General features: G+C 34.0%; 2 protein-coding genes across 2 annotated transcripts; one reads left to right on the top strand and one right to left on the bottom strand.

Moving 5' to 3' along the window:
* Positions 1–21,005: 21,005 nt before the first annotated feature.
* Positions 21,006–23,744, bottom strand: LOC145802355 (protein FAR1-RELATED SEQUENCE 5-like). The gene is made up of 4 exons (XM_082895059.1): positions 21,818–23,744; positions 21,450–21,736; positions 21,219–21,353; positions 21,006–21,068 (listed from the first exon to the last, which is right to left on the bottom strand). Exons 1-4 carry the CDS (start codon positions 23,742–23,744, stop codon positions 21,006–21,008), a joined length of 2,412 nt encoding a protein of 803 aa, XP_082751185.1.
* A 13,483-nt stretch (positions 23,745–37,227) lies between these two features.
* On the top strand, positions 37,228–47,132 carry LOC114283600 (endoglucanase 8). The gene is made up of 7 exons (XM_082893975.1): positions 37,228–37,504; positions 37,598–38,005; positions 40,960–41,052; positions 42,051–42,212; positions 43,745–43,856; positions 44,839–45,002; positions 46,719–47,132. Exons 1-7 carry the CDS (start codon positions 37,277–37,279, stop codon positions 47,040–47,042), a joined length of 1,491 nt encoding a protein of 496 aa, XP_082750101.1. The 5' UTR covers positions 37,228–37,276; the 3' UTR covers positions 47,043–47,132.
* The last annotated feature ends 24,957 nt before the right edge of the window (positions 47,133–72,089 follow it).

Here is a 72,089-nt window from a genome sequence, read left to right as displayed (position 1 = left end):
AAATGTTAAGACAAACTTACCTCAAGTGGTGAAAATGAGAAAAGAAGCACCGAAATCAAAATCTAATCGGTCCAAAGTGATGAAAACTGAAAGATTTCGCGAAAACAACTTGCGTGGGACGTTGGAAAACGCGTATAGAGCACAGATCTGAAGGGGAAAATGGTCTAGGAAGGTAGAGAAAGTGTTTTCGGAGCTGAGGTTGTGAGAAATGAGGCTTTGGCCGAGTGTATTTAAAGAAATGAGAGTGAAAGGATCGAACTGCCCCGGATTTGGGCTAAGTGGTCGGCCGACCACCTTTTGTGGCAGGCCGACCACCCCCTTTGCAAAATGCTGGTCGGTGGCCTCTCCCTGGGACGAGACCTGGTCGGTGGTGTTCCCCAAGTGCCCACCAAGCTCTTTGCAAATTTTGGGAAGGATTGGAGTCCCCGAGACCTGAAAAAGTACAAGAAAAGTGCACTTTCCGTCGCGAAAATCGACTCCAACTTTCGATGCGTTTTTCGTCATTACTCGTCAAAAGTGAGATGTATCCTTTTCGAACATGTTGCGACCCCTCCGGGAGATAAACCGAAGGTCGCAATCGAGTCACCCTCATCAAAAACTCGCATTTCTTTGCTCGTCGTTTTACGATAAATTCGCATTCGAATTCACATTTATTCTGCATTGTTATGCACGTCACTCGCATTCTCATGCACACCACTCATGCTATTGTGCACGTTTCACAAGTGTTGTCAAATCCCCGTGCTTAACCCGCGTTGTCACGCGCGTTACTCCTCGCATTGCGATGCACCTTTCTATCGGCGCCGCGATTGTCTGCATTCAATATCGCTTTGAACATGTGTTGTTAAATATATTGTGCTTGTTGAGTTTCTTCCTTTTGCAGGCACGATATTGTATGTATGGTTCATTTGAGGCTGGTGCGACCAGACGAACCGCGCAGGTATTGTATCTTCTCCGTGTGAGACGTGGCGAGAATTGAATAATTCTCCACATTCTTAACTGCATGAAATGTAGTTGTTGCTTTGCATTCTTGCTTAAAACTGTTGCATCTATTGTGAATATGTGCTTCATTACAGCTTGCTGCATTTGCATGATCATTGAGTTACCTTCGGCTTCTTGCATTGTCGGTTGCATTTTGCCCCTGCCTGCGGGCACATCTCTATTCATCTCACCTGTTTGTCTAAGTCTTCGGCCTTGTCAAAAATAGGTCGTCTCTGGCCTTTGACATTCACTCCCGTCACTTATGACTTCCGAGTTCTGTCAAAGAGGGGCAACTGTAGACACCCCATTTTTGATCGGCCTTAAGACTCAGACGTCACTGATTGAGCGCTCGGTGATATTGCATATTGTGCTCGTCCAGAAGTTTCAGAGTCCCGGCTGCAAGCCTTGCCTCCGGACTTCCGGACTCTTTCGTGCCTTGTCTCGGTTTACAAACCAGGCTTTGTTTTCTCTGTTTTCTCTTCTAGAAGGGAGAGAGAGGTCTCGTAGATCATGTCTCAGTGGCCGTAGGCTACGTTTCGTGGTCGTAGGCCATTTTTCCCATTTCGAAGCCCGGTTTCTGGTTTTTCAGAGCCGACGGCCGTGTGCCTCCGTTCGGGACCGCCAAACCACCTCCGTTTGCTCTGTTTTTTGGAATACACCTTATTTCCTCCCTTTTGAGGAACACTGGGGTCCGAGAGACCAACTTCGTGGTCGAACGCCACCTCTGGTGCTTAACAGCCCATTTTCGGGGCCCCGGGCCGCGCGTTTCGGTCCCCGAACCTCCATTTTGCATCCGTTTTGGTTCATTTTTGGTGGAGGCCTTATTTTCATAGTTAGGAAGCTTGTAGGAGGGTGGGAGGCCAGCAATTGTTCGGAAAAGCCAGCTTTATTTCTTCATCGCTCTCCGACGCCCGTTTTCCTCACTTGAAAGTCAATGTTGACCACCCCGGGACCACTTTCTTGAACCCTAAACCCCATATTTGTGTTGTACACACCTGGGAGGCCACCAATATTTGGTGGCCGACCAGTAATTGTGCCTGACCCTTTTGACCCCCTCTAAAAAATGGTCTTTTCACCCTAAGATTATCTAAGTGTTTTTACCCCAACTTAGGCAATGAGACCTCCATGCAATGAGCAGTTACAGAGATATAGCAAGCACATAGCCTCATGATAATATCCTAAACATAATAAGAAACAATCACAAGTAGGATGCAGAGATAAAAGAAGCTCACCTAGTACTCCTCCACACCATGCCAAGAGCGTAAAAGGTTAGAAAACAATGCATGATCGTAGATACAATCTCTAATGCAAGGTTCACACTCAATGCGTGACACTAGTAAGGTGGCATATGAATCATCAAAGCACGTATCACGTAACTTAAAATAAAGATGGTTCGGATTTAAATGCATGTTTCTCATATGAAATGATGACATTTATGTTAAATCTAAACCATCAAGGAATAGAAAGGGTAGAGAGAATAAAAAATGAGTGTAAAGAGAAAAGAAACCCATTCCAACAGACATGAAAGTATCATGAATAGAGCTAAAAAATCACAAGACAAGGTAAAGAAAAGCTCAATGAGGATAAAGAGATTCTCACCCTCTAATGCATAAAAAGGAGTATAAGCTACCCAAATCCATGAGAAATAATGATAAGAGTGGACATTCAATCTATTCTCGAAGGGGAAGCCATATCAGGGGTTCTATATCATCAAAATGGTAAAAAAGGCAAAACTCTAGTGAGATAAGGGAGATTCTCATCCTCATACTCATAAAAAGAAGCATGAAACACTCAAATCCATGTGAGATAGGTTCGGGAAAGAGAATCTATCCCCTATCATAGAGGAAACTATGCTTGGATTTCTAAACCATAAAATCAAAATAAAGCAATTTGGGCTTGACCAAAGCCTCTACACAGGCCTCTACTAACTACAAAAATGGGGGAGAAAATGAAAGTCCAACTAAGCTAGTAGCAATATAACCAACAATCCTATATATCTCCAAAATAAAATCAAGAAAGAGAGTAGTGATAGATTTAGAATGAGAAAATGAGTGTAGAAGTAGGGATTACCTCTAGACCAGCGAAGATAGGGCCCAAGCTGATCACAAGCTCTAATCCAAGCTTCCTCTAATCAATAGAGGTCTTCTAGCTCCAAAACATCCAAGCAAAGGCAGGTAGAAAGTAATCCAAAATTCTCACCAAACTCTCTCTCTCTCTCTCTCTCTCTCTCTCTCTCTCTCTCTCTCTCTTAGTATGATTGATTCAATATTTTGAGGGAGTGATTAGAGACGATTAGGGATTAGGAAGCAACTCTAGAAAATCAGGAAGTTCCTTCCCTAAAAAAGGGTGCTTATTTTATAGGCATCGGGGGCTTGGAATATGCCTCTAGATCTTATGGATCCGAATGGCATATTCCAAGATCCTTGGGACACCTCTCAAGAAACTGCTTGGCGGACGTCATAATAGGATGCAAAGAATAAAAAATGTCCAGTCAAAAAGAAGTAACCCGATGAGTTTCCTCAGAAAATACCCCGATGATCCATATACCATAATTGTTCGGCACATTGCCCGAAAAGTGTTGGTGAATCAGAAAAGATCCGGGCACACATCCACAAGCTAAAATAGTTTGGCGTGTTGTCTGAAAAGATATTCAGTTGGCTCATTCTTATCTGACATATTTTCTTGAAAGATTTCTTCTATTTTCTCATTCATCTTGACTTTCTAAGCTATCTCTTTTGGAAAATGGATCATTGATTTTCAGAAAACATATTGCTAAGAATAGCCAAAATGAATGAAAATATGTCATTTGCCTTATAAACATTTTGAAAATGGGTTTGAAGGTCCAAGAAAATGTTTGGCCAAACTGGGTGTAGGGCGGGTTTATCACTCTCTACATCTTTGACTTGTTGTTTGGAGCAACCTTTGGTGTCTTTATCGAGAGCTTTGAGCACCTGCATCTTATGGTTGGTCAAAAATGGAATGTATAAACAACTGGTGATTCCATTTGAGTGTTTCAGAAACGGTGTGCTCTTGGGAGCTTAGTGTTGTGATTTTGGACATCCGTGCTCTAGCTTTAAAATACTATCTCTCCTTCACTTGGACTTTTTGTTCTAACAACAAGGTGGCACATTGGATAGCCAAGGCCCTAGCCTCCAATTCGTTACCTGCTTTATGGAATGTTTACCCTCCTTGTTCTTTTGTTGCTCTTTTATCTTCTAACGTAATCTCTGTTGGTGATTAATATATCTACCTTTTTCTGATAAAAAAAAAATCTAAAATGTGCACTATTGTTTTATTAGCCTTTTATCAAATGTGTCTTTCTTAAAATATGATAATGGGACATCATTCTTAAAATGTAACAATAAAACATCATTCTAATATATGTACTACTAGCCTATTACCCGAGCTATGCACGGGATAATTATAGATATTTCTATTTGTTTTAGATTTTTTTAATATATAAATTATGGTTTTTAAGATTTTTTATAAAAATAATTTAACAATCTTATCACTAACCATAGTGTATGGAAGAAGTTGAAAATGGTGTTGTAGTAACTATACATGGTTTATATCTATAATTATTTGTTTGAGTGGATTTTAAATAATGATCAAGGGATTTTGACTAAATCAATAAATGCAGGCATGTGGAAAGACATGTAGATTGAAAAAAAGTTAATAAATGCTGATCAGAGGATTTTGACAAAATCAATAAATGTTGTGTTTTTTTTTAATAAAAAATTTAGAAAATTCAGATTGGGATTATTTAGAGCCATTGAACAAATTACAATTGCATTTTTCTTTTTATGAGTTAACTTCAATCATATTAAAAAAATCAAATTATAAACAAAAAGAGATTACTTCAATCATACAAATCACAATTTTTTTAATGCTATCTAACTACAATGACATTTATATCATAATAAAAAAATAATTGAAAAAAATAACCATTAAAATAATAAATAAAAAAGATTATTTAGAAGCATTGAACAAATTACAATCACATTTTTCTTTTTGTGAGTGTTTATGTTTATCTAACTTCAATCATATTAACAAATAAAATTATAAACAAAAGGAGATAACTTCAATCATATAAATTAAATTTTTTTTAATGCTATCTAATCATCATCAATAATTAAAAAAACACAATAATTTATTTTTCAAAAAACGTAGTGAGTTAAAAAGATCAATTACAATTTTTTTGGGGGGGCAAAATACAATCTAATTATAATCAATAATTGGTACATTATATTACCCGAATGAGTACAATCCATTTTGTTTTTGAAAAAACACAGTGAGTTAAAAATCAAATCACAAATTAAGTGAATTGATAGTTAAAAAAACACAATAATTTTTTTTTCAAAAGACACAGTGAGTTAAAAAAATCAATTACAATTTTTTTTTTCAAAATACAATCTAATCATTATCAATAATTGGTACTTTAAAAATCAAATCAGAAAAAAATCAAATCAAATCACAAATATTTTTATGCTATCTAACTACAATCATATTTTTTTCATAAATAATTATAAAGAAAAACCATTAAAACAATAAATAAAAGATTAAATCACATTCAAAAAAAAGAACCATTGAATAAATTACAATCACATCACATTTTGTCCATAATAAAATAAATAAATAAATGAAAAAAAGAACCATTGACTAACTACAATCACATTAAAAAAAAAAACCATTGAACTAATTACAATCACATTTTTTTCCTTTGTGAGTGTTTATGTTTATCTAATTTCAATCATATTAAAAATAAAATTAAAATAGTAAATAAAAAGATTAAATAATATTAAAAAAAACCATTGAACTAACTACAACAATCATATTAAAAAAAAGAGCCATTGAACAAATTACAATCACTTCACATTACAATCACATTTTTTTCTTTGTGAGTATTTATGTTTATTTAACTTCAATGATATTAAAAATAAAATAAAAAGATTAAATAACATTAAAAAAAAAAAACAAAAACCATTGAACTAACTACAACAATCATATTAAAAAAAAAAGCCATTGAACAAAGTACAATCACATCACATTTTTCTCATAATAAAATAAATAAATGAAAAAAAAGAACTATTACACTAACTACAATCACATTAAAAAAAAGGAATCATTCAACTAATTATAATCACATTTTTCTCTTAGTGAGGGTTTATATTTATCTAATTTCAATCATATTAAAAAATCAAATTATAATTTTTTATTCGCTAGACAAATCACAAATATTTTTATGCGCTATCTAACTACAATATTAAAACAGTAAACAAAAGAAAAAGTTAAGAAAGAGAAAACAAAATGAAGACTTACTGTTTGCATACGTGATTACTGAAGTTGAAAGTGTAGAAGTGAGAAGTCAAGCAGGAGAAAACAAAAAGAAGACTCACTGTTTGCAATAGGTATGTGAAAAGTTAAAAAGAGTGTATGAATTGGAGAAGTTAAAAAGATTTGGAATAATTTAATAAGTGCTAAGTTTTTTTTTTTCAAAAAAAATTAAAAAATTAAAAAATTAAGGTTTAGATATTGGAACTCCCACAAAACTTGTGGGTTAGAGATAGATATAAATAAATAGATAGATATAGATATAGATATTTATATTTGTTTTAAATTTTTTTTAATATACAAATTATTTATTTTGGATAAGGTACTGCAGTAATTATGAGAGAATACAAAAAGTCTTGTAGGTTAAGAGAAGTTAATAACTGCTGAGATTAATTTTTTTAAAAAAAAAAACAAAAAATTAGACAATTAGGATTGACATATTGGAGCTTCCACAGGCATTGGGGGTTAGAAACCCCCTTTTACTTAATATATAGTATAGATACTAGCATATCACCCGTGTTATGCACGGATTGTGTTTACAATTATCTATATATGTGAATTGCGATTTTTAAATATTTTCTTCATTTTTTTTTTAAATGTCTTCTTTTTTTTCTTTTTTTATATTATATTAAAGTTTAATATTTTGATAATAATCATATGTGTTAAACTTTTTAAGGAATTAAATGTCTTTTTTTTTATTATATTATATTAAAGTATAATATTTTGATAATAATCATATGTGTTGGACTTTTCAAGAAATTTTTTTTATATTTGTTCTTAATGCATTAAAGTGTTATTATGAGGGATAATAATCATATGTGTTGAGACTTTTCAAGGAATTCATATGTGCTGGATTTCGAAAAAAAAAAATTATACTTGTTCTTAATGCATTAAAGTGTTATTATGAGGGTAAGACTTGGGGGTTGGGAGAAGTTACTAAATGTTAATTTTTTTTTTTTAAAATCAAAAAATTAAGAAATTTAGATTGGGAGATTGGGACTCCTACAAGACTTGGGGTTAAAAATTTCCTTTTACTTAATATATAGTACTAGCCTATCACCCGCGCTATGCACGGGATAATTATAGATATTTATATTTGTTTTAGATTTCTTTTAATATATAAATTATATTTTTTAAGATTTTTTTATAAAGATAATTTAACAATCTTATCACTAACCATAGTGTATGGAAGAAGTTGGAAAGGGTACTGCCGTAACTATACACTAGCCTATCACTCGTGCTATGCACGAGATAATTATAGATATTTATATTTGTTTTAATTTTTTTTAATATATAAATTATATTTTTAAAGATTTTTATAAAAATAATTTAACAATCTTATCACTAACCATAGTGTACAGGAGAAATTAAAAAGGCTACTGCAATAACTATGCACAGGCTGTATCTATAATTATTTGTATGAGGGAATTTTAAATGCTAATAAGGTATTTTGACCAAATCAATAAATGCAGGCATGTGGATTGAAAAAAGTTAATAAATGCCGATCAGGGGATTTTAACCAAATCAATAAATGTTAAGTTTTTTTTTTAAAAAAAAATCAAAAAATTAGAAAATTAAGATTGAGATATTGGAGCTCCCACAAGGCTTGGGGTTTAGAAACCCCATTTTCCTTAATATATTTACAACTAGCCTATCACTCATGCTATGCACAGGATAATTATAGATATTTATATTTGTTTTAATTTTTTTAATATAAAAATTATATTTTTTAAGATTTTTTATAAAAATAATTTAACAATCTTATCATTAACTACAGTGTACAGGAGAAATTAAAAAGGCTACTGCAGTAACTATGCACGGACTGTATCTATAATCATTTGTATGAAATAATTTAACAATCTTATCACTAACCATAGTGTAAAGGAGAAATTAAAAAGGCTACTGCAGTAACTATGCACGGGCTTATCTATAATCATTTGTATGAGGGGATTTTAAATGCTAATCAGGTATTTTGACCAAATCAATAAATGCAGGTATGTGGATTGAAAAAAGTTAATAAATGCTGATCAGGGGAATTTGACCAAATCGATAAATGCTGAGTTTTTTTTTTTTTCAAATCAAAAATTTATAAAATTAAGATTGAGATATTGGAGCTCTCATAAGCCTTGGAGTTTAGAAACCCCATTTTCCTCAATATATTTACAATTATCTGTATATGTGAATTGTGATTTTTAAATGTTTTTTTTTTAATGTCTTCTTTTTTTCCTTTTTTATATTATATTAAAGTTTAATATTTTGATAATAATTATATGTGTTAGACTTTTCAAGGAATTAAATGTCTTCTTTTTTTTATTATATTATATTAAAATATAATATTTTGATAATAATCATATGTGTTGGACTTTTTAAGAATTTTTTTTTTTAATGTTTGTTCTTAATGCATTAAAGTGTTATTATAAGGGATAATAATTATATGTGTTGGGACTTTTCAAGGAATTCATATGTGTTGGATTTCAAAGAATTTTTTTCATGTTTGTACTTGATGTATTAAAGTATTATTATGAGGGTAAGACTTGGGGGTTGGAAGAAGTTAATAAATGCTAAGTTTTTTTTTTTTTTTTAAATCAAAAAACCAAGAAATTTAGATTAGGAGATTGGAGCTCCCACAAGCCTTGGGGTGTTAAAAACCCCCTTTTGCTTAATATATAGTATAGATTATCTATATATGTGAATTGCAATTTTTAAATATCTATTTTTTTTTTTAAATGTCTTCTTTTTTTCCTTTTTTATATTATATTAAAATTTAATATTTTGATCATAATCATATGTGTTGGACTTTTTAAGGAATTAAATGTCTTCTTTTTTTTATTATATTATATTAAAGTTTAATATTTTGATAATAATTATATGCGTTAGACTTTTGAATTTTTTTTTTTATATTTGTTCTTAATGCATTAAAGTATTATTATGAGGGATAATAATCATATGTATTGAGACTTTTCAAGGAATTTATATGTGTTGGATTTCAAAGAATTTTTTTCATGTTTGTACTTAATGCATTAAAGTATTATTATGAGGGTAAGACTTGGAGGTTGGGAGAAGTTAATAAATGCTAAGTTTTTTTTTTTTTTTTAAATCAAAAAACTAAGAAATTTAGATTGAGAGATTGGAGCTCTCACAAGGCTTGGGGTTAAAAACTCCCTTTTACTTAATATATAGTATAGATAAATTATCTTATTAAAGTTTAGGATAAATTACACTAATACCACTTGAAGTTTGTCTTTAAAACAAATCCCCCTTGATGTTTAAGAAATTACATCCCCTCTCCCTACGATTTCTAAACGCATTGCAATTTCCGCACTTCGTTTGGCTAACTCACAAAATAAGCTGATGTCATCCCAATTTTTTTTTTAAATGCCAAATTTGACCCTAAGCATTCTCTCTCTCTCTCTCTCTCTCTCTCTCTCTCTCTCTCTCTCTACCTTTCTCTCTTCCCTTAACTTGCTCAGACTAACAGTGAGTTCAAACACGTCCCACGTAAATACTCCTTCCAACACCTCCATGAGCCATGTCTCACCACCACTAGGACCCAACAACCATGAACGCCTACCCCTACCTTCAAACACCACAATTGTCACCTCTTAACAACACCCATAACCACAATGCAAACACCTTCCAAACAAAGCAAACCGACTGTGCAAATTAAACCTGACGCAAATCCAACGAAATAGATGGAGACACACAATAAGTTTTGCTACACGCAGTGTAAATTGACTAATCCTTTGATTCTCTTCACCAATGACTAGATTATAATCAAAACAACACCGATGTGGTTTGGGTCACCTCTGTTGGTGTATTATGTTCTTAATTGAATATTGGAAGTTCTCGTGCATGTTGCCAATTAGCTCCTTCGATTTGTTGCTGAGAAGTCAGGAAAAAATGGTTCGGGCAATGAATTGGGCTTGATATATATATATATAGACATATATGTATATACATGTATATATGTGTAGATACGAGTATACAAACAAAAATGAACAATCTTGCCCAGGCCCACTCAAATTAGGGCCTAGGGGCAGGCCTGGCCTAGCGGGCCTTTTGTGGGGTTTTTTTTTTTTTTTCCGAAAATAAACAGTTTAGAATATTTATGAGGATAAAAAAATAAAAGAAAAATTATACTAGAGTATTTTAGTTATGATTAATGAGATGTTTGGTCATATTTTATGTGTGATGATATTTAAATTTAATTATGTATGACTTATGTTTTTTTGATTATAAACTAATAACAATAAAAGTATGAAATCATGTAATTTTCTTCTTTTGAAATGAATAATTTTATATATATCAAAATGAAAATTTCAATAATACAATCATTAAATCAAATAGATATCATTTATTGAATGAATTTTTTTATTTCAAAATGAAATAAAATATTACAAAAATTTATATCATTAAATAAAATATATGTAGATTATTGATGATGGTAAAACAATTGCATCACTATAGATCAAGTACATGCCAACTAAGTTGGCACTTACTAACCTATCAATCATTTGCATTATAATCCACCTCAATAATCTAATACAAAATAAACAAATAAATAAATAAATAATAACGAAATGAAATAGTGAAAATAAATTATGGATCAATCATTGGAGAAGGCAGACAATTCATTCGCATTGCTCAAGGATACGTCAGCCAAATTGTTTTGAATTCTCTCATTTTCACTATAATTTTATCCTATCGTAAGTGCGTGCGTATGATCTCTGTATATCATCAATGGCTCAACCATTTGAAGCGAAAGCCTGCTACGATAATCGCTCGACACCCGTCCACCTACACTAAAAGCTATTTTCGAAACAACTGTAGAAATAAGAATAGTTAGCATAGCACAGGCCTTCTATGAAAGCATATGCCACATAGTTTCATTTTGCTTCCACCAATCCAAAATGTCAAAATTTTCAAAATTATCCACTGCCAGGCTTTCCAAATAATATTGTAGTTCATAACTACTTACGCTTGTATGTTGAGATATTCTTCTATTTTTTACCATTGAAAAAACACTTAATTTTCCGTCTTGAGATAAGGCTGCTGGTGTAGTGTATATATGTGTATTTGCAGATGCAACTGCCCTGTATTCTTCAAATAATGTTTTGCATGTTTGCATAATAGGAGCAAATTGTTTTTGATCAACGAAAAGATGTTTTAAAAATTCTTGTAAACCAATTTCTTTATACCTAGGATCAATTATTATGGTTAAACCTAAAAGATGAGGCAATTGATCAAAATATCTATCAAATTTTTCTTTCATTGTAGTAGTAATGGTTACATGATATTCATTACTCATACAGTTTATGAAAACTTTCATTATTTCTGCTAATATATGTAAAATTAATGGTAATATATATAAGAAAATAATGTTTTTGTAATATCAAAAACTTTTAGAAAATCTTTATATAAGGCTGCTTGACGCCAATTAAATTATGTGAGAGTCAGTACTCCTCATATTGATATTGTTGCAAAAAATAAATCTATTATTTTTCTTTATTTACAACATCTTTTTAACATATTATACATTGAATTTCACTTGCTATCTATATTTAAAATTAATTTTTTAAATGACATACCTTATTGTTGATAAATTTTTCTGTATTCCAAAATTCGATTAGCAGAAGACATAATATTAACAACCGCATCTTTTTATTATCAGTACAAAAGTCTCGTATACATGCATAACTTCTTGAACAATTAAGTTTAAAATATGGGCATAACAACGAAAGTGAAATAAATCACTACCAACAAATAATTGTAAAGGTGATTTCAAATCGGCTACAATCTGATTGTAATATGTTGCATTATCTAAACTAAAAATAAATATTTTATTTTGTAAATCTCACTCATATAATACATTTTTTATTTCTACACCAAGCGAATGACTAGTATATGGAAGTTCAACTAATTTAAATAAATAATTCTTTTATTTAATTTCCAATCATTATCAATAAAATGTGCAGTAATACATTGATATTCTAAACTATTATTTGACCACCGATCAGATGTTAAACAAACTGTTCTATTCAAAATTCTGAAGATGTCAAATAATTCACTTTAATATCCTCAAATTTCTTTAAAATTCTGTTTCTAGTAATATTTATTGAAAAATTTTGATATTGTGGTGCAAAGATTTCGTGAACCATTTGTAAAAAATCAAGACATTCAATAGTAACAAAAGGTTATTCTTTTTTTAATAGGACGAATTACACTAAAGGTCCCTATAGTTTGGGACTTGTATTACTTTGATCCCTGACTTTTCAATTGTGACACATTTGATCCTAAATTTTGAATCTTGTTCCAAATAAAGACAATTAAATATACCATTGCTTAATATCAAGGGTAAAGTCGTCAATTTTATAAAATACAAACTAATAAATAAATCTCAAAAAATATTTTTAAATTTTTAAAAATTATTTCTACCTACCAAAGATAAAATTATGTAAAATTGATAAATCTTTTACACATTTATTTATTTATTTATTTATTTTACCAAATTAATTTTTATTATATTTTTAGATGATGATCATGTAATGGGTGGTTATTTTTGGTTTCATTAAATTAGTTTCTATTTTTTCAAAAGTCAAATATGGCGACAATTTTTATATCATTATTAAACTAATCCATTAAATCAAAAAATTCAAAACTAAAAATATTTCATATATTAAATATATTGATTATACATTAAAAGCCTAACAACCACCCATTACATAATCATCACCTAAACACATAATAAAAATTAATTTGGTAAAAAAAAAATAAATGTGTAAAAAAATTATCAATTTTACATAATTTTATCTTTGGTGGGTAGAAATAATTTTTAAACATTCAAAAATATTTTTTTGACATTTATTTTTGTCAAATTAGTTTATATTTTATCAAATTGATGAATTTATCATTCAAATTGAGCAATGATATCTTTAATTGTCCTTATTTGAAACAAGATTTAAAATTCAGTGTCAAATGTGTCATAATTGAAAAGTCAAAGACCAAAATGATATAAGACTCAAACTATGGGGACTATTAGTGTAATTCACCATTTTTACTAATATAATCAACTATAGAATTTTATACACGCATAAGATCATATGAAAATATTTGCAAATAACCAGTTGATGAAGCCCCTAATTGCATTTGACTTCTAATATCAGGTTGTTGACTTTGTAAATATTTGTTAGTATAACTTTTTAGATAACTAGCATTCCCCTTTAGATGTAGCACTAAGTATATGCTTATAATATGTACATTTTGCTTTAAATGTTATTGTACTATTAGGATTATTTATAGATATTTTTTTGAAATGATCCCAAAGAGTACTAGTCGTGCCCTAGATGATAATCTAGTTGTTGAAAGAGGGATATTAGGTACATTAGAATGAGAATCAACATATTCATTGTGTGTAGCATATGTATCAATATCGACATAAACATTAAGAATATTAAGATCCATAGTAATATAATTAAAATAATATATAAGAACTAACAATTATTTTCAATAATGAGTAAATAATAACAACTAATATATGTTAAGAATTAATTAATGTAAAAAAATGAGTAACTAATAAATTTAATTCAACTAATTAATATTACCAACTGGCGAATGTGATATAAAAATTAGTTTATTCTGATAAAAATTTCTTCTTACACAATTGCAATTGCAACTTAGGGATGAGACTTTAAAATTAATTAAGAGAGTTGAGAGTTGAGGGAGATTGAGAGTTTGAGAGAGAGAGAATTGTTTGTGAACAATAAAATTGGGGGGGGATATTTATAGGAGTTTGGAAAGAGGAGGGGTCAATTTGTAAAAAAAATAAATAAATAAATAAAAATTATAGTTGGAAGTCAAATGGCCATTAATTTTTATTTTATTTTTTTATATTTAAATATTGACGATTGGATAGTAGAGAGAGGTGGGTGGGCTGCGAGCCGGACCGCTCATAGGCTGAAATTTTTTTTTAGGTCAGGTCTGTCAAGGCCAGGTTTTAAAATAGTGGTCCAAGCCCAAGCTTAGGGTCACGAGACTAAACGAACTAGGCCCATCTCGGATTGTGGGTAGACTTCGAGCAGCCCATAGGCCACTGAAAGTGGGTTTGGGCAATCAAAAGTTCAGCATGTATTATACAAGATGTGTCCTACCATTTTTATAATATGCAGTATGTTTAAAATAGTGAAAGAGCGAGATTTACAAACTCGCCAACAATTTGGGTTTGATTTGGGTTCAATAATGGTGGTGGGCAGAGAAGGATGATGGTGAGTAGGAATCAGTTGTAGTATGGGCGTGTCAATTCTGTAATGGTGGAGATAGTAGGTGAAGGTGGTGGATGTGATGATGGAGATGGAAGGTGCAGATGGTAGACATGATAAAGACGGCCAAGTTTGGCAACTCATAGAATAATTTATGTTTTTATCTTTTTATCTTTTTTTTATCACATTATCTCTCTATTTTTCTGTATATTTTTTTATAAAAAGACAAAAAATACACTTATTTAGGTCATCCCAAATAAAATGAAAACTTCACACATTAAGTTGAGGGTATTAAGGTCCATGGATTTTTTTGTCAGTTTTGTTGGGGGAACAAAACACTAAGGGGTTGTTTGGGGTGTCCTAAATAAGTGCACTTTTTGTCTTTTTGAACTAAAAAATTGAGGAAGAAAATATAGATGTTTGGGTTAACTTTTTGACTTTTTATGAAAAAATGTGTAATAAAAAATTGTAAAAATTGGTTTGTAAGAGAAAATTAGAATTGGGAGTTGTGCAGCCGTAATTGTTGACTTTTGGTGAATAGTGTTAAATTTTTAACTTTTTGAATAATTTTTTGACTTTTTGACTTATTCTGGACTTGTCAAACTTGGCCTAACATAGAATAGTGTAATTTCTCAAATCGTATACATATTAAAGATAAATCTTAAAAGGTATTAACATAATTTATCTTAAAGTTTAAATAAATCTTCATCCACACAAAAAACTTTCTCCGAACAGCCCGAATGAAGTGGCCAACTCTGAACAAAAAAATAATAGATAAATTATAAATACATATCTTGAAATTTGCTTAAAATACGAATTATTTTTTGAGTTTGAAAAATTACAAATATCTCATTGTCAAAAATTCTTATTTAATAGAATTAATAAAAAAAATATAATTTCTAACTTTTCACCTATACAATTATAAAATTATTTGAATTATTAATTTAAATAAAATTTTAATATTATTAGAAACTATTAATTAACTTGATATTTTTTAATAAAATACCTTATTTGTTATGTAATTAGAAACCTTAAAGAATATAATATAATTTCTAAAATTACAAGAAACCATTTATAATTGAAGTAAATCTCACCAAGTGTATGTGTAATTTAAAATTTACCCAAAAATAATCCTTACTCTTCTTCACATGCACAACTCAGACTCCATCCCTCTCTTATGTCTCTTGCTCTTTCTCAGAGACAACCTCTCTACTATCTCATTAACAGGGTGCATCATCAATGGGAAGAACAAATTTATACACAGATCCAACTGAACCCAAATATAAAAAAAAATTCAAAATCCAGAATAAGAAATCTTTATGGAGAGATTATCTAGCAAAATACCCAAAACCCGAAATTTTTTTAAAACCCAAATACAAGAAATATACAACACCCAGATCAGCTGCAGTACTTTACTATTTGATTGGCTTGTAATTGGAAAAAGAAAACACAAGCACATCTACATATGGCCAAGAAACTCTGAGAAATTCCAACAAATCATATAACAAAACCAAATGCAAATGACATGTCAAGAAAATCCACAAAGTGAACAAAAAATAAACGAATATATAAAGAATCAATGAGGCATCAAAGAGGGTAAGATTTTCTCAAATCACAGATCGAGGCAATGAACACCGTGGTGATGCAAAGATTTTCCCAAATGTGTTCGTTTCTTTCACTTTTTTGATTCGAGCAGTAAAACCATCTCAATCCCTTCGAATGAGTACATAGCCACACCCAAACCACAGAAGAAAGTAGAGCGACTCCCAAAGGCTCGATCCTCATCGCTTATCACACTTCACCTCTGCTCAGTCGTGACCGAGCTATGACGTCCCATTGCTTCTCGCCGTCGGCCACTGCTCGTCGTCGCATGCTCCAATCATCGTCCACCGAAATTGCGAACCAAATCTAGAAAGTTGTAGGAGGAGAAAGTGAGGGGAATGAGGGTTAACGTTGGGGAGAAAGAGTCGATCATCGGTGGTGGTGGTTGGATCATCGGCAGTGGCAGTATGGTGATCGTTGTTTGAGAGAGAGGAGAGTTTTGTGTTCTCTCAGTCACTGAAAGAAAGAGAGATGAGAGATGAGAGCAGAGAGCGGGATGGGAGTATGAGTAATACGTGTGTTTCACACACAACATGTAGCAACTGGGATCAATTTGCAGCAAACAATACCACGTCATTCAGGGATTTCAGACGGAAGGCTTTTGTGGGGATGTATCAGCTCTCTTAAACTTTTATCAAATGTTTTATTCTTAAAATGTGAGAATGCAACTTATCTCAAGTTTAGGTTAAGTTTGGCATGATTGAAAAAAGACAAAAAGTCAAAAAGTCATTATTCTATTTAAGTCACATTATCTTATTTAAATCACATTACCTCTCTAACACATCACTTCAAACCCAACCCAAATCCAACCCATATTTCATAAAAAGTCAAAAAGTGCACTTATTTAGTCTTTCCAAACTAGGCCTTAGTAATTTAAAAATAATTTATCTTTTTATTTATTTATCTTTTTTTTATCGTATTACTTCTCTACTTTTCTACACATTTTTTTATAAAATGACAAAAAGTGCACTTACTCAGGTCATCCTAAACGAATCCGGATCCTCTCTAGCCAAAGAGCCCCTCCTGTCCTCCGGTCAAGGGCCACGATTTGCCACGTGGCCCTTTAAAGATCTACGACTCAGAAAAAAAAAAACAAAACAAAACAAAACAAAACAAAAAAAAAAAAACAAATTTGAATTTCTTCATTTCGACTCAGCACAAAGCTTCCCTCAACACAACTACACACCACAAAAAAATTTGAATTTCTTCTCCAGATCAGTGAACTGCGACGGCATGTCGTGACCGACGACGGCGAATCGAAGTCGGCGGCGAACATCGGTGGGCTCTCCCTCTCTCCCTCTGTCTTACTCCGAACATTTGGACTGCGATTTGAGCCGCGATTGGAGCTGCGAACCATAGTTAAAGGTAAAAAAAAAATTTGTCGTCCTTCGGATTGGCCATAAAAAATCTGAAGCACCACTTTAGTTAAATGTCTGTTTAGATTGAAAAAATCTGAAGCATCATAAAAAATCTCCCGTCCTTCGGATTGGCCAGTTAAATGTCTTTTTAGGTTAAATGTCTGCTTTGATTGTGGATTGGCCAATTCTTAGTAGTTTGGACCGCCTTATAATTGTTGATTTATTTGATCTTCAAATTAGTGACGGAGATGGCAATGCATATTTGATTGTGGATTGGCTAGTGCTTATAAACTAACAGTTTTTGGGTTGTTTCTTGTATGCTCTGTTATCTATCTAGTTCTGTTATCTATCTAGTTCTCTTACTTTGTTCCTATTGACTAAATTTTGCCCCAAATGTGCTTTTTAGTGGACTTTGGAACTATTTCTTCTCTCCTAAATCCTAACATAAGCATAGTTCTTCACTTTTTTAAAAGGAAAATTCCAATATATAGAAAATCCATATATGTTTTTCTTAGAATTGGGAAGGCTTCATGGTAATGTTTTGACAAATTGAATGACAGTTTTGGCAGCATTGGTTCACCTGCTTTTGACTTTGTTATTCTTATAAATAAACTTGCAACACAACAATTCCAAATATTTAGCAAATCCATATATGTTTTTCTTAGAATTGGGTAGGCATTTCATGGTAATTTTTGACAAATTGAATGACAGCTTTGGCAGCATTGACAGCAGCAAGAGGCCCAAATATATCAATTGAGTTTGTGTTCAAATTTTCATGAACATCAATGGTTCAGCATTGATATGGGAATGTTAAAAATGTTACTTTCCATTGGATCTTAGAATACTGGTCTCTTTTTGTTTACAATGGACAGAAAGTCCATTTTAGTGATGGTTAAATCTATTGAGTAGTTATCCTGTAACTCTTTTCGATTGACAATTGAAATTTCCGTGTTAGGAATATATCCAAGACAGCATTGATTGGGCCAGAGTTGATTTTGAAGACAACCAAGACTGTTTGAATCTTTTTGAAAAGGTATAGAGATCATTGATGCATTGGCTTCAATGTGCTAATTATGATGTGTAGTGTTTGTAGTGTTTGGTTTCTTGTGTTTTTAACGTTGTTAGTATAAGATGATATTGTCCTCTGTGCCTTGTTAAAATCCAAAAGAACCATGAAGATCTAATATTGATTTTTTTATGTGTTGTACAAATTGAAACATTATCCCCCCTCATGTTATGAATAGTTACATGGTACGATGTTGAAAGTCTGTATCAGATGTTGGTAATGAAAATAAATTGGGGTGGAGGATTGGTTGGTAATGAAAATAAAGTTTCCTGTGCTTTTGTTAAAAGGTTTAAACCTATTGTTATTTACTGTCTGTCTGTCACATTTATTATGTATATACATATTAAGTAATGCCCTTTGACCTCTTTCTTGGATGCAGAAACCATTGGGGTTATTGTCTCTATTAGATGAAGAGTCTACCTTCCCAAATGCTAATTTTTTGAATGATGCCTTGCTTAAACTGACATATTCTGAACTACATATACAATAGAAAGCAGTAAAAATTAAGAAGATTTAGAGAGTGATTAAACAATAAGTAGGAAATTAAGAAGCATTTACCATCACCACAGCTGCACTCTCCACGTCAACTGATGAAACTTGAAAAGTATTGAAGAGGAAGTCCCTGTATGCTGCATTGCCTGCAAAAATGGGGGCTTCACTTTTTATTGAGATTGTTCCCAGTAATCATTCACCATTAATAAGCTCTAATAATTTACACAATGATAGTTTGTGAGAGTCCAAAATGTGAGAATGGATTTGGCCTTTCACACTGCTATATTGTGGTTTTTCTTGTTGGAATAAACGCAATTAGGCTATTTGATAATTTTTGTGCTACTTGATAATTTTTTGTAGGTCAATGTCAATGTCAAGCACAAATGCAAGTATGGACAACATGCATGAAGTTAGATTCGAAAACCGCAATTGTCGATGTGGCAAAAAAGCTATGGTGAAGATTTCTCAGTCAACGGATAATCCAAATTGCTTTTATTTTGTATGCCCTAATTATCCGAATGGTTGTAACTTCTTTCAGTGGTGGATCCCTCCACATATGTAGCATAATTTGAAGGTGGTCAAGAATGATATTGATAAAGAACGCATGCAAGTCTTGTCTACTCTTAGAGAAGTAATTATCGTGAATGAGGAGCTCAAAGACATGACTATGAAGAGTAGGAAACAATATAGAGACTTGGCAATGGTGGTTGAAAGAGTTGGTGAAAAATTGAATTATGCCTTTTTTTTTTTTTTGTTTTGTTGTTGGTGGTAGTTGTGATTCTAGTGTATTTGAAATAGTGTATGTAATGTAAGGTAGTGTTAGTATGACTTGTATTGTAGGTTGAATGTGTATGTAATGTAAGGTAGTATGAGTATGACTTGTAATGTACGTTGAATGTGTATGTAATGTATGGTGGACCACTACCATTTGGTTCAAGTGGTAATGAATGTAATGGCTTTTTTTGTTTGATGAAGTGGCATCAACATTAAATACTTAACAAGTTGAATGGTGAAACTTGTTGAAGTATTTGTGAACAGATATTTTGAACACAGGTTTTGAAGACATATTTTTTTACATAGGTTTTTGAAGACAATTTCTGAAGATAGATTTTCATGCCAATTTTTCAACACAGATTTTGAAAGACAGATTTGTAAACAAATATTTTGAACACAGGTTTTTGAAGACAGAATTTTTTACACAAGTTTTTGAAGACAGTTTCTAAAGACAGATTTTCAACACAGTTTTTGAACACAGATTTTGAAAGACAGATTTGTGAACAGATATTTTGAACACAGGTTTTTGTAAACAGATTTTTTTACACAGGTTTTTTAAGATAGTTTCTGAAGACAGATTTTCAGCACAGATTTTGAACAAAGATTTTGAAAGATAGATTTGTGAACAGATTTTGAACAAATATTTTTTCAACACTGTTTTTTAAGACAAAGTTTTGGAGACAGATTTTGAACAAAGATTTTGAATAAAGCTAGAGCTCAGTGCAAGTGAACATAAATTGAACAATGCAAATGTTTAAAATTATGAAACAATGTGTTTTCATATCCTACTAAACACCATTAAGAGAGATGGTACATTGACTTAAATAAACCAAATTATGAAAACAACCAAAAAGTAAATAATCCAAAAAAACATAAAATAAATTATCCAAAACAAAAATAAACTCCATTAATATATCCCACATACTTCAACAAGTTTCACCATTCAACATCAACATCAACATTAAATACTTAACAAGTTTCAACAAGTTTCACAATCAAAATACAGCAGCTCAACAAGTTTCACCATTGAACATCAACATCAACATCAACATTAAATAGTTAACAAGTTTCAACAAGTTTCACCATTCAACAAGTTTCACAATTAAATACTTCAACTTCAACATCAACATCAATGTTAAATACAGCAGCTCAGAGGCATCTCATATGCATGAAATTTGAAGTGCCTTCCACCTCTTCATGGCCATCCAAACCCTGAAAAAAAAAAACAGCACCAAAACTATACTTGAGCAGGACAAAATCAGCACCAAAACCAGCATTACAGTAGCACAAAATCAGCACGAAAAACAGCATTTTAGCAGCACAAAATCAACAACAAAAGTACCAAATCAGCAGCAAAAGTACCTCAGTATACAACAGCAAATTATTTGTTGGCCGAGAACTTGTCTGTGAGCCTTGAGAATCTTCAAACCCAATGTCATACCCACCTTGAAGTAGTGTCATAAATGTTAGTTGTCCACAATATGCCAAATTGTTTGCCTACAATTCATTCATATTATATTACGATTCATAACAAGATGCAAATGAAAAATTAATTGACAAAACACAAATTACTTGGCTACAAATCTGACTCACATTATATGTGGGATATATTAATGGAGGAGGAATTGTACCACCCATGGCAACGGAATGAGGAGGAAGAGGGGGAGCAAGAGGGGGATGAAGAGGAGTAACATTTTCATGAATACTTACATCTCCTCCAATAGATAATGGTAAAGGTCTCATTGTTGGAGCAGCAACAGGTCTTGAAGAACTCAAAAATTGTGCATGGGACTTCTTTTTAAAGCTTGCTTGCAATGCCAGCTCACATGGACCTTTTATCCTTCTTTTGCCCTTACTAATTGGATGCTTTTTCTTCAATCCTATTGGAATTTGCACAACATGATTGTTGTCTTCATGATTGTTGTCTTCTTGCTCACAGGTTTGAGGTTAATCATTAATACTTACTTCTTTTTCGGGACAAAAATGTGCACTTATCTTGCTTTCAACATGTACACCTAATGCAACTACTTGTGAACAACAAAAATCATAACTTTCCTCAGTTTCAGCAGCTCTACATGCTATTGATCTAAATGCGGTCATCAATGTCTTATACCGTGAGGCTTGTTTGAATTTGACGCCTACTTGAATCTCATTCCCTAACTTGTCCGTCACAGCTTCTCCTCTTGCTTGTTTCGTCCACCTCTTCATAATGTATTGTGAAGGAATCTCTTTCAACTTCAATATTTCTCTCATAACCTTCAAACAGTGACTGCACAAAATCCCTTTCCTTTCAAACTTTGAACAACTACAAGCCAAAGAGCCATCCATCTCCATTTTCACATTCCTTGCATTTTTCCCAATAACATCAACAACTATGTATAGGCTACAACCATCAATGTATTCAATTGCTTGTATGTCTGATTCAATAGAAAGAAAATACTCATCTTGAAACTCCTCAAAAATATTTTTAGTGTACACATTACCCATTTGACTTAGCATTATGAATGACGCTCTCACCCTTGGTAACCTTTGGCATAAAGCATATCCAGCTTCTAACTCCTTGTACCGCTTCTCACAAAGTACCCTTTCAAAATACATGAAGAATTCATTTAAATTAAAATCAGAACGAATGTAATCCTTCAAAAACGCATTAAAAGATTCACTAAGTTGTGTTGTACTCATTCCCGCAGCCCATGTTGATCTAACATATGGCCAGCCCCATTTTTCCTTCACCCCAAAAATCAACTTCAACCAATGATTGTCATGAGCATCATATGTATCAAGCATTTCCCCCCACTTCATTTCCCATTCATTTTCATCCTCAATATCAAACATGAATCTATTTAATACACCTTTCACCCCCTTATCTTGAAAGAGACAATTACCATGCCTTAATGCATTTTGTATCAAGTGCCAAGTGCACAAACGGTGACTCGTGTCAGGCATGACAATGGGTATGGCCTTAGCCATTGCAGCATCTTGATCGGTAAACAAAGTTTTTGGTGCCTTTTTTGACATAGCCTCTAAAAAAGTTTGAAATAACCATACAAATGTTTCGGCAGTCTCATCATATAACAACGCAGCACCAAAAACAACTGTTTCTCTATGATGATTAAATCCCACAAAAGATGCAAATGGCCTATGCTCTTTATTTAACTTGTAGGTAGTATCAAATGTAACTACATCGCCAAATTGGGCATAATCCATGACCATTTGTGCATCGGCCCAAAACATGTTCGTTATTTGCTCTTCATTGTCTAATTGGAAAGCATAAAAAAAAGATGGATTCTCCAAAGATTTTTGTTGAAAGTATTGCAACACATTACCTACTTTTCCATACGCTAAACTTTTTTGTCTTTTGGTTCTCAAGTAATTTTTTTGATCTAATTTCATAAAACCAAGAGACTGCCTCCCTCCAGCTTCCCTACCCATCAGTTCAAAAGACTGCCCTAAACGAAGACCAGACTCTGAGGCTAAGTCTAACTCAATTGCTTGGGTATTTGATATCTTTTTTTGCGATGACAACATATGGACACAATCAAGAGATACAAGTTCATGGTTGTGGTTTTCTTTGAAATCAATCACAACAAATTTCCCAATATTGACATCCAATTTAACAAAAAGTCGGGCCTCACAACCAATCCTAGTTTCAGCTCTAGGGGTTTTTGTCAATGGGTCTCGCTTGTCAACCTTCCGAAATCCCTCTTTGTTGCAAACCAAATTTCTAGAAATAATTTGTTTTGTTAACTTGTTCTTCTTACAATATTCCCTTCTTATGCTAAATCCCATTCTTCCTCCATATGCATTATAAAAATCGTACGCACTTTCTTCCGAATCAAAGGTCATTCCTACTTTTGGCTTCCAACCACAATCATTTTCAGGTCCCATATCCATATAAAAACGCAACTGAAAAGTAGAGGCAATCAAATGGGAGAAATATCAATACACAATAATAAAGTGATTAATTTTTTTTTTTGGGTAAAAATGTTCTGTTTCCTCTTGTTTTCTAAATATCATGGACATGCTTTAAGAAAGATTATGTGTACTTGTAAATTGTTTCAAGTTGAAAAAATTAGTACAGGTTTGAACATGAGAAGATAAAATATTTGAGCTCTATATTTATAGAAGCTAATATAGAACCTGAAATGGAAAATTCTGACAAATATAGAAGCTAAAATAATTTTTGAGACACTCAGTTATAGCTAAAAAGCAAATTATAAGCATTAAGTATATGTTGTAAATGTATTGCTATATCTATATATAGTTTCAACCACCAACACTTTTTACAGTTTAAATTGGTCATGGAATACAACAAATAAAACATCTATGTATTGCTCACTAGTTAGAAAAATCAATGTAGTTGCAGACAATAACAATGTTCCCCAACCATGACAAACCTGTGCACTGAATCTTTTGTTCCTGGTAAGGAAAACTTATATGGGGAAAAATTACGGAAAACAAAGCTATATCTATACATAGTTTTGGTCCAACACTTTTTACAGTTTAAATTGGTTATCGAATACAACAAATAAAACATCTGAGCCAAAAATCAATGTAGTTGCAGACAACAACAAAACTAAACCTCAATGTTCTAGCTTTATTCATGGTACCATGGTTGAGAACAATAAAAAAATGACAATAAAACAATGTAGACAATAAAACATGGACTCCTGGGGAACAATGTCCCTTTGTTCTCAACCATGGTACCATGAACAGAACAATGACAACAACAGAACAATGTTCCTTAATTTTCCTTTTTTACTCAAAAGGTGTACTAGTTAGAAAAATCAATGTAGTTGCAGACAATAACAATGTTCCCCAGCCATGACAAACATTACCTTCAGTTGATGACGAAGTGGAGCACTGGTTCGCGGGGTTGCCGGACATTGGTTCACCGTCGATGTTCGCCGCCGATCGTCCTCGATGTTTGCCGTCGACTTCGCCAATCGCCAGAGCTTGGAAGAAGGAGGGAAAAAGAGCTTCAAAGAGGAGGGAAAATGGACTCCTGAATGGGAGGGAAGCTTTGTGCTGGGTCGAAATGAAGAAATTCAAATTTAATTTTTATTTTTATTTTTTATTTTTTTTTCTGAGCATTAGATCTTCAAAGGGCCACGTGGCCAAATCGTGGCCCTTGACCGGAGGACATGAGGGACTCTTTGGCTGGAGAGGATCCGGACTCATCCTAAACAACCCTTTAATATGATAATTATAATTTTTCAATTTAAAATATTATGTTCACGTACACATTTTACATTTTCAAACGTGGTATGCTTTTTCTGTATGCACAAATTTCTTGTGTGCAAAATAAAGAGAAAAATAGAATGACGAATATAAATTTATTAATTTAAATAATGTGATTACAATTTCTGATAAATTTTCTAATCAAACAAAAAAATTCTTTGATTATTCTCTTCAAAAAGTTGCCTTGAAGGATTGACAACTTGTTCTTGAATCGAGTGGCAAAACCTCCTCCAAATAATGTAAAGAAGATGACAAATTTGTAAAATTTTAACTTGAGGGTTTGATCGCTTATTCTTAAATCAGATTTGTAGAATCCTCTCCAATAGTAGAATAATACTATAGATTTGTAGAGATTCATAACGAATTTTGATTTAAATCTCTAAGTTTCAAGCATGATAGAGATTGATGGAGTTTTTTTTACGAGTACTTTGATTTGATCATCCGAGCTTTATGCTTTATATGGAGATTGATAGACTTTTGGCGAAAAGACTTGCGAAGCTTTAGAGGCTTGAATGCAATGGAGTTTTCTCCCCTGGCTTGATGTAGATTTTTCTCTCTACAAAAGTTTCAATATTTGAAATACGATAAAAATTTTAAGCTCGTATCCAGGAGGTCTTCTTAGTTTGATGCATTTTGAAGGCTAATTTGTTGACTTTGTTGAGCTATAAAGTTCGAAGGTGTAAAGATCTGTGGGGAAAATGGTTTAATAAACATGAGTTTTTACTGACTTTGGAGCCAAAATTAAGAGGGACCCACTTATTATTTTGGTCGATCGAAGAGGCAAAGTTGTTAATTGCTATATAGAGATAAAGATTATGTATTTGGTTGGTGAAATCCATTTACGGCTGAATGATAAATCAAGTAAATAATAAATCGACAATAAAGTGAGCCATTGAAAATGACTCATGGTGGAGGGTTTTATATTGATGTAATTCCTTTGTCTCACATAGGAAAGAAGAAAGAAGATGAAAAGACTTATATAGTCTAAAGTTTCTAGAAAAGCTTGGGCCTCTAGGCGTACCAAAGTTTTGTAGAAGGGAAGAACCTAGACAAAGCTAACCATAAGTGGTGACCACCACACAATCGACAAGTTGGGTCGGGTTAGGTTGGGTCAAAAGTTATTTGAGTATATATTTTTTGTAGAAAATTTATTCAATTAATAATGTGATGACCAGGAGCGCTACTAGTTTGGTTTTCCTTGTTAATTAATTAGGTTTGTTGCATTCCAGAGTTTTCCTCAAAATTTTTGCTCTTGTTTATTCCGGGGTTAAATTTCACTCGTTTCGGAGTGTGCTCGGTTGAGTCCAGAGTGTTAGGAATCGAACCGGAAAAAAATTTTGGGCTGGAGGACCAGGGCCGCACGTGCGGGAGAGGGCCGCATGTGCGGGAAAGTGTGATCTTTTGAAGGTTGCGCACTGCATTATATGCAGGTGCGAGGGGGAGTGCAGGAAGGTACCGCACGTGCAGAGATCAGAGCTACACGTGCGGGAGGCATGCTTCGCACGTACAGAGGCAAGTGCCACACATGCAGACGGGCCTGAGTCCGTGAAGCTCTGTTTTTCTTCTCTTTTTGGGCAGTGTGTGTCATTTTTCTTATATCACTCTTTCACTAAAAACACACTACTCTTCATTCTCTCTACATTTCATACACCAAAACTCTTCAAACTCTTGATCTCCTCAGCTGTGGCCAACCAGGTCAGAAGGCCTTTGCATATCCACAGAAGGGAGGAGGACAGTAGATGTTGCCACCATCACCACTTAACCGATGTCAAAGTCAGTCTCAAAGTAGGGGGTAGGGGCCTACTTGCTATCAGTGCGATCAGTCAAGGCACATGAAGAGAGCTTGCCCGCAGTTGGGAGGCGCATTTGGTGCGTCGGGGTCGAGATAGACTCAGAGCCATCAACAAGCTCACTCAGTTCAAACTTTGTGAGCTAATTAGAGAGTCGCTTTGGCTCAGTCAGTGCAGCAGGCCTATGCTTCGAGAGATGAGCAGATTGATCAGAGGCCACAGGGGCGTGTGTATGTTGTTACCGCGTCGGAGTAATTGTTGGGATCCTCAGTTGTGAGAGGTATTTTTGTTGTGTATAATTCTTTAGCTAATATGTTGATAGATACAGGTGCGTCTCATTCATTCATATCTACTGTATTTGCGTCTGCATTGGGATTAGAGGTGGCACGATTAGTGTCTCTGCTCAGAGTAGAGTCACCAGTTGGGGGTACAGTTGACTTAGATCAGCGGTGTCGTGGTTGTGAGATAGAGGTTGCCGAGCGTCGACTCCCGTTTGTTTTTGTGTTGCTAGACATGTCGAGTTTTGGCGTCATTCTAGGCATGGATTGGTTGTCTTCGTACTGGGCGGTGATTGACTGTTTTCGTCAGAGGGTCATAGTGTGTACCTTGAGTGGTGATTGTTTTTCTTTCTGGAAGACCGGGTTGATAGGTCTTGTCACCAGTTTTTGACCCTCGTAGTAGAAACGAGCTTAGTGGCCTTCTTGCTACTCTCTTGGATGGTGAGAGTGACGAGACTCGTATTGAGTTCCCAAGGGTAGTTTGCGAATACCTGGACGTATTTCCTAAGGATCTTACTAGTTTGCCACCCCACCGGGAGATTGAGTTCACAATAGACCTAGTGCATGGAACGACACCAATTTCAATGGCGTCGTATAGATTTGCACCCGCGGAGTTGCATGAGTTGAAGATTTAACTCCAAGAGCTTTTAGACAAGGGCTTCATTCGCCCTAGTACGTCGCCATGGGGAGCGCCGGCTCTCTATGCGAAGAAGAAAGATGGGTCGTTGTGGTTATGTATTGATTATCGCAAGTTGAATCGGGTTACCGTCAAGAACAAGTATCCTTTACCTAGAATAGATGACTTGTTTGACCTATTTAGAGGGTCTTGTTGCTTTCCGAAGATAGACTTGAGGTTGGGGTACCATAAGTTGAGAGTTTAGGAGGAGGATATCCAAAAAACAGCCTTTCGTACGCGGCATAGCCACTATGAATTCCTTGTAATGCCTTTTGGGTTGACAAATGCACCGGCTTCCTTTATGGACTTAATGAACTGAATTTTTAGAGAATACTTGGATCATTTTGTGGTCATCTTAATGGACGACATCTTAATTTATTTAACCTCCAAGGAAGAACACGAGGCTCACTTGCAGGTAGTGCTTGATTTGCTTAGGAAGCATCAGTTGTATGCCAAATTTGAGAATGAGAGTTTTGGCTCACTGAGGTGAAATTTTTGGGTCATGTAGTATCAAGAGAGGGGGTAACTGTAGACTCTTCAAAGATAGACGCTGTGCAGGATTGGGAACAACCCAAAAATGTTTTTGAGATCTAGAGTTTCTTGGGATTGGCAGGGTATTATCGGCATTTCGTAAGGGATTTTTCTAGACTAGTTGCGCCTTTGGCTAGATTGACTAGAAAGGGGGTTAGGTTTGTGCGGAGTGAGGCTTGTGAAAAGTCTTTCCAAGAGCTTAAGACTAAACCAACTACCGCACCAGTGTTGATAATTCCGGAAAGCGGTTTGGGTTACACCATTTATTGTGATGCATCTCGGGATGGGCTTGATTGTGTCTTGATGCAAGGGGGAAAGGTTGTAGCTTATAGTTCACGGCAATTAAAAACTCATGAGAATAATTACCCTACCCACGACTTGGAGTTAGTAGCGGCAGTGTTTGCCTTGAAAATTTGGAGGCATTATTTGTATGGCAAGAAGTTTGAGGTTTTCTCTGATCATAAGAGTCTAAAGTATTTGTTTTCCCAAAAAGACTTGAATTTACGCCAACGGAGGTGGATGGAATTTTCGGAGGATTATGACTTTGAGTTACACTATCATCCGGGAAAGGCCAACGTAGTGGCCGACACCTTGAGTCGGAAATCCGTGAGTAGTTTGGCGAGTGTGACCATTCGGGAATGGGTTATGTTAGGTAACATCGGCAAGTTTGAATTGCACTTGGGTCAGTCCGAGAAGGGGGCAACTTTGTTTACTTTGAGTGCTCAATCTACCTTGATTAGTAAAGTTATAGAGGCATAATAAGGAGACCGTGAAGTAGAGTCAATTCATGATAGAATCTCCAACGGGAAGGAAGAGAAGGGTTTGAACATCCACTCGGATCTAAGTGTATGATTCCTAGACTGTCTGTTTGTATCAGAATCTTGTCGAGAGGAAGTGCTTCGGGAGTTCCATCACTCACGCCTTGCGGTACATTCGGGAGGCACCAAAATGTATCATGAACTTAGCTATCAGTTTTGGTGGAGGGGTATGAAACGGGACGTTGCTTCCTTTGTGTCAAAGTGCCTTACTTGTCAACAAGTGAAGGCTGAACACTAAAGACTAGTGGGTTTGTTACAACCCTTACTGATAGCCGAGTGGAAGCGGGAGCACGTTATCATGGATTTTGTAGTTGGGTATGAAACGGGACGTTGCTTCCTTTGTGTCGAAGTGCCTTACTTGTCAACAAGTGAAGGCTGAACACTAAAGACTAGTGGGTTTGTTACAACCCTTACTGATAGCCGAGTGGAAGCGGGAGCACGCTATCATGGATTTTGTAGTTGGGCTTCCTAGAACATAGTGGGGCAATGATGCCATTTGGGTGATTGTTGATAGGTTAACTAAGTCTACACATTTTATTACGATGCGTACCGACGACTCAGTTGAGCACTTGGAAGAGTTGTACATTAGAGAGATAGTATGACTTCATGGAGTTCTTGTGACCATTGTATCAGATAAGGATCCTCATTTTACTGCCCAGTTGTGGCAAAGCCTTTAAGAGGAATTGGGAACTAAGTTGACCTTTACCACTGCTTACCACGCTCAAACCGATGGGCAGTCGGAGCGCACCATTCAAATTTTGGAGGACATGCTTAGAGTTTGTGTCCTTGATTTCAAGGGGTCTTGGGAGTGGCACTTGTCGTTGATTGAATTTGCCTATAACAATAGTTACCAAGCTAGCATCGAGATGGCACTGTTTGAGGCCTTATATGGCTGACCTTGTAGATCATCGGTTTGTTGGGCCATGGTGGGGGATGCACCGTTGTTAGGTTCGGAAATCGTTAGAAAGACGACTGAGAAAGTTGCTCTCATTCGGAAAAAGTTAGCTACAGCCCAAAGTCGACAGAAAAGTTATGCCAATAAGAGGAGACGACCTTTGTCTTTTGAAGTGGGTGACCATGTTTTTCTCAAGATCTTACCCAGGCGGGGTTTGATGAGATTTGGTAAGAGCGGTAAGTTGTCTCTGAGATTTATTGGGCCTTTCGAGATATTGGAGAGAATTAGGGAAGTGGCGTATCAGTTAGCCTTACCACCATAACTTTCGGGGGTTCACAATGTTTTTCATGTGTCCATGCTTAGAAAGTATGAACTCAACCCTTCTCATGTGCTAGATTGGGTTGATTTGGAGGTGGATGAGGATGCCTCTTACGAAGAGCGACCGGTTCAAATACTAGATACCCGAGAGCAAGTATTATGGGTAAAACTATACCATTAGTAAAGGTGCTGTGGAGGTACCATAGGGTTGAAGAGGCAACTTGGGAACGGGAGGCGGAGGTCCGCTCCAAGTATCCGAATTTATTTGAACATGCCTAAGTTATTTTTCATTAGTATTATTCCCTAGTGTGGCAGGGAAATATATTGAAATCGTTAAGTACGTGTTATTATGTACATTGTTGTTTCAAGTATGAAGTTGTTGTGAGTTGTTAATAAATTATTGAAAAGCTCCATGTATGTGTTTATCTTGAATGGTCAATGTTAGTGTGATAATTATGATGAGAATGGTAAATGTGGGTTGAGAATTCATTTTGTAGTTTGGAATTGAAATAACATGGCTGTGTTTGCTAGAATCTTTTCTTTTGAGTAGTTGATTTAATTTTAGGGACGAAATTTCCTATGGTGGGGAGGTTGTGATGACCGGGAGCGCTATTAGTTTTGTTTTCTTTGTTAATTAATTAGGTTTGTTGCATTTCGGAGTTTTCCTCAAAATTTTTGCTCTTGTTTATTCCAGGGTTGAATTTCACTCGTTTCGGAGGGTGCTCAGTTGAGTCCAAAGTGTTGGGAATCGAACTGAAAAAAAATTTTGGGTCGGAGGACCAGGGCCGCACGCGCGGGGAAGTGTGATCTTTTGAAGGTTGCACACTGCATTATATACAGGTGTGGAGGGGGAGTGCGTAAAGGTGCTGCACGTGCGGGGATCAGAGCTGCACGTGTAGGATGCACGCTGCGCACGTGAGGGGTCAAGTGCCGCACATGCGGACGGGCCTGAGTCTGTGAAGCTCTATTTTTATTCTCTTTTTGGGCTGTATGTGTCACTTTTCTTATATCACTCTCTCACTAAAAACACACTACTCTTCATTCTCTTTACATTTCATACACCAAAACTCTTCAAACTCTTGATCTCCTTAGATCCATTACATCTTCAACCCAAGTTCCTTTATCAAAGTTGAAGAGCTCCTCAAGAGCTACATTGTGTACGGTGGAGATTTGGTTTTGGCGCCATTAATTTCTAGGGTTTCATCTCCTTTTCTCCTTCAAAACTTGAGGTAGGGAATTATTTAGAGTTATATATATGTTTTGCAAGTTTTTGGTTGATTTTGAGAGTCCTCCTTGGTTTATTTTGAAAATTGGTTTTTGGCTTAAGAAATTGATGATCTTCTAAAAGAAATCCATCTTTTATTCTTTTTAAAGATTCTCTTGAAATGTTGAACCACATGGTTTTGAGAATGATGTGTTTAGTGAAGTTTTGTAAAGAGATGAGGAAATGTTGGGGTTTTTGTGAAAAACCTAGAAATTTGGGGGTTTTGGAAAAATGTGGGAATTCATGGATTTTCTTAGATTAAATGAAAGAATGAGTGAGAATTTTATATTGTTGTTGCAAATATGATAACTTCTTGATGTATGAGGGTTTTGGAGACCATACTTGAATTATTGTTAAATGCATGAATTGGCACATTGTTGAGTTTCATAAATTATGAGAATTGTGATTTGGAAAGGTTGCTATGCGTTGTTAGATTTAATTAAACCTGTGACATTTTGTGAATTAATGTTGAAGGGAGGAAAAAATGGAAATTGTGGTTAACATTGTGTTGTTGTTGAGATACTTAAAGATGGAGGATTGTCATGAAACTTTGTTGATTATTGCATTTACATCCTCTTTCAATTGATAGTTATACATTTTGAATTTGAGTTATGGAAAAGCTTAAATTGGGAAAAGAATATGTTTAAAATGAGAATAATTGAAATGTATTGGGGTAAATACATTGGTAAGTCTGGATAGGAGGTGTAGATGAAATGGATTAAGTTGGTCTGAGTGTTCAGGGTGAAAGACCGAAAACACACGTAGAGCAGGTATCACTTCCCTTCCGGTTAGTAACCGGTAAAGTGGGGTGTTTGGGTAGTGCTAGTTAAGCCTACTTGTAGACACCAACCTAGGGAATACCTGAGTCGTATTTACCGCCCCATTGAATAAAATTGTAAATTTCAGAATTGTTGAGATTTCAAACTATGGTTGAAGATGGTGACTTTTTAAAAGACATGTAAATGAACTTCTATTTTAATTGGCATTGCATGGCATTTGCATTTTATATTAGAAATTTTGCATAAACACATATACTTTGTTAAGGATTCTCTACTGGGCTTTATGCTCACCCTTATGGGATTTTGGTGTAGGAAAAGATGTAGAGATCCGGTTGAGTTGAGGTCGTGGACATATTTTGTGAAGAGTAAATGACTCTATTTTTCTTGTGATTTATTTTTCTAGCCAAGGGTTATAAATGTATGGGTTCGTAAAACCGTTTTATGTAACCGGGCTTAAGCCTTGGAATGTGTAAGCCCTTAATGGCATCTTATTTATTTTTTTTGGAATTTGATGTTCTACATGCTATAGATTCATGTATTTCTATACCTTTGAATGTATAATTCCCATTTGGGCCTTTTGTGCAAACCTTATTGATTAATGATGTAAAGGTTGGAAAATCGCTAGTATTCCTTAATGGATGTTGGTTGATGTACCTAATTTTTGTTGGGTTATTTTGGGACGTCACAAATAAATTGAATCTCGAATTTTCCTCAATTTTCTTTGTTCTTTTTCTTGAACTGGTATGACTGTTTAGATTCAAACCAAAAGACTTCAATGGCAACCCTTTGCTATTGTTGCACTGGTTCGGACCTTTCCGATCAGGTTCTTGACAGCCTATATAAAAGGTAACCCATTTTTAGGATTATTCATTCATTCCATTCTAGTTTTCCTTTTCTTCTGCATTGTTATTCATGTTAGTTTTAGAGAGATTTAAGAGAGTAACAGAACTTGGATTCTGGTTCGCTGGGCAAATTGATTGCAATGCTACTTCAATTTCGCGTTTTCATTATTGTATCTTAAGAGATAGATGCTTTCAATCCACAAGCACCTGTGCGGCGACGAATCTATCTTAAGGATAAAGTATCATACACTCGATTTGATCATTGAAGTTCTAATATGTCTTCGATAAATTAATTATGTAAGAAAATTTATTTTATTTGTTTGATTGGCTTATGTTTTTTCTATTATACATAGAACATAGTTCGAATAAGATCTTTGTAGCTACATATGATGTTGTTTTAGCTTCAACTTCCTTTTGCAATTCTTTCATTAATTATTTCTTCTTTTCTATAGACCAAGATGCTAAGCTCCATGTCATGAGATCGTGTGGCCAACTCTTCGAAATTCTTCGGTTTTATAACATCATAATCATCAAAATCAGAAAAATCCCATGCCTAGATTGTAGACTTTTAAAAGGAGAAGAGTTGAGAAGTAAATATTGTCCCACTGGAAGTGCCAAAATTTGATCACACAAATTTATTATCTGCAAAATAAGGATAGAAAATAGGATAACGAATATAAATTTATTAATTTGAATAATAATGTGATTACAACTTCTGATGAATGGTATAATCAAAGAAAATATTCTTTTAATTCTTCTCTTCAAAAAGTTGACTTGAGTGCTTGACAACTTATTTTCTAATCGAGCATCAAAATCTCCTCTAAGTAGTGCGAAGTAGATGATGAATTTGTACAATTTTGACTTGAGCACTCGATCATTTATTCGCAAATTGAAATTATATTTGTAAAATCCTTTCCAATTTAGTAGAAGAAGACTATAAATTTGTAGAGATTCATGACGAACTTTGCTTTGAATACCTAAGTTTCAAGTGTGATTGAGACTGATGGAGTTTTGTCACAAGTAATTTAATTTTATTTTTTGAACTTTATGCTTTAAGACTTTTAGGGTGTGTTTGATTGGAGGGATTAGGGGGGGGACTGTTCACTATTTGGATTGCTTATTCGAAGGAGTGAGTAGTCCATCGTTTGTTTTTTTTTAATCCGCTGGACATGGAGTCCGGCCGGACTCCTTATCCCTCATATGGGGGATTATACTATCCTAAGGGGGGTTGTGGGACAGTTTTGGGGAGATTATTTATTGTTGAGATTAGGTGGTAAAATGACCATTTTGACCATCTACTATTAATTATGTATTATATTTAGTAAAATTCAATAAAATTTAAATGTCTCAATTTAAAAATAAAATAATTTTATTTAACTTTTTATTGATGTTTTATTTATTTAATTTTTTAAAATAATTTTTTATAGATATTTTATTTTAAAATTTTGTTTATATTTTATTTAATTTCATTATTTAAATGTTAATAGATGTTTTATTTAATTTCATTGTTTAATTATTATTATTTTTAAAAACAAATTTATTTAAAATTTTAATTAAAAAAATAACATATATTTTTATTGATATTTTATTTTAAAAAAATAAATTTATTTAATTGTGTAAAAAATAAAATAAAATAAATTTTTATTTAATCTAGCTAAAAATAATTAAAATATTAAAGATATGTTTAATATTACTATTACTTAGTAAATAATTGAAACATGGTAAAATAGTTTTTTGTTCATTTATCATATCCAGTCCGTCTAACCAAACGTTAGATTCACTAAAAATAGTCATTTACAGACATCTAATCCCATGAAAAAACAAACACATGATACATATTCAATCCAACTAAATAGTCCGGGAGATTTACAGTCCCAGAACTCAAGTTCGATGGATTCTAATCTCCCGTTATCCAGTCTGTCTAATTAAACACACCCTTAGTGAAACTAGACCTCATTTGGGAACATACTTTTTTAATAACTTTTTTGACTTTTTGACTAAAATATGATGTAAAAAAAATTAATATGTTTAAGATGACTTTTTGATTTTTACGAAAATATGTGAAAAAAGTATAGAGAAAATGAAATATTTGACTTTTTTATATAAGTTGTTGATTTTTTTTATTTTTTTAGTGACTTTTTAATTTTTGGATTAAAAAGTAATATTGCCAAACGAAACCTAAGCAAATCATAAATTAAAAATATAGAATTTACTAGTCAATGGTGCTGTTTGGTGTAACTGTTAAAACAGATCATAGATTGTAGCTTAACAGATTATAGATTATGACTTTAATCAGAAGCTGTTAATCTGTTTGGTATAGCTGTTGAATTATGGATTTAAGTTGCTGAGTAGTGTTTGTTAAATAAGCTGTGAAGTAGCTTTTTTAATTAATTTTTATTTTTTATTATTCACTATTTGTCTACATTTTTCATAAAAAATAGTAATAATATTTTATGGTCCATTTGGGTCTTTTTATATTTTTAAAAAAATAAAAAATAAAAAAATCTAAGAGTATAATCGTGAATTAACATGTCTACAGCAGAAGCTGATAGTCAGAAGCAAGGGGTGAGCAGCTTCTTAGAATCAGCTTTTTTGACTTAAAATAAGTTGTTAGAATCAGAAGCTGTTTGAAATAAGTTTAACCAAATAATCCAAAATAACTTTTTATAAATCAAAAATCATAAATTAACTCAAAAAAACTCCACCAAACACCTCCAATGACCCCAATCCTGCCTGGAAGAAGAACATCATCATTGGAGCAAATATGGGAAACGAGTTAGTTGAGGATCATCAAATGTGGTTTGTGAAAAACAGTTTGCTGCAGCACGCAGGTGGTGCTAGTGTAGGACCACACAAAGTTACAAAACTTGCACGCTAGCCTTAACTGTAGCTACCACAAATAATTATCCAAGTTATCTAACTGCCTAACAGAATTGGCCTATAGTTCATACAAATATATATATATATATATATAAAATAAAATAAAAAATTATAAACGTATAAAATTTGATTATTAAATTAGAAATAATATTTTAGGGAGAAATAACAAATCAGTTGAAGGTTGAAAATTTCTTTGAGATTAATGGGAAAAATTATAAATTTTAATTATTAAAGTTATAAATTTTTCTATATATATGTAATTATTTTTGAAATGTTAACTTGATTTGCAATTCTTTCTAATCTTTTTCACATGAGATGTACTTTACCAATTGTATTGTTTTTTAGTAATATTACAAATTTAAAAATTTTATCAAAAATTATCAAGAAATATCAATACGTGATTCAGTTTTATTTCATACATAGATTCCACAATATTTACTTTCAATCTCCACCCCACATCATCATGTTGTCTACTTTAGTTCTATAATTAAATTTTGTACACAAAAGCCAATTTTGACAATATATTAAGATAATTAAAAAGTCATAAAATTATTATAAAAAATTTAACTCTTCTCTAGTTTTATATACATCTTTTTGTAAAAAATTATTATTATTATTTTTTTTCCTCTCCCAAATAGCCCAAAGTCCTTGCCTGTTGGTGTCCAAATATCGATTATGGACGTTCTATGCATCAACGGATATGATTAGGTGACTCAGTCAAGCCGCAAGGATCCAAAGGCCAATATTGTCTCTTCCTACTTTGTGGGGTCCATCATTTCGCCGACCGTCCACGTGTTCAACATCAATTGACGGTGAATACTGAACGCACCACCTCAATTATCAACGTTCACGAAACTAGTAAAACCCTAACCGCCGCTCCTAAAACCCGGTTCAATTCCAACCGGTCAAAACACCAACGAACCGGTCAAGCCTGGTCTCATCGGTATTATCCCATCTCGTCATCCACTCAAATCACTCCACGTGTACAAATCGAGATGGCCCAGTCCTAAGAATCCAATGACGAATTTCTCCTTATAAAAACAAAACGGGTTTACCCTCTCCTCCACCACCCACCAGCAAAGCAAGTAAAAAAAAAAAATTGAGAAAAATGGCGCGAAATCCTCGTCTTTTTCCGGCGAATTTTCGGTCACTTTCTCTTATTTTCTTTCTCTCACTCCTCTCCGTGAATCAGTACTCTGTTTCCGGCCACGACTACGCCGACGCACTCCGGAAGAGCATTCTCTTCTTCGAAGGCCAGAGATCAGGCAAGCTCCCCCCTGACCAACGCGTCCGGTGGCGGAGAGACTCTGCATTGCACGACGGCGCCACCGCCGGAGTAAAATCCTTACCACGACCACCGCCACCACCACATTCCCTCAATCCAAACAACTAACACTGTTTTTTCTCTCTCTTTTATTTTTTTTAACAGGTGGATTTGAGTGGCGGTTACTACGACGCCGGAGACAACATAAAGTTCGGGTTTCCGATGGCGTTTACGGCGACATTGCTGTCGTGGAGCGTGATAGATTTCGGGAAGAGTATGGGGGCGGAACACAGGAACGCTGTGAAGGCGGTGAAGTGGGCGACGGACTATTTGCTGAAGGCGACGGCGGTGCCGGAGGTGGTGTATGTGCAAGTGGGGGATCCGTACTCGGATCATAACTGTTGGGAGAGGCCGGAGGATATGGATACGCTGAGAACGGCGTACAAGATTGATAGGGCCCACCCTGGGTCCGACGTGGCTGGGGAAACTGCTGCTGCTCTTGCTGCTGCGTCTATTGTGTTCAGATCACGTGACCCTGCTTACTCACGCCTCCTCCTCGATCGTGCCGTTAAAGTATGTCCATCCCTCTCCCACCATATACCTCCTTTAATTTTAGGAAAATTTTTAGTATTTAAGTGAAATAGTCTCAAAATAATTATATTTTTATGATATTGTAATTTGTGTGTATGGTATAAATATGTTTCTATGTTTCGTGGATCTCTTTTTCTGTGTTAGAGTTGTATCAATTTTTTCCTTATATATAATGTAATTATTTTGTTTCAAACCCTTATATTTGTAATTTTACCTTAATTTTATGTATTTTTTGTTGAAAAATTCTAAGGAGTTTGTACGAGATTGTAGCTATCACTTTTGTGAGGGTTGGTTAGATCATCTATTAGAATGTTACTTGTCACTCGTTATGATGTTGATTGTAGAATTATTTTTAGTTATGTATTTAATTATTATTTGTTATGATATTAATTATGAAATTATTTTTCATTATATTTTATGTGGGATTTAATTATAATTTCTAATTTTTTGTTATTATATATATTGTACATATTTATGCATGTCTATATATCAATAATCCTTCATACTACCAAAAAAAAAAAAAAAAAAGGACCATTAATAATATTAATGCAATGGGAATGCTAAAAAAAAAAAAAAAAAAAAGACGTTTACTGCCACATCGTTAGTGGTGTTATTAGAATACCACTTTTAATGCTCTCAATCATTTTTCGTCTATGGGCTATTTTGAGAAGATGATTATAAACTTTTTGGTAAAAATCTGCTTATAAACAGCTTTTTGTGAGAGAGAAAGTGGGTTATAATCTGAAAAATGGATTATAACCCACTTCCCAAAATGGCCCTACATGTATACACATATATGGGCAGCCACTACATGATTTGACAAATGAAAATAGTTATAAGATATAGGATTATATTAACAAAATATGGGCTACCACTACATGATCGACAAATGAAAATAGTTATAAGAAATAAGATTAGATTAGTAAAATATTAAAAAAAAAAATGTACCTTATAATTAAAAAATAAAATAGTATAATTTCATATTTTTTAAGCCATAATAAATATAAAAAAAAAAGGTCATAAACAGCAAGTGATGATATAACCAAAGATGTGAATATAAATTAGTTAAGATATTTCAATGAGTTTTATTATGTTAATTTATATATTCTTAATTAAAAAAAATATATTAATTTGTTTATATAAATTAATTCTAACAACTAGTATTCTAAAGATAAATAGAATAATAAAAGATCTTTCTATATTTGCAACAGGGATCTATAGATTTTTGAGACGTCAGACTTGACATTAAAATAAGAATTGTCTTTTCTAAGCTCTTAGAATATATATTTTTAAATTTAAGCCTTGTTTGGTTTGTATTTGAGAAACATGTTTTGAGATAAAAAGTACGAAAATTTGTTTAGTTTGATTTTTTTTAAAAGTTGTTTTGAAAAATAATTTTGAGAGAGGGTTTTAGAAAAAGTTATTAATTTGATGTGTATGAGAGAGATTTGTTTGGAAATTTTGTAAACCAAACAAGTTTTAGAAAATTTTTTTAGAAAAATTTGTTTAGTTTGATTACTTTTAAAAACTTATTTATAAAGAATTTTTTCTAAAATTTTTTAAGAAACGCAAACGCCTTAGTTTTTTTGATAGACTTTAAATAATAAATTAATAAATGACGTGATGTAAAAGTTACACGGCCTACATAAATGTCATTGTCATAAATTAGTAGACTATATTACCTCATTCCCATACTAATTTGCTACTCCCTCCGTCCCAAAATATTAGTCCCTTATTCCATTTTTCATTGTCCCAAAATATTAGTCCCTCTTCAAAAATCAAGTACAAAAATAATATAAATTTCCTATTTTACCCTTCTTTTAAATTAATAAACAACATAAAAAGTACAATTATGCATTGATATTCCCAAAAAATGTACTATCAAAAGGATAATTTTGGAAAATCAACTTTTTTCAAATGCAATAATTGTACTACCAAAAAAAGTTGAATTCCCCAAAAGGGACCATTATTTTGGGACGGAGGGAGTAAAAAACTTGCACTATATTTGAGAAAAAGGCATGCATGAATGGGTTGAGGGGTCTTATATATAATGAATAATATTATATATGTTAATTAATGTACATATTAGTATATTAATAGATATAAAAATATTAAAAATTTTATTAACAATAATGCTTGGGACCCCCTCTTGGGGGTCTTGGGGGTCACCCCCTCACCCCCTTTGCCACGTGGCAGGGGGTGATTGGTGGAGCAGGAAAAAAAAGAAAAAGAAAAAGAAAAGGTGACCAATGAGAGAGAGAGGGGGTCAAAGGGGGTGGGGAAAAAAGGGGGATGAATCATTACTCTTTTATTAAATGTCTTATATAGATGTGAAATTCACATGTGATTTACATTATGTGAATTTCACATCCATTTAAAATATTTAGGGCAAATTACAAACACCCCCTCGAGGTTTAGTAAAAATACAAATTCCCCCCTGAGGTTTGAAAAATTACAAATTGCCCCCTAATGGTCAAATTTTCATAACAAATTAAGAAAAATTAGGGGGGAATCTGTATGAAAATAAAAACCTCAGGGGGTAATTTGTTATGAAAATATAAACCACAGGGGGCGGGATGTAATTTCTCAAATCTCAGGGGGGAATCTGTATTTTCACCAAATCTCGAGGGGGTGTTTGTAATTTGCCCAAATATTTAATAAAATTTTTAATAATTTTTTTAAAATTTCTAACATATTAGTGATGCACTAGCATATATACTAATTGATATAAGTAACATCATCAATGTATAATTTAGCTTAGTTAGCATTTTAAATTTCACATGGGTTTTGCTAGGCGTGTGTGGCATTGTTATTCATCAGTAGCAAAACATGCTTCCTCTACATTCCCTGTATTAAATGCGAGTCCATATATACGTACACATATTATATAGAAGAAAATTGACCGTTGTGTGTCAAACGGTCATGTGCTTTTGTAGGTGTTCGAGTTTGCTGACAAATACCGGGGTGCGTACAGCACTCCGCTCCGCTCCGCTGTTTGCCCTTTTTACTGTGACGTAAGCGGTTACCAGGTAATTTTTGTAGTATTTTTTTTATTACTTATTATTATAAAAAATGTAATTTCAAATTTATTTTATTTTTTTAAACTAAAAAGTAATACTATACCAATTATATATATATAGAAAAAAAAAATGTTTGTAAAAATAATTATATGGAATAATGTAGTTGTATGGTAAGTCTTCGTTTACAAATCTACCACTTTAAAATTAAGGTCCGTCAAGAAATAATTTATAAGTAATATTAAAAATCTTAAAAGTTTTAAACCAATATCACTTTAGTGGTTTTTGTAAAAAATAATTATAAACCAATAATAAATTTAAAAAAATTATTTGGAGCTCTAATTGAGCATCTCAATCCACTCCTAATGACATGAAACAAACATGTGAAGGGGACCACACTCTTCTCTATATTCTCTCTCTTTTACCTCATCAACAATGATTCATCCCCCTTTTCCCCCACTCTCTTTGACCCCCTCTCTCTCTCATTTTTTTTTTTTTTCCTGCTCCTCCAATCACCACCCGCCACGTGACAAAGGGGTGAGGAGTGACCCCCAAAAGGGGGTCCTAAGCATTATTCTTTACCTCATTAGAGGTGAAAATAAGAATGATGTATTAAAGAAGAATAAAAATTGAGAGTTTTAATTTTAGAATTTTAAAAATAGCTTTAGTGATATGACAAGGAGCGTGGCTTATATGTGATGTGATGCGTGTGTCTATGTTTTTGTTTTGTTTTTTGTTTTTGTTTTTTTTTTTCTGCCACATCACTAGACCTCTTTTTAGAGTTCTAAAATTAGAATTCTCTATCATTGTTGATTAGAGAATGTAGCACGACTCTAAATTTTATACTATAAATGTTAATAATTAAAATATTAAACTTTTTTATGAATTAATAATTATTTTTTTGTAACTACCACTGACTTGTAATTTTCCCTAAAAACATCAACAAAACTACTGCCGTTGATCTTGCTGACTTTAACAATGTGTGTAACATATGCAATATTGTATTGTAGGACGAGTTGCTTTGGGGAGCGGCGTGGTTGCACAAGGCATCAAGACGGCGCGAATACAGAGAGTACATAGTCAAGAACGAGGTGATTTTGAGAGCTGGAGATACAATAAATGAATTCGGTTGGGATAACAAGCACGCTGGGATTAATGTTCTCGTTTCCAAGGTCAGGACCCTATCTTAATCCCGAATTAATTAAAAGCCGGATGGCGTTATACCCCATTTACACTCCGACTATAAATTTCTGCTACAACTCGTCTTTACTACTTATCCTTGTCTTCATTTGTGTGACCTTTTATTCTTATTCTCTTGTGTATTTTTGTTTTTGTTTTTATTTTTGTTTTTGCTTTTGGACCATTTCTGATTACAATATTGGTCTGCGAAATCACATGGTACGGAAGGACTGGATCATAACTTTGGAGTTGTGGAGGTCCACCATGGTCGGGGTCCCATAAAAGTGATGGCCCCCCATTGCTTTTCGAGAAAATAGTCAAGATCAAACAGTGTAAAGGTCTATGTAGAGTTGATAATTGCACATGATGTAGTTTAGGGTTGTGGGTTCCATGTGAGCACTTTTACTTTGTTGACAAATGACAAAGTGTCAATCCCTCAAAACTTCAAAAGTGAAAAAATGCCATTTTTTAAGGGTGTTGTTGTAGGATGGAGGGCAATTGTCTACTGTTTAAAAAAGAGGTCATGAATGAAAGATGGGGATTTTGTACCATTGCATGACAACTCTCCTTCGTACTCCTAGAAATAGGTTAATTATATAATTGTACTTGCGATCCTAAAACTAAAAAATTAGAGCCAGTGGCTATAATCGAATGGCACCTTTTAACATTGTCCCATTGAATAACAACTCTCCTTCATACTCTTAGAAATAGGTTAGTTATATAATCGTAATTACGATCCTTAAACTAAAAATTAGAACCCGTGGCTACAATCCAATGGCACCTTGTAACACTCTCATATGAGGAATTACTAAGGGGGTGCAAGACGAGATGAGATGGATGAGTTTTAATAATCTCAATCTTTATTATTTGTCACCTAATATGTCAGTTCATTTACTTTTATCGCGTAATATCTCTATTTTCTCATATCATTAAAAAAAAAAAATTACATATAAATCTTGAAACCAAAAAAAAAAAAAAAAAAAAAACCAAACGGGGTGCCCATGGGCAGGCCATGTGCTGTGGGTTTATTTTAGATGAGGCGTTGGGTAGGTCCCAAAATAAGTGAGTAATAGGCTGCATGCTGCATGCATGTGCAAAAAGGAAGACAACACAGCTCTTGCCATACTCAGCTATTAATTTCAATTCAATGACTTCTGCTGAAAGTGATTGGGACTTCTCACCAGTTTTCTCATTGGGAGATTCAGATTCGGGGCAATACATAGTCAGTTTCACACATTTATTAATTGTTAATCTCATATCAGCGCTTTTACTCATTTGTGGGTCCTTAAATGGAATTGAGCTACTACTACTGCTAGACATTTCCATTTTGCTGTGATCTAGTATTGTACTGCTAAAATTTGCACTTTAATATTATTACCATAACAAAGTTATATATCTATATATCCATATATAAATGGTGACTTAATATACTCAGACATTTTGTCGTTCAATCGGGAATTTAGGTTGGCAAAGATATAATATTCTTTTCGCAGTTTTGATTCTGATGACACTGTTTCTGCCACAGGAAGTGTTGATGGGCAAGGACGATGAGCTAAAATCCTTTCAGCTCAATGCGGATAACTTCATCTGTTCTATATTACCCGGAATTTCTCATCCTCAAGTTCAATACTCTCCAGGTACATAAAAGCAATTGCAAGCTCTAGTCTTCCTTGGAAATTTATTTTAGAGTTTACTTAATTAGTCACAACCTTAAAATTACGCTAGTCTGTCTATAATCAACTTTTATATTACATGTGGGTGTTTAGGAAGTGAGTTTTTATGGAAGTTTTTTTAGCTGTAGGATATTATTGGAAAAAAAAAATTTATGTTTGGAAAGATAGTTGGGTTTTTTTGTGGTTGGATGCGATGTTTGTGAGAGAAAAAGTGAAATGATTATGAGGTTGGATGTGATATTTTGTTTGGATGTGTTTTTTTTGGTTTTGCAAAAAATTTGTCTTTTTGTGATAATTAGACCCCATATACTATGATAAAACCCCATATACTATGATAATTAGACATATAATATTTATGAACAGGAATAGATAAGATTTTGAACAATGCTACAGACCCCTAGTGACGTGGCACGCCCTCATTGGCTGAAAAAAAAAAACAATTTTTTTTTTCCGCCCAATCAGGGCCCTACACGCACGACCCCCAGCACCCCACTGGGGTTCGGAGGCATTTTCCTAAGATTTTATAAATTTATTAGTGAGATACACATCTAAAACATTTTATCTATCCATATCTATTGTGTGATCACTTTATGTATTTTTAGACTACTACATTTCTTGCTTTCGTGTAATCATGTATGTGAGTTAAATTGTAGTCCATATTTCATTACTTAAATCTGTAATTCTGATCCAATCTAAAAAAAAATATAAAAAAATCTCTGCTAATGATAACAATGTAAATTTTATTATGCTTTTTGACATGTTGATATAGCAAAGCAAAAGAGGGATTGGGAATCTAAGTTCTGATTCTTACATTTAGAAACAAATAAATAAATCACCTTTTGGTGCAAAAGAGAATATTATTTTTCTTTTTGACATTGCAAATATTATTTGGTTTCCATTATATCAAAATTTGATTGAAGTTTGTCTTGATCCTGTTTGGAAAAAGGTGGGCTGATCTTCAAGGCTGGAGGGAGTAACATGCAGCATGTAACATCTTTATCGTTCCTACTTCTGGCCTATTCTAATTACTTGAGCCACTCCAATCATGTGGTGCCATGTGGCGGAAGATCTGCCTCCCCTGCTCTGCTCAAACAACTAGCCAAACGTCAGGTAACTATCTGTCTCTCCTTGTTCACATATACCCTTCCCTTCCCCATCACCATCTAATCTGTGGACGATCACTGTAATCATTGAGATGGTCCACATTGCCCACGCATTTTATTTATGATCCAATTAATTAAGGAAATACACTATATAAGTTTGAAATTTTCTATTAAATAAATGACTAAATGTTTTATATGGGTCTGAACTCCTATATAAGATATTTGATAGAAAATTTAGTATTCCTAATATTATTCTTAATTAAGGTGTACTCGGGACATACATCTATAGGAGATTGATTCTCTCCGGTCTATAATTGCACTTCCGGTTCGTCTATAATTGTTGTTTGGATTTATGAGATATATGAATCTTATTTTAATGGTTCAAATTATTCAATTTATCAGAAAATTCGCATATATTATTTATAAAAAAAAAATAGTTTGATTTGATAATCGTAACCTATTAATTTATTACGTTTGTCACAAATTTTTTGTATATTTTTAGAATCATAATTATTCTCTTTTTGTTTTTTAAAATAATAAATATAAAAAATTGAATAAGTTACAATTATCGGATCAATTAAATTTTTTTATATGAATAATATACGCAATGTGACTCACAAAATAAATAGTTCAGATTATGAAAACATGACCTATAGTTAACTCTACTAGCCCAAATAATATCCCCCAACCTAGATTATAGATTAGAGGGAATTCACTTCCTCAATGTAATACACTCTAGGCACGCAGGTGACGTATTTATAGAAATAAGAAACGATTTGTCATCTAAAAATAAATGAAAGAATTTTTTTTTTTTAAAAGAAATTAAAGTTTGAAATAAATATTTGGACAAAATATAGGAATAATTTGAGCATGAAAAAAATATGTAACATAACTTCACCAAGTAAATTATGTAAATATAATAGAAAATATATATATATATATATATAAATGAGAATTTATCTTGTGTTTTCAAAATACACCATGTGACTATGTTTATTCAATAATAGTGGGGAAACTCTGGTAACCAAAAATTTTGACAAGAATATGGTCTTAAATGGAAGGTGTGGTCGAAATTTTATTGGTCTATATGCAGATTATGTGAACCATATCTTGATATTTTTAGGTAAAATTTAAAATAAAAATTGTGCATGTGTAGTATAATTATATCTAAATTTTTTGATGAATTGATAGATGAAGATTAATTGAATTTGATAACTGCTAACCATTATTTTCTAAAACAGTTAACAAGATGGATATTTAAAAAGAAAAATTTATAAAATTTCAAAACCTTTTAAACTGTGCGTTATGTATAATACTATGCCTCCGTTTGGAAAGTGGGTTGGTTTTTTGGTTTTTTAACTTTTTGGCTATTTTAACCTAGGCTAAAAAGTTTGGTTTGGGAAATTTTTTTTGACTTTTTGACTTTTTTGATTTTTTTTGTGAGAGAAGAGTGTAATGATTATGAGTTGGACGTGATGTTTTGTTTGTTGTGATTAGAATGGTCTATTTTGTTTTTTGTGGCCATTTTAACCCCAAAATCACTTGCCAAACACCACCTATATATCAACAAGAAGTTATTTGATATTTAAAAAATATGTCCAACTAATTAAAGAAAAACTTGTGATAATTTTTTCATTAATTATGAAGAAAGTGAGTATATATCATTGCATTTCATAATTTTATAAAGATGTGACATAATATTTGTGGGGTGGGGCGTGTACAGGTGGACTACATTCTAGGGGATAATCCAATGAGAATGTCGTACATGGTAGGATACGGTGAACGGTACCCAGAGAGGATACACCACAGGGGCAGCTCACTACCATCAGTGCAGGCCCACCCGGCCCACATAGGGTGCAAAGAAGGGTCTCTCTACTATCTAAGTCCAAACCCAAATCCCAATGTGTTGGTCGGGGCCGTTGTTGGTGGGCCCAACAGCTCCGATTCTTTTCCGGACTCAAGGCCGTTCTTTCAGGAGTCCGAGCCCACTACGTATATTAATGCACCGTTGGTGGGCCTACTCGCTTACTTTTCAGCCCATCCTTGATTTCAATGCGCAAGAAGAAAGAATGTAAAGGACAAATTGTAATAGTAGTGGTGCGCAAATGTCACCCTATCCTATTATTATTACAGAAAAGCTTCCTACCCCCAGCTGGGGGTGACACCCAGTGAGGTGTCAGCTGGGGGTTGGCCAAAAAACAGTTTTTTTTTTTTTTTTTTTTTGTGATTTCCGACCAGTGGGGGCGCGCCACGTCACTGGGGGCGTCACCCCCACTGCGTGTATGAAGCATAACTGTTATTATTATTAGTATTATTGTTGTGTCTTGGGATTCTCATTGAAAGAAAGAAAAAACTGAAAAATTCCGAGAAAGTAGCATTTCTAGTTTCCCACCTACCAAACATCTTTTGTTTGTGTCCAAGTGTTTGCGCGGGGTGCGCATGTAATTCTGTATCTAAATATATATATATATATATACTAGTGGGTGGCACACACGATGTGTGTGCAATTTAAATAAGTAGGAATAAAAAAAATAATAATGAAATTAATATTATAATGTGTACTTAGTTTAAGTGGTATGAGTCCTCGTACTTAAACCCATGGTCATGGGTTCAAGCCTTGCCCATCTCTTTGTTTAACTTTTTTTAAAAAAAATAAAAAATACTGCCACATGGCATGAGGAGAGTAAAGCTTCAGGACACCATAAGAGTTATGTGTTCACTTTATAATAGTATAGATAGATAGATAGATAGATAGATATATAGCGTTTCTAGCATTGTTGGATTAATATAATTTAGATTGAGTAAATTACACTTTGTTATTTTTTGTGTTTGTGCATCTTTTTTATTTTGGCTTTTAAGTTTATTTTTGTTTTCCTTATTTTGACTATTTATATTTCATGTTTTCTTTAATTCACAATAAAAATTAACTAATGTCTAACATTAGATAAAAGGCGAAATACACTAACAGTCTCTATAGTTTGGGATTCGTGTCAGTTTGGTCAATGACTTTTCAATTGTGACACATTTGATCCTGAATTTTGAATCTTGTTCCAAATAAGGACAATTGAAGAAACTATTATTTAATTTCAAGGGCAAAATAGTTAATTTGATAAAATATAAACTAATTTGACAAAAATAAATGTTAAAAAATATTTTTAAATTTTAAAAAATTATTTCTACCCATCAAAGATAAAATTATGTAAAATTGATAAATCTTTTACACATTTATTTATTTATTTATTTTACTAAATTAATTTTTATTACGTGTTTGGATGATGATCATGTAATGAGTGGTTGTTAAGATTATAATGTGTAATCGATATATCTAACATATGAAAATTTTTAGTTTTGGATTTTTCATTTAATGGATTGGTTTAATAATGATATTAAAGTTGTCGCCACATTTAAGTTTTCAAAAAATAAAAACTAATTTAATGAAAATAAAAACTACCCATTACACGATCATCATCCAAACATATAATAAAAATTAATTTGATATAAATATATAAATGTCTAAAAGATTTATCAATTTTACATAATTTTATCTTAAGTGGGTAAAAATATTTTTTAAATATTCAAAAATATTTTTTTGACATGTATTTTTATCAAATTAGTTTATATTTTATCAAATTGACGATTTTGTCATTGAAATTAAGCAATAGTATATTCAATTGTCCTTATTTAGAACAAGATTCAAAGTTCAAGGTTAAATATGTTACAATTGAAAAATCATGGACCAAAGTGATACAAGTCCCAAACTATAAGGACCGTTAGTGTAATTCGCCCTTAGATATATATATATATATATATATATATATTTTAATAATCATCTGATATAAAAATATTTTATTATATACATATATCACTTTTGACACAAATTCAAATCTCAATATAATTTTTTTGTTATGTAGCAATTAGCGTTATATTTTTTGTCTAATTTTAAATAAAAATTAATTTTATGAGCAAATTAAAAAGAATTTGAAAAGTGAAGGGTCAAAGTGAAAAAATAAAAATCTTAAGAGACAGTGAAAAAATTACTGAATATTTATCGAAATTAAGGTGTGAACAAAACCTTTTGCACACCCTTTGGTTTAGATTTCAAAGGCTATTATTATTATTTTTTAAAATCCGAAAATAGTTTAATGAAAATAAGCATAAAAAAAAATATATTCAAATTAACCTTTTTCTTCTTTTTTACCAAACTAGTACTACTTTCTAGTTTTTGAAAAAACAAACAAACAAACAAACAAAAACAAAACAAAAAAACAAAATTCAATATTTGAAAAATCAACCAAACAAAGGATTAAATCTAGTTGTCAGAGTTATAGACAGTTTTGACACAAATTTGCATAAAATGTACGCCTAATTGCCCTTAGATTGCGTTTAAAGTTTGCTTTATAGAGATGTTTGTAAAAAAAGAAAAAAAGAAAAAGAAAATTAAAGAGAAGTATTTTCATTTTGCTTTTATATTGTACAACCATTAGTATGAATGGCAATGGGGAGCCGGGGCCGGCTTAAACCTCCACAAGGCTTAAAGCAAAATTTTATTGCAAGATTTTTTATATTTTAAACATAAATATAAATAATATTTATTAGTTTTAATAAATTATCATGTAAAATTTATGTCTCTTCCATTCTCATAAATAAAATTTAGAAGTTATTTAAAATATTTAGCTATGAAAAAGAAAAGAAATTAAAAGTACCAAAAGTTATCAAATAAATAAAATTTATAAATTCAAAGCGAAAACTAAGAAAAGTTTGTAGAACCTATTTTAAATTAGTGGGGACCTCTTTTAAAGTGAGGTTTCTTAAAATTATATATTATAAAGTTTTTAAAATTTATGGAGCCCTTGTCAATGTGAACCTTTATTTATAAATAAAAGATAAAAAAAAGAAATAAAGTGTGCATATGACAACATATATAAAATCGATGGACATTGTTATCAAAATTTTAAAACTTGTATTATGCTCATGGGAGTATAATATCTTTTTTCTTTTTTCTTGTGTTGGTTTTGTGGAGGACTTCAACATAATAGACTTTATGAGAAATAATTAAATTGTATTTGACTTATAGTTATATATGAAGATTTTAGGACCTTTTTACAATTGAGGCCTAAAGCCATTGCTTCAATTCAATTGCTTTAGGCTCCAGCCGGCTTGCGGGGAGTCGTGGGGTGAATTTGTAGTCCTCCATTCTTTTCTCCTAATTTGTTACGGTGGGGACGAGGTGGGAGTGGAGAATTGTTGAGATAATTTGTCTAATTCAAAAGGGAATGATAAAATTCAGCTAAAATTTTCTAATTAATATAAATTATTCAATTAAAATTTTTAGGAAAAAAAATTATAAAAGACAATCATATTACAAATATAATAAATTGAGGGGGGTGTTTGGGGTTAACTTTATTAGTGTATTTTTTTTATTTTTCAGTTTTTAGTGAGCTTTTTTAAAATTTTTGAAAAACTTTACATGTTTGGGGTTCTACTCGTCTACACAGATATGAACATTTACAATTTTTTTATTATTTTTTTTAAAATTTAGCTTTTTTGGTCTCTCTTTTTTTTGGTGGAATGAACCTTTTATTTTTATTTTTATTTTTACTTTTTAAATTTGTCTACATGACAGACTTGATAAGGAAATAATAATAAAAAAAATTGATATAACTTTGAAAAACGATCACTAAAGGCCAAAAAATTCGGACACAATTGGCTATTCACTAAAAGTTTGGACAAAAAAAATCAAAATTCAAAAGTCACTAAAAGCTAAAAAATAAAACGTTCAAAGAAAAAAAAATAAAAAATTAAACACACCACTTATTCACATTTGTTCATACAACTTAAAAAATCATTTCTAAACGTATTAATTTTTTTTTTCACCTCATAAAAATTAAAAATTAAAAAATTACTAAAAAAATCAAACCCAAACAAGGCCTTAATTTTTTTATTTTCCTAAAAACTCAACACCCAAATTATTAAATATAGTAACTATATATTATGTCTATCATATATACCATATTGTATTCATTACCATTCTTAGGATTACCATATTTAGGTTTCTCTCATCCCATATAAAAGAATATTATATACATTGTTACGTAATTATTCAACATAACATTCAATATAAAACAAATTTCTTTCTCTCTCTTTGATATTGTAACATGGTATCAGAGATAGGTTAAGTACCTAATAATTTTGTTTTACTGGTGGGTGGCGGCATTGCGTTAGCCGCCCGCCAGACCTTAACCCATTCCGTTGCCATATTTTCTTTTCAGTATCGTTTCGTGATGATCTCTTCATCTATCCACTAATTTATTCCTATCCCAAATATCTCTATCATATATATATATATTTGTCGTGTGTTTCTGCTGCACTTTGTTTTTTCCTCTGTTTCAATCTCAAATAGGTTTCTATCTTCAAACCTATTTGAGTTTGAGGATGGAGGTGTTATACATGTATTATAGTGAATACGGTAATATACCATGTGAACCACCTAAGTCGTCTCCTCTAGCGCACAATCTAAGTTGCCCTCTTTGGAGCACCATCCAAGCCGTCCCTTGGAGCACCATCTAAGCCGCCCTCTGGCGCACTTTCTCATAAGTCGCCCCTTAGCGCACAATGTCATCTGTTGCCATCACGGTTCAGCATCACGTCATAAGTTATGTGTGTGCCACGTTTTCTAGTTCAACATCCAGTTTTTCCATCGGTCTAGCACGACCTTAAACTGTCCTGGCATTAGTTCCGGCTAATTTCTACAACAGTTTGACACGATCTTAAACTGTCCGACATTAGTTCTAGCCAATTTCTATAACGGTCCAGCACGACCTTAAACTGTCCCGGTATTAGTTTCGACCAGTTCCTACAATGGTTTGACACGACCATAAACTATCTCCTGACATTAGCTCTAGCCTTTGATCTATCTCAAATACCCTTGTGCTCCCGTTCGGACTTTGTAATTTATTTGCCTTTTATTTTATTTTTTAGTTTTATTTCATGTTTTAGTTTCTCTTTCCAAACTCAAGTTAATATCCTTACTTGAGTTTGAGAGAGGTGTTAAATATAGTAACTACATATTTTGTCTATCATACATACCATATTATAGTCATTACCATATTTAGGATTACCATACTTCGGTTTTTCTCCCCCTATATAAAGGAGTCTTGTATACATTATTACATAATTATTTAACACAAAATTTAATACAAATTTATTTCACTTTCTCTTTGATATTGTAGCACAAATAAAAGAACACCAATGAAGATCTTAGCAAGTCAAAATAAAAAAATTGAAAATATAAAGTTATTAGGGTGAAACACCAATAAATCTCAAGTTGTGAACTTATGCACCAATTAATCCCGCATCTTTTCTTTAGAACCAAAAAGTCCTAAATTAAGTGTTCAAAATAAATTATTCTCCGAGAATATGTAATTTACAGAATATAAAAACATATATTACATACAGACAGATTAACAAACAGAAATAGATCATGTAGTTTTTCCCTTAACAGAATAATAAATAAAATACAGAACTTACAACTTTCTTGAGTATCAAACTTAGAACCAATTCTGTGATTGAGGCTAGTGTTTGAACACTGTGTCTTTAAGACAGAAATTCGTCCTCTCCTAGGTGCTCGAGAATAACGGACGTCCTGCCTCCAGGATTCAACAATCACCCCAAACAGATGCAGCACTGCAAACTGAATGTACAGCGAACCAGAATGTATTATCAAACTCTCACAAGATGCAAAGATGAAGAAGGATCGAAGCAGAGAAAAAGGAGAAGACTGAACACGGGTTTTTAAGTTATATCCCAAAGGAATGGAGGGTTGATATATATAGGCTTTGAGAAGTGCCTATTCCGGAATAGAAGACTGTTGTGAAGAACAGCCACCAAGTTGGAGACGCGACTGTTGGAGAGGAAGAGAAGTTACAACCGAATATTTTTTAAATTCAAAAATTCAGATTTCGAATTTTCCTGCAGAAAATTATTTGAAAAAATTCAAATAATCTTGGTGCAAAAAATAAAGGACGGCCTAGACCCAAACCCACACCCGCGCCCGCCCCGACCCGGCCGGACGGACGGCGGCGGCGGCGCGCGCGTGTGGTGATGGTTTTGGGTTTGTCCATAACTCCTCCTCCTACAAAACTTGGGTACCCCTTGGGGCCCAACCCAAGGTCTCTAACTTAGAGCTTATAAACACTATGAAACTCTTCTAAGTTTCCTATGTGGGACAAGGTTTTGGATACCAACTCAAAAGAACCACACAAAACATTTTTCATGTTTATGAGGCTCACTTCGGTATCAATTTCTCATTCACTCGTAAATGGTTTCGACCACCTGAGTATATATTCTTGTTCACCACATGGCAAGGAACGTATTGCCACTCGGACCCACCCAAACCGAGGTGTGGGACCTACATTAAATAAAGCTTAAAGTTACCAGAAATTAATGGTTATAAACCATTTTTTCTCTAACAATCCCCCACATGAATGAAATTGAAAACGAATATGCAACAACATGCAGACACTGAGAGTACAAAACTGAAAATATCCTGCAAAGGATAGGTAGCTTTTGGCTTTGAACCTTCCCTTGTGAAAAACGATCGGGTTTACTGGCTGATTAGTGAACATGATGTCTTGAACTATTCTGCCATAGGTGTAAACCAAGACAACAGTCTGTCACACAGTTTTATTTCCTTACACAATCTGGTTCTATCGGTTGTGCCCATTTTGGCCCTGGACAATACCTGGTTTTCATGAGTGCTCTAGAGAATTCAGCCTTTTACCAATTCTCATTGAACCGGCCCAGTTCACACTCATATAGGTGATTTTCATTAAGAGTATTCTGCTATACCCCACTTGGATTTCCAAGATATGAATATCATTAAAAGCAAAAGCTTAACCTGATTAGCGCTGCAGACATCACTATGTCATCATAGGAAAGGGTAGGAAAATTTTTCCCTTAGTGATACTAATGAGTCACACATAATTCGGTTGTCCCTTTGAACCTAGATTTTGGGATCTCCAGTCAGCTAGGTTGGGTTGCCATTAAGGCGACTCTTTAGTTAAAGGCTTTAAGCCCATTCCCCTCGATGATCTTAAAACTTGCTCTCTGGTCAAACCTTTGGTTAATGGATCCGCGATATTATCTTTTGACCTTATGTACTCAATGGAGATCACTCCATTTGAGAGCAGTTGCCTAACAGTATTATGTCTACGTCGAATATGACGAGACTTACCGTTATACATATTATTTTGTGCTCTTGCCATTGCTGCTTGACTATCACAATGAATGCAAATGGCTGGCACAGGTTTTGGCCACATTGGGATATCCTCTAGAAATTGACGTAGCCACTCTCCTTCTTCACTTGCTTTATCTAAAGCAATAAATTCGGATTCCATTGTGGACCTTGCAATGCATGTCTGTTTGGATGACTTCCATGAGACTGCTGCACCTCCCAAGGTAAAGACATAACCACTGGTAGACTTAGAGTCTTTAGTGTCTGAGATCCAATTAGCGTCACTATAACCTTCTAATACTGCTGGATATCTCATATAGTTCAGCCCATAGTTTCGAGTATACTTTAGATATCTAAGTACCCTAACTACTGCTGTCCAGTGGTCTGTTCCTGGATTGCTTGTATACCTACTTAATCTGCTAACTGCATATGCTAAATCTGGACGAGTGCAGTTCATGAGGTACATTAAGCTTCCGATGATCCGGGAGTATTCTACTTGTGATATACCTTCACCCATATTCTTCATCAAATGAAGATTAGCATCTATAGGGGTCTTAGCGAGACGATCGTCATGCTTGTTAAATTTCTCAAGTATTTTATCAACATAATGTCCTTGAGACAAGGTATATCCTTCAGATGTCTTTGTAATTTTTATTCCAAGTATAACATCTGCTATTCCCATATCTTTCATGTCAAACTTAGAGTTCAACATTTTCTTGGTAGCTTTGATCATTTCATTATTACTACCAAGGATGAGCATATCATCTACATATAGGCAAACAATGACATATCCCTTTTCTGTGTTTCTCACATAAACACACTTATCACATTCATTTATTTTAAATTCATTTGACATCATTACATTGTCAAATTTTTCATGCCATTGTTTGGGTGCTTGTTTTAGACCGTAAAGAGACTTCACAAGTTTACACACTTTTGTCTTTTGCCCTGGAACCACGAACCCTTCTGGTTGTTCCATGTAAATTTCCTCGTTCAGATCGCCATTCAAGAATGCAGTCTTAACATCCATTTGATGGATCTCAAGATTATTCAAAGCTGCAATAGCTATTAACATTCGAATAGACGTTATTCTTGTTACAGGTGAGTAAGTATCAAAATAATCTACTCCTTCAGTTTGCCTGTAACCTTTAACTACAAGTCTCGCCTTGTATTTATCAATTGAACCATCCGGCTTCATCTTCCTTTTAAAAATCCACTTGTAACCAAGAGGCTTACAGCCTGGTGGAAGATCTACCAATTCCCATGTATGATTTTGCAGGATTGATTCAATTTCACTATTGATAGCTTCTTTCCAGGAAGGAGCTTCAGGAGTAGACATTGCTTCTTTGAAAGTTCGAGGCTCCTCTTCCAGTAAGTATGTTAAGAAATCAGGACCGAAAGATTTTTCTGTCCTAGCTCTTTTACTTCGTCTAGGTTCCTCCTCGATTTTTTCCTCTGGGTTTTCCTCAACTTGCCTTTGATCATTGTCAAAAGCAGCATCAAATGTCCTTTTAGGCTCTTGTGTCAATTTACAAGGAAACACATTTTCAAAGAATGATGCATTCCTAGACTCGATAATTGTATTGACATGAATCTCTGTGTTCTCACTTTTATGTACCAAAAATCGATAGGCACTACTGTTGTTTGCATATCCTATGAAAATACAATCAACAGTCTTGGGTCCAATTTTAACCCTTTTCGGTTCTGGTACTGCCACTTTAGCCAAACACCCCCACACTTTCAAGTATTTGTAGGAAGGCTTTCGACCTTTCCACAGTTCATAGGGTGTTTTATGAGACTTCTTATGAGGAATTTTATTGAGAATATAATTAGCGGAAAGAATAGCTTCCCCCCACAAGTTCTGAGGTAACCCTGAACTTATTAACATGGCATTCATCATTTCTTTTAAAGTACGATTTTTCCGCTCAGCAACTCCATTTTGCTGAGGTGTATAAGGTGCAGTGGTTTGATGTATTATTCCTAATTGTGAACATAAGTCACCAAATGGTGCTTTATATTCACCACCTCTGTCACTCCTTATAGCCTTTATTTTCTTGCCAAGTTGATTCTCAACCTCAGCCTTAAATTCTTTGAATTTTTCTAAGGCTTCATCTTTGCTTCGCAACAAGTATACATAGCAGTACCGAGTGCTATCATCAATAAAGGTGATGAAATATTTTTTCCCTCCTCGTGTTTGAACAAATTTCAAATCACATATATCACTATGGATTAGATCCAGAGGTTCAGTATTTCTCTCCATTGACTTAAAAGATGCCTTAGTCAATTTAGATTCAACACATACTTCACACTTATGATTTGCATCAATATAAAATTTAGGTAGATATTCTAAGTTAATTAACCTACGCAAGGTACCATAATTAACATGTCCTAATCTACCATGCCACATATATAAAGACTCAACAAAGTAAGCAGAAGATGTGTTATTCTTATTAGAAATAGGAACCACTGTCATTACATTTAGTTTAAAGAGCCCATCGCTCAAGTACCCTTTCCCCACATACACCCCATTTTTAGTGAGTACAAATTTGTCAGATTCAAACACAAGGCGAAACCCGTTCTTGCTCAACAATGATCCAGATACTAGGTTCTTTCGAATATCTGGTACATGCAGCACTTCTTTCAAAGTAAGCTCTTTGCCTGATGTCATCTTGAGTACTACTTGTCCTTTGCCTTCAACCTTGGAGGTAGAAGAATTGCCCATGTAAAGTTGTTCCTCGTTATCCACCACCTGATATGTGGAGAACATCTTTTTCTCAGAGCAAATGTGACGTGTAGCACCTGTGTCCACCCACCATGTTTTGGGGTTGCTTACCAAATTCACTTCAGACACCATTCCGGACACATGTAATCCCGAAATCATTGCACAAAGATTTTCCTCCTCTGTTATGTTGGCTTGAGCAGGTTTCTTTTTCATGGTTCGTTGAGTCCGACGCTTATAACAATCTTTGGCACGATGTCCTTGCTTGTTACACACATAGCATTTGCCTGTGAAGTTTTGAATTTCACTTGTCTTTGAACCAGAGCTACGTTTTGAACTCTCACCAGGATACTTCCTCTTCTTATTGTTGTGCTTAGGCTTCTGTTCCACCACATTAGCCTTAGCCTCCATCAGATTACGCCCACTTTTCTTTTCAGACCCACGGTTGTCTTCTTCAATCCTTAACCGAACAATCAAGTCCTCCAGTGACATCTCTTTGCGTTTGTGCTTTAGATAATTCTTGAAATCCTTCCAAGACAGCGGTAATTTCTCAATCATAGCTGCTACCTGAAAAGACTCACTCAGAGACATACCTTCTGCATGAATTTCATGCAAGATAAGTTGTAGATCTTGGACTTGACTGATCACCGTCTTGGAATCCACCATCTTAAAATCCAGGAAGCGACCAACAACAAATTTCTTTGTTCCTGCATCTTCCGTCTTATATTTGTGATCCAAGGAATCCCACAACGTTTTTGCTGTCTTGATTGGACTATACACATTGTAAAGTGTGTTGTCCAATCCATTAAGGATATAGTTCCTGCAGAGAAAGTCTGCATGTTTCCATGCATCTACTGCAGCGACAACTTGCGCATCACTCTCATCCTCTTTCAGAGTTGGCGCATCTTCTCGTAAAAACCTTGCCAAATTCAGGGTGGTTAAATAAAATAACATCTTTTGTTGCCACCTTTTAAAATCGGTACCACTGAATTTTTCAGGTTTTTCCCCATGGTTCACTGGAACATGTCCATGACCCGGGCCATGAGTCAAAGTCGGCGTAACAACCGGAATAGAAACCACCGGTGGAGGCACGATGGGATTAGGAGTAACAATAGTACCCTCAGTTGCCATTTTTTCTGATTAATAAAATTAAACAGAAATTTACTTTCCAATAGAATAAATAATCTAACAAAATTCTAGAACAAAATATTCTATAGAAAAATAAACAACTAAATAAATATGAGGAGAACAAGAATATAAAAAACTTTGTAGAATCAAACAAAATAAACAGTATAAACTAAATCAAACAAACAAACTGTTTTAAGAGAATCAAATTCAATTGACCAAATTAATTATCTTATCAAATTAATCAATTAAAATGACCAACTGTTTATAAGACTAAATAAAACAATAAATTAATGAGTCAAACTACAATGTGCTATATGTAGGAAAACAAAAAAAAACAGTATACAATTAATCTTCCTTTAAAACACAGTATATGCTATAGGCAAATTACAATCATGCTCCATGAATCCATATAATTGAATAACCACATACAGCAACACTGTTAAATTCTTTAAACCCAAAAAAGGGAAAAACAGTAGTCTAATAATGCAATGAACCAAAAAACCAAAGACCAAACATACTGCTCATGAATTAAAAAACATCTTATTCAACACACATGGCATGTGAAAAACTACCAGGGCATTCATGAAATCAAGAATAAAATATTTTATTCAATAAGTAGTGCAAAATATGAATATTTTATTATTCAAAAGAATTTCATTTAAATCGGAAGTTCTGTCAAACCAGTAAAAGATCAACCCAGAATTTTATTTAAAAACAGGGCATGTGAACATGTTCTACAACAGCAGTGCATGTGATAAAATGCTTTGGTACTAATGAAATGCTATCAAAATATTATCATGCACCAGATGAATCTACACACAGACAACTTATTATTCTGTCTGGAATATAAACACAATCTGCAAATTAGTTTTTATATATAAAAAAAAAAACCGAAGAATACCAACTGGATTATTCAGTTAATTAGATTTTTAAAATGAAGACCATTTATACAGGATTTACAAAGGTAAAACCGTAACCAAACGTAGTTAATTTCTGTCTTAAACTGTTCAAAATAAATTATTCTCCGAGAATATGTAATTTACAGAATATAAAAACATATATTACATACAGACAGATTAACAAACAGAAATAGATCATGTAGTTTTTCCCTTAACAGAATAATAAATAAAATACAGAACTTACAACTTTCTTGAGTATCAAACTTAGAACCAATTCTGTGATTGAGGCCAGTGTTTGAACACTGTGTCTTTAAGACAGAAATTCGTCCTCTCCTAGGTGCTCGAGAATAACGGACGTCCTGCCTCCAGGATTCAACAATCACCCCAAACAGATGCAGCACTGCAAACTGAATGTACAGCGAACCAGAATGTATTATCAAACTCTCACAAGATGCAAAGATGAAGAAGGATCGAAGCAGAGAAAAAGGAGAAGACTGAACACGGGTTTTTAAGTTATATCCCAAAGGAATGGAGGGTTGATATATATAGGCTTTGAGAAGTGCCTATTCCGGAATAGAAGACTGTTGTGAAGAACAGCCACCAAGTTGGAGACGCGACTGTTGGAGAGGAAGAGAAGTTACAACCGAATATTTTTTAAATTCAAAAATTCAGATTTCGAATTTTCCTGCAGAAAATTATTTGAAAAAATTCAAATAATCTTGGTGCAAAAAATAAAGGACGGCCTAGACCCAAACCCACACCCGCCCCGACCCGGCCGGACGGCGGCGGCGGCGCGCGCGTGTGGTGATGGTTTTGGGTTTGTCCATAACTCCTCCTCCTACAAAACTTGGGTACCCCTTGGGGCCCAACCCAAGGTCTCTAACTTAGAGCTTATAAACACTATGAAACTCTTCTAAGTTTCCTATGTGGGACAAGGTTTTGGATACCAACTCAAAAGAACCACACAAAACATTTTTTCATGTTTATGAGGCTCACTTCGGTATCAATTTCTCATTCACTCGTAAATGGTTTCGACCACCTGAGTATATATTCTTGTTCACCACATGGCAAGGAACGTATTGCCACTCGGACCCACCCAAACCGAGGTGTGGGACCTACATTAAATAAAGCTTAAAGTTACCGGAAATTAATGGTTATAAACCATTTTTTCTCTAACATTAAGGATGATGTAATTTTTTATCCTCACAGGATGGGATAATGTGGGATTTGGGTAATGGTCAAATTACATTTGTAGACATGGAGCACACTATAGGCTTTTTTTAGTTTTCCATTGTTTTCAATGGAATCTTTTAATCAGTGTAAGGAAACATTAGAATCCAACATTCCCATATTACTAACATTCCATAAACTTTGACATTCAACATCCCCACATTACTAACATTTCTATGTCAGTGTAATGAAACCCTAAATGTTGTTGAAAGACTGTTGAATAGAGTTTTAGGCGAATTCCACTCATTCGACTTGAACCCCGATTGGCACACAATCCACATTCCGATGACACACCGTTTGTTTTCCAACTCAACATCAACTGTGTAACTTGCACCGACGAGACTGTCAATTTGTCTTCTTCGATTAGAGGAATTTCAGAAACATTTGCAGTGTTTCCATTGGTGTTTGACATTTGTGTAGCCGTTGACAACATGTAGCTGGCGAGTTTACATAATACCTTCATCGTCATCGGTGATTGTGTTGGTAGCCCATGGCGTTAGCTATGTGGTTACTAATGTTGTTTTCTTTGTTTTTATAAAAGAATCAGATTGTTCAGTGAATGTCAAATTATATGTTGTGATTGCATCCTAATGTTACACACTAGCTCATAATGTTGTTGTGTGTTAATGGTATGGTGAGTTTCATATTTCAATGGGGGTATAGTCTTGTAGTGTTTATTCTTGTTCTGGAGTTAGTTCTGCTAGTTTTAGTTGGTGTGTTAGTGTGCCTTTGCAGTTTGGAGTACTTGTGTGATTGGCAACAGTGTAATGTTAATCTCATTTGTTGTGTTGGGTTTGTTGTTATGTTGTAATGTACCACCCATTCCCCTGTGTTTTGATTGTATGGATGTTAGTAGTGATATGGAATGTTAATAACATTTGTGGTAATAAAAAATATAATACTAATCGTATCGATGTTAATGAAGTGCAATGTCAGCATCATTGTCATTTTTTTGATTTGTTGTGTTGTAATGTATCATCCATTCCCTTGTTTCTGAGTGTATGGATGTTGGTGGTGATATGGAATGTTAATAACATTTGTGGTAGTAAAAGTGTAATGTTAACCGTATCGACATTAATGAAGAAAATAACATCAGTAATTGAAACCCATCCATCGTATATCACTCTATAAAAATCAAACACACAAAAATAAAAATGTAAAACGTTACTATCTCAATCATTACACACTAATGAGCAAAAAAGAATCTATCAAAATCCTAATAAGGGTAAATGTGTAAACTTCGCTCATGCCAAATCAAAGGAAAATATTTCTTACCAATTAAATAGAATCAAATAGTTCATAAGAAAAAATACAGAACTAAATAGATCATTATTCCCTAATTTGAGATTTACCGGTAATTTGTCCAAATTATTATTGGTCAAACCAATGTGAATTAAATTATACATAATTATAAATGTTGTGTATTTAATATAATAGAGGCGGAGACGGTGAAAATAGAGCGGATACGAGAAAAACCTTCCCTTCCCATTTTCTTATGAGAACAGAGTAAATTGTCATTCTTAAATATGATTATATGTCAGATAATAATTGGTGTGAAATACTAAGGAACATATATGACATGGAGCACAATGAACCCTCAATAGTTTTTGGGTCCGGTGACGGAGGAATGAGTCCCATTTTAGAAGGGTTTTGATAGTGGGGTAAATTACCCACAAAACATGGCTTTTGGTACATCATCATTTACAAGATGATTGTTAATGAGAGGCCATTTGAGGTGAACATGGGGCGCTTTCAATCTTACTCATGCTGACATGTTGATTTTATTTTGCCTTTTTGGATTTAAAATATGATGTGCAAGCCACATGATGATTTTATTTTATTTTTGTTACATTATGAGTTAATTATATTTACAAGCTTTTTATGGGATATTTATTAACGCACAACTTTCTGTACTCGCTTACTAAAAGGAAGAAGAAAAACAAAATGCAAATATGTTTTATTTTTAATTATTATCATATCCTTTTTAACAAACTACTAGTAGTTTATAGTTTTTGAAAAAATCAAAACCAAAGGCAAGATTTGAAAAATCAACCAAACAAAGGATTTAATCAATGGAAAAAACAAATTTTGTGGAATTATAGAGAGTTTTCACACAATTCTTCCACAACATGTAGGCTTAATTGTCTTTTGATTGTGTTTAAAGTTTGATTTTGAAGAGATATTTGTAAAGAAAAAAAAGAAAAAGAAACAAATTTTTTGTCACATTATAATTGGCGTAGAGTATGGAACATATGTCACATAAAGAATGCATTAAAATTTTTGGTTTGAATAGTGATACCAATGACATAATATTACCGTTGTAATCAAGATTTTATTTTATTTTATTTTATTTTATTTTAAATTTTCATCATCCTTTTTTTTTATAATTAAATTAAAAATTTATCACCAAAATTGAAAATTAATGATTTATAAGTAACTTGCCATTGATTTGGCTCTTTTACAATTAGTTTTTTTTGTCCTTTGTGAGACTGGGTTACTTTAAATCCACTCTACAGAGTAAGTAATAACTAGTGTCACGACCCGCCAACTTGACCAGACCAAATTGTCCAACAGGAGGAAATCTCAAGGAAAAGAGACTAGTGAAATGGCTTGGAAGCTCTTGGAAGACTTGAGAAAGTATGAAGGCCAGGAAGAATGCTAGGGAGTTCTGGAACTCTCTAGAAGGGCTACAAGAAGAAAGGCTACAGAAGAATTGCCTAGAAGACTCTAGAACAATATAGAGCATTGTACATAATACTAGAAGGTTGTATGTATGTTCTAGAATAGGCTCTTTGAGAGGATGAGGGAAGGATCTAGAATCCCCTCTATCCATATAGTTCTAGAATAGTCTATTAGATGTAATAGGAGGAAGTGTCTAGAACACTCTCCACCATAGTAGTTCTAGAATAATCCTTGTAAGGCTATATAAAGGGGAGGCCCTCATTTGGCCAACCCAAGAACCAAGAAGTAGAACCAAGTAAACCCAAGTATTGTAAGCTTCCTCTAAAGTAATACAAAGCTAGCATTCTCCAAGTGTTCTCTCTAAGTCTCTCTTGTGTGTGCAATCCCCTAGCTCCCTTCCACAAAAGGCTTACTTAGGTGCAAGTAAGGCGTGCTACAAGCATCTAAGGCCGCACGGTTGGCTTGGAAAGACTGAGGGTTGGTTCAGGAATTCCAAGGCCGTGACAGTTGGTATCAGAGCGGGTTACGAAGGCGTCGTGACTTGAGGACGGAAGGGCGCAATGTCGGGAGTAACGCACACGGAGGAGCACCGCGGAGGGGAGATTGCTGCTAATTTGGGCAAATGGGCAAAGTGGGCTAAGGATATGAAGCCAAGGGATAACTGCTTTCTTTGAAATGAGCTACATTGGGCAAGGGATTGTCCAAAGAGGAGGAGTCTCATTGCAATGCTGGAGGAGCAAGAAAGGGAAGAGCAGTCTTGCATGGGATCTCTGCAGCTGCTTGAAGCGAAGCCTACTGCATCAACCCAAGGGGATTAGGGTTTGATGTACGTAGAGGGCAAGGTCGATGGGGAGGCAACCCAAGTCATGGTCGACACCGGGGCATCGCACCACTTCATCAATACGGAAGAGGCCAAGAGGGTTGGTCCGAACCTTGACGGGGGTCAAGGATTGATGAAGGTGGAAAACACCAAGGCAAAGCCCGTGGAGGGCCTGGCTCGAGGGGTTGAGCTGCACCCTGGTGAGTGGCGCGAAAAAGTCAAGGACTATGGCGTGGTGTTGGAGATCGAGTTATCGCGAGAGTTCAACGTGGCGATGTTGCCTCGCGACAACAAAATGTGCATTATGGACGGGGGTCCTTACATGGTGCCAACGGTGGACAAGGCAAATCTAAGAAGGCGCGAGATAGGGAGAAAACCTGTGACTTCGAGGAAGAAGACGCGACGAGGGCGTCGCGAGCATAGGTGGGGGAGAATGTCACGACCCGCCAACTTGACCAGACCAAATTGTCCAACAGGAGGAAATCTCAAGGAAAAGAGACTAGTGAAATGGCTTGGAAGCTCCTGGAAGACTTGAGAAAGTATGAAGGCCAGGAAAAATGCTAGGGAGTTCTGGAACTCTCTAGAAGGGCTACAAGAAGAAAGGCTACAGAAGAATTGCCTAGAAGACTCTAGAACAATATAGAGCATTGTACATAATACTAGAAGGTTGTATGTATGTTCTAGAATAGGCTCTTTGAGAGGATGAGGGAAGGATCTAGAATCCCCTCTATCCATATAGTTCTAGAATAGTCTATTAGATGTAATAGGAGGAAGTGTCTAGAACACTCTCCACCATAGTAGTTCTAGAATAATCCTTGTAAGGCTATATAAAGGGGAGGCCCTCATTTGGCCAACCCAAGAACCAAGAAGTAGAACCAAGTAAACCCAAGTATTGTAAGCTTCCTCTAAAGTAATACAAAGCTAGCATTCTCCAAGTGTTCTCTCTAAGTCTCTCTTGTGTGTGCAATCCCCTAGCTCCCTTCCACAAAAGGCTTACTTAGGTGCAAGCAAGGCGTGCTACAAGCATCTAAGGCCGCACGGTTGGCTTGGAAAGACTGAGGGTTGGTTCAGGAATTCCAAGGCCGTGACACTAGGCAATCACGTGTACTGACTAAGTCCAAGCACATCACCCAAAAAATTGCCTAACCCCAAACCAACCCTAAGTTTACGATTTATTCCGATTATACCGAGAACACTTTGACAATTAGACTACCCGTGCGAGTTACTAATAAGGTCTTGTTTGTTTTGAAAAGTGGTTATAGGATTAAAAGTCTCATAGGATTATGAAACCCTTCTATGGAGGGAGACTATCAATCTCTAATCTCATAGAATTGGAGATAGAAATACTATTTGCCTATCACTTTACAAAAATAACAAAGGCATCTTTTATATAATAAGGGCTTTTACATCATTTTATAAATTTAATCACAACTAACTAATATCACTATATAGTGTACACACAAACACAATTTATCTTACATCTTTAATATAATATCACCATATTAATGATCTCATCATTCAAGTCCATCATACTATTATACCAACTCAATCCCATCATACTAATAATTCCCTTACTAAAACAAATAGAGTCCAAGGCCATGTTTGTTTGACTCTTTGGAGAGGGGGATTGGACTAATAGTATGTGGCACCCACCTAAAAAGAGTTTGGTTGGAGACATGAATGAGGGAATTAATTATTCCCTTGAACTAGTAATCCCCTCTATTGGTAGGATTACTAATTCCGTGGAGGGTTTGTGATTAAAAATTGAATGAGGGAATTGGTGAATTTTTAAATAATTCTTAAGTAAGATTTATATTTTTTAGAACCCAAAAAAAAGAATAATAATAATAATAATAATAATAATAATAATAATAATAATAATAATATACTAAAAATTTAAAAATATTAATTTTATTTAAGGTAAATTATGCAAATGATTCATGTAGTTTACACGATGTGTCAATTTGGTCCATATTATTTTAATTTGCTCAATTTTGCCCATTAATTTAACAGATTGTGTCATATTGACAAATTGGACCAATATGACAAATTGACAAATTGGACCAATATGACACAATCCGTTAAATTAAGAGGCAAAATCAAGCAAATTAAAATAAAAGGGACCAAATTAACATATCGTGTAAACTACAGAGACTATTTGCATAATTTACCATTTTATTTATTAATACCATCTATAGAATTATTATTCCAATGGTTTACAAACAAAAACTCTTTATTTTACCTCTCTAATTTAATACCATATATTAATAATCTGCTCATTCAATCTCACCGTAATCTTAAATCCTTCCATTTTATGGAACCAAACAAATTTGTTCCAAGAATTTAGATACTATATTTCATTCTTTTAAATCATAACTTTTCATAAGAAGAATCACGGTAGTCAAGGAGTTTGAATGTTTCAAAGTTATTGATCATCACATGAAATTTTCCAATCCATCGACATATTGAAATTGGTCAAATACCATGTACAATCTTCATTTTGTCCAAGACTATTTATATATTTATTCAGCAGGAATAATTGAAACGTGGGTTAACTATATTCGGCAGTCCGTGCGCTTCATGTAGAATTGTTGTTAATTTGAATTCAAAATGGCATTCCATGGAATTATGGTGGTTGTTTGGCAGCTTACAAATTATTTATAATAATTTTTATTATTTTTGTTAATTTTAGAGATTTGTATTAGATTGTTTAGTGGAGATTCTAGTTCCAACAAATGAGATTGAAAAATTTAAATCAGTTGAAAAAAATTAATTATTAAAAAGAAAGAGGTGATTTACTTCACCCTCCTATTTTTTAATTAGAATAAATTATGGACCGGGCTCACCTCTATAGAAAAGAGAGTTTGGCATCGGTGGGCCATTGACAGATTCTAAAATTTCTGGTGTCACTATGCTTCCCAATAATGAAATAGCAATTTCTTATTTCCTAGAGATGACGTTGGCAAGAGCTGTTGTGTAACTCCATTTTGGTCAAAAAATCACATTTTTGCAAAATGATCATTTTGCCTTTGAATTCATTTTTTTATCCAGAATTAACTTTTTGATCTCTACTAAGGACGTAGAGGTCCGCTTGAGTTTGAATTGATAGATATTTTCAAAATATGGACTTATTTTACACAATAACATTAATTGGAAGCCAAACGAATTTACTTAAGTAAAATAAAAGGAGGGTCCAAAAGCTCAAAACCACATACTTCTGCATGCATGCATGGCCTACATGTCTTAAGGGCATGTATGCCCACTCCTGGGGCTCTGGCCACAAAATCCGCATGGCCGTGCATGGGTCACACGACCACACTTGCCACGTGAGCCGCTTGTCTTGCCGTACAACCTATCGACAATGCTGAGTGAGTTTTTGCTCCGAATTGTTCGGGAGGCGCAATGAGAAAGCGATGGGAAACCCTAGGGTGACCTAAGGCATTCAAGAACCTTCTCCCTTAGCCTATGTATACCCCCCCTCCTCCCCTCTTTGAGAGAGGTCAATTTTTGGCTAAGTGTTGAGAGTTTTAAGAGAGAAACATCACTTCTCTTCACCCAAAACCCTTAGCTCTGAAATTTTTTATCCTAGCAGCAACTTTTGATGGTCCTAGTGTGCATCTAAGGTCTTCTGAAACAAAACAACAATAGTGAAACCGAAGCCTGAGGGAAGCTTCAAGCAAGGATTCTAAGGCATTTCTCGCCTTTTGTTGTTCTTTTCTTGTATTTTCTACAAAACAGCAGGTAAGTTTACTATCCTTAATTTATTTGAGTAGTTTCTAGTCTCTTATTTTAGTATCTAATCATGTTAGGGTGTTAGCTTTGCATGTTTTTTCGTTTTATTTTGCATGTTTTATTTGAGTTATATGAACAACATGTTTAAGTTATTATAACTTTCATATTTGCATGCATTACGTCAAAATTGGGCTTTAGCGGCGGTTTTTTACCGCTGTTAAAGGCTGTAAAACCGCCGTTAAAGCCTTTAACGGCGGTATTAACGGCGGTTTTGTTACCGCCGTTTATGCGCGTGTCGGAAAAAGTACAACCGTCGTAAAAAGGTAAATTACCGTCGTTAAAAGTCGACCAAAAACGGCGGTAACATAGGACCATAAACGGCGGTTTTTTACCGACGTAAATAGGTTCAAATTTTTTAAAAAATAATTCTTTCTTCTTGCACTTCCCAAGTCTTGAACCCTCAACCTCTCATCCACCCACACTAACCACTGTACCATAGCCACTCTTCATGAAATATATTCCCTAAATAAATATTTAAACATTATTTTTACTTTATTGTAGATGGTTTCACCAGAGCTCGCCGGAGTTTCGCCGGAGCATGCCGGAGTTTCGCCGGCAAAGACCGCCGTCATTAACGGCGGTAATGATTGAGCATTAGCGGCGGTTTTGTTACCGCCGTTAAAAGTGGGCATTAACGGCGGTAACAAAACCGCCGTTAATGATACCTTTAACGACGGTTTTCGTTACCGCCGTTAATAGTACCTTTAACGACGATTTTTGTTACCGCCGTTAAAAAAACCGCCGTTAATGCCCTGTTTTGGCGTAGTGATGCATGAGGCCCAATTTAAGCATCATGTATGTTGGTTTAGTATTGTTTATTTGTTATTTGTCTTATTTGCACTAAATCATGGTAGTAACCTTAAACCGGGCCTAGGTTGCATATTTGTGTGTTTGGTAGCATGTTTAGGATAATCATGCCTTTTTTATTTATATCATGCATAGTAAGACGATTGGTAGTAGAATCCGGTGAGTTTTCTATTCTTTTCATGCTATATGCTTGTCTGTGGTGTATTATTTTCTATAATCCAAGTACATATATCTATATTTTTTTATGCAAAATTGTGTGTGTTTGGATATTTTTATGAATATTGCTTAGTTTAGATCTTGTTAATGGCCATTAGGAGTTAAAAAAGTTGTTTTAATGGAAAATGTGACCGCTTTATGAAAATATATGGTTGTATTCAATGAATCTAAATTGAGTGGTATTTATTTATTCAATACTTAGTTTTAGGTTTAGTAATGGTTGTTAGGATTAATAATGAAGCTTGTGAAACATTTAATCACTAAAATCACAAAATAGAGAGTAGATGCCAATCTTCAAATTGGACAAAAGGCGTGCTTTCATTCAATGACCTTCTCCTTTTGTACCTTAGTTCGTGAACCTTAATTATTTGGTTATGACTGATTAGGTCTTATACTTAGTTTTTATCTTTAAAGATTTCTTAATTCCCTTTAAAATTAAGTGGCGACATTCGAATGCAAGTTGGTATGACATTGGATGGAAGGGCTCCTTATACCCCAAAAGGCATGGCATCCATAATTGGCAACTCTGCGAGGGAACTTGGAAGAACTTGACTTGAAAATTTCTATTATGTGATTTTAGTTATTAAGGGGTTAATTTCTATTATGAAAAGATGTGAAATGTGGTAGAGAGGTAATTTCTATTATGAAAAGATGTGAAATGTGGTAGAGATGTGATATGACCTAAATAAGATAAAAAGATGTGCTATTCTAGCATATCCCAAACAAGGCCTAATTGTTTATTGCATTGCATCATTGTAGGCTCGGAAAACCGTTATTCACTTAATATCCCGGATGGCTTGCCATTCATGGGCTATGTTAAGTCAACAAGCAAGTGTCAAAATTTGACTATTAGTACCGTTTGATCATCCCCTTGCGCAACCAAGGTAGCGTGAAAGGTAAATTGATAGTCATAGATAATGTACACTTTGACTAAACCTACCTTTGCATATTGAAAGCTTTAGAACGTATCAAAATTAGGACAGGAAACTCACCCAATTTAGGATATTTGATGGTTGTTTTATATATGTAGACATCCCATTTTGATTGGCCTTAAGACTTGAGCACTTTCTTTGGATTACGTGTTGATGAAAATAAGAATATGTTTTTAACAAAATCCTCAGTAAAAAAGATAGAATTTGAGCGTTACTCTCTACCCTAAGCCTATTTTGGCCAAGTGTTTAGGTCCCATTTGGCACCGGAGCAAAGCTAGACTGAACTGAGGCAAAGTGGGCAAAATTCTCTCTGGCCAGTTGACCGTTCGGTTGTTTGGCCGGTCGACCACCCAGTGATAGTTTTGCCCATATTTTTGTTGGTTCAGGTGGGGCTCTTCATAATCCCATTTTCTGACCCATTTATGCATTCAATGCAAGTATATTCGACCTTCATAGCCTAGTGCTTGATCCATTAAAGGTAATGCTCCATTTTTGTCTTCCACTAACTCCATTTTGGTGCTCCATTAGCTCCATTATCTTCCCTAAATGCTCCATTAGTTCCCCACTTTGTCTTCCACCATTGCTCTACTTGTATTGCCTATATAAGGAGAGCTTAAGTCTTGAATTTGAGGAGATGAATTTGAGAGAAGAAGTGTAGAGAGAATGTTGAGTTTGAATTAGAGTTTGACAAAGAAAATAAAGCTTTGAAAACAAGAGAGTTGTCTTGCCAAAATAGTGAAGTTACCTAGCCTCTATACCTCTCATCTTCCCTTGCAAAAACCACTCAAGAACCAAGTCCTAAAGCTTTAATCAAAGAGAGAGTAATTCTTGCCAAGTTAAAGAAGATTAAAGAGTGATCATACACTTGTTTAAAACCATCATTCTAGCTCAAATTTCAGGCTCTTGAATTGAGGCTTGAGAACATAATTCACAACCTTGAGGCCAAGGTTGCCAATGCATCAATAAATCGGTTGTTTTCTCTCACAATGTGTGTAAATTTCAATCTTTCAAACCTCAGGATCAACATGTCCAAGGTCTGATGATAGACTTTTATTTTCTCCTCTTTAACCTTCCAATCTCCATTGGCTTGAAAGACGACCAAGTTCAAATTCCCGATCACATCCAACCTTATTGCCCCTAGTCCTAGGGCTACTTCCAATCTAGTAATGCATGCCTCATACTCTGCTTGGTTGTTGGATACCCTGAATCAAAGTTTGAAAGCTAAAGGGATATGAGAATCATCTGGTGCTATAAGTAACAAGCCTATCTCGTAGCCAAATTGATTGGACGCCATATCAAAGAACAACTTCCAAGTGTCTTCTTCTATTTGTATGACCTCCTCATCTGGGAATGAATACTACATATCTTCTTCTCCTTCAATTGGGTGATCAGCCAAAAAATTCTACTATGAACCTTCCTTTAATAGATTTGTGAGTGACATACTTAAGGTTGAATTCTGAAAGCAAAAGTAACTAACAGGCTAGCCTACCGATAAGTGCTGGTTTCTCAAAGAGATATTTAATGGGATGTAATCTTGAAACCAAAATTACTGAGTGAGCTGACATGTAGTGTCTCAACTTCTTGGTGGCCCAGACCAAAGCTAAGCAAGCCTTTTCCAAAGGAGTATAGGGGGTTGTAGAACTATGTACTTCCCGTTATGATGGAATAATATTTGACTCTTTGATTATCTTGATTAGGAACTTTCTTAGTCGATATTTGAGCTTTGGTTGAGGTGTTACCATAGTGGTTGGGTGAGATTGAATCAAAAACTCCAAATTTGAATAGTTGTTATTGAGTAGTCTTCACTCTTTTATCATTTTCTCTCTCCACACTTTGAATCTTGATGTGAAACTAGAAGCATTGGAAATCTTACTTCCAGGACTTCACTTTGGACACAAGAATGACCCTAAATGGAGTCCGGGTGAGAGAGTTATACTTGTTTGAAATTTGTGAACTTGTGCTATGAGCAGAGTGCGCTCGAGCGCAACTTTCAACGCTCGAGCGTACTGCGCAGAATCAGGTCTTTAAAAGTCACGTTTTGGGTTAGACCTCTTCACTTTTCATTCCCTTCTCTCTCTCTTTCTGCCATTTTTTTTTTCTTTCTCAAGCTTTCTAGCCTTGATTTTATCTATTTCTACACATTTTTGACCCCTAGTTCCATTTACCAAAACGTAGAGCACGGCAACAGATTCCATTTAATCTCAACGGATTGTTGTTTCGTCGCTGGTAATTTTTTCGATTTGTTTCCTTCTTGTTTCAAGAGGTAGGATCTATTTCTTAAACTCAATATGAGTTCGGTAGTGTATTTGTGGTTTATTTTAAATATATAGATTCCATTGTTCTTGGATTGATTTTTGAAAATTTGTTTTGTAGTGGCGGTTTGTTCCAAATGGGATTGTTGAGCTATGGTTTAGCTACAAAAATTTTATTTTCCAATTACAAAAAATGCATATGAGTTTTTAAAAGTAAAAAGTCCTAATTTAGAGAAACCCTAAAATGTTGATTTTTTTGGGAAATTGTTGGATTATTAAATCAAAATGTAAAAGAGGGGTTTCCAAATGTTTTCTTGAAAAATATTGTGATTATGAAATTGGAGTTGATATATGTTGAAATGAGCTATTTCTTGCATTGCAGTGG

Source organism: Camellia sinensis, chromosome 11 (genome assembly GCF_055761805.1).
Source record: "Camellia sinensis isolate YWXY chromosome 11, ASM5576180v1, whole genome shotgun sequence".
NCBI lineage: Eukaryota > Viridiplantae > Streptophyta > Magnoliopsida > Ericales > Theaceae > Camellia > Camellia sinensis.
This window is presented reverse-complemented; position numbering and strand designations above follow the sequence as displayed.

Coding starts and splice junctions, on each gene's coding strand:
- LOC145802355 (XM_082895059.1), bottom strand. CDS start 23,744: ATGGGACCTGAAAATGATTGTGGTTGGAAGCCAAAAGTAGGAATGACC. Junction 21,737..21,817: donor TTGTCCCGAAAAAGAAGTAA/GTATTAATGATT, acceptor AAATTCCAATAG/GATTGAAGAAAAAGCATCCA. Junction 21,354..21,449: donor TAATATATCCCACATATAAT/GTGAGTCAGATT, acceptor AATGAATTGTAG/GCAAACAATTTGGCATATTG.
- LOC114283600 (XM_082893975.1), top strand. CDS start 37,277: ATGGCGCGAAATCCTCGTCTTTTTCCGGCGAATTTTCGGTCACTTTCT. Junction 37,505..37,597: donor ACGACGGCGCCACCGCCGGA/GTAAAATCCTTA, acceptor TTTTTTTAACAG/GTGGATTTGAGTGGCGGTTA. Junction 45,003..46,718: donor AACAACTAGCCAAACGTCAG/GTAACTATCTGT, acceptor GGGCGTGTACAG/GTGGACTACATTCTAGGGGA.